The sequence below is a fragment of the Pyxicephalus adspersus genome, chromosome 7 (assembly GCF_032062135.1).
Source record: "Pyxicephalus adspersus chromosome 7, UCB_Pads_2.0, whole genome shotgun sequence".
Lineage (NCBI taxonomy): Eukaryota > Metazoa > Chordata > Amphibia > Anura > Pyxicephalidae > Pyxicephalus > Pyxicephalus adspersus.
Window position 1 is genome coordinate 17,628,306 of NC_092864.1, and position 72,089 is coordinate 17,700,394.

The window sequence follows — 72,089 nt, forward strand, 5'->3', positions numbered from 1 at the left end:
CATGGGTGGCATTGTGGAACAAAATTAAAATGAATCTAAACAGAAATGACTTATTTGGCACTTTCTTCCTTCTATCCTCCCTTATTAGTGCAGCTGGCTTACATAACCTGTGTTTATCCTGGCACACCCAACACATGTTGTTCCTTCATAGTTTATTACTATAAATTAATTATATCACTTAATTATAAAAGCAATGTGAATATTTTGTTCTGGCATCAGAAGTGATACAATGGCCCTGATTCATGAAAGCTCTCCAGGCTGGGGATAATACACTTTCAGAAGTGAAGCTGGGTGATCCACCAAACCTGGAATGGATCTGGTCCAGGATTCAAAACATTTGCTAGCAAATAGCAAATAATTTTGAAAAATCCAGTCCATGTTTTGTGGATCACCCAGCTTCACTTCTGAAAGTGTATTATCCCCAGCCTAGAGAGCTTTCATGAATCAGGGCCAATGAGAACATAAACACTCTTCACTTAGCAAATACAAATGGTTATACAGGTTTGTGGAGTACAAAATAGCTTAAAGTGCACCTATCACCAGAATTTGTACTCTGGTATTTCTGCAGCAATAAAGACAGAATGGGCGCACAAAGCCTACAGGGATACCCACGTCACACAACCCAGGAGGCTCCTACATTTTCAGATTCATACACCACATGAGAGAGAAAGAGAAAATGGGGTTCAAGTACTGGAAGTGGACAAGAGAAAATGGGGTTCAAGTATTGGAAGTGGACAATTATGTGTAATATGGCAGTACATGTTGATGGGCAAAGGTTTTTTTATGTTCTAATGATGCCATAGTAATGAAATTATAGGGGGTGTTACCCACAAATGTCCCCCACTTGTCTCTACATTTTCGGTGTTCCAAAGAAATTGGGGTCCAAGCATTAGAAGTGAAGAGCAATGTGTAACAGGGCAACTGGTATTAATGGGCAGAGTTCTGATAATACCATAGCAATGGAATTTTATGTGGTGTTAGCCATGGGTGTCCCTGACTGCACCTACATTTTTGGTTTCCCTTACTCCCCTGTTCCAGAGAAGTTCAATGTAATGAGTAACAGGGCAGTGTTTTGTTAATGGGTAGAGTTTTCTATGTTCTAATAATGTCATAGCAATGAAGCCCTAAACTTGTTCCAGAGAAATTGAGGTCCAGATGTTGGAAGAAATGTGTAAGAGGGCAGTGCATTTTGATGGGCAGAATTTTTTATGTTCTGATGGCACCATAGCAATTACATTTTAGGGGTATTAGCCATGGGTGTCTCCCACTTGCACCTACATTTTTGGTTTTGTACATCTCTCTGTTCCAGAGAAATTAGGAAGTTAGAAAAGTTAACTTGTTAGAAAAGTGGGCTGTAATGTGTAACAGGGCAGGGTGGTGCGTTTTGATGGGCAGAGTTTTTTATGTTCTGATCATGCCAGAGCGATGAAATTTTAGGAGGTGTCAGCATATTCAATTTCTGGCTCCTAGACACATTTGCTTTTGAAACAGCAACCCTAATGTTAAATATTCACTAATTTTTAACTTTGTGACCTTCATATCTTGAAATTCCTTAAAGGTGGGGAAATTACAGGACCTAATCCAAGAAATTTGTGCAAATGTAAAGGTGAATTTTTTTTGTCCTGCCTTGATAATTATGCAATTCCAAATTTAAAAAAAAATCACAAATGAGACAGCAAAGCACTTCTAGTTAATCTATTTACTTCCTTATAATTATGATAGCAAATTATACGGTGTGTATAAATGTTCTGCAAAGACACTATGAGCATATTTTCACAAAAGCTCTTCAATACGATGTTTCTCAGCTACATTCTGACAAGGACTGACTTGCTATTGTATTTTATTACTTCTATTATATTGTTTTATTTTTGGATCAATGGATCTAAGAGCAAAGGAAAGATGCCACCCGGCCCCAAACCTCTTCCTTTAATTGGGAACCTCAATCTGCTGGACCTGAAAAGACCACATAAGTCACTAATGAAGGTAAATGAACATTTATATGTGGAAAGCCTATTTACAATATAAAGAAAGCTTTGTATATGTGTATATATATATATATATTTATTTCATATTTTAGGGGTATATTTGGTATATATATATATATATACAATACATATACATATATTGTCAATATATATACATATATTGTCAATTGTCCAAATACTTTTGAGCCCCTGAAATGAAGTGATTGTGTTAAAAAAAAAGACTTTAGTTCCTCACATTTTTGTGCAATCTTTTTGTTCAACCCACTGAATTAAAGCTGAAAGTCTGCAGTTCAACTGCATCTGAGTTGTTTCATTTAAAATGAATTGTGGTAATGTACAGAACCAAAATTAGAAAAAAGTTGTCTCTGTCCAAATATTTATGTACCTAACTGAATATATCAGTAAAAGCATTGATTTAATTCCTCTTTAATTTAAGTTAGTTAAACTTCCATTTCTGGGGTCAGCCACTGCAATCCTGTGTAAGGATATAATCAAATTAACAACCTTGATAATCCAATAAATTAAACAGAAACTATGGTTTGTCTGACCTCTTTTTTTAGTGATTGTGGCACACAAGTGTCATTGTTTTAAAATCTTCAATTCTGTATATACTTTGTAAATAGGTAAGGGTTTAGGTGACTGGAATGGTCTTCCTCGTCTAATTCGGCTTGGTCCTACTTTCTGCTTTTTGAAAAGAGCACTCAAAACCCATCTTTTCAAACTTGCCTACCCATTTTCCTCTGTTCCTTAAACCCTCACTACTTCCCACTATACCATATCCCTCTCCTACTGTGTGCTGTTTCCCCACCTCCACCTTAGATTGTAAGCTCTTCCGGGCAGGGTCCTCTCCTCCTCCCCAACCCCTATTTAATGTACAGCGCTGTATAATATGTTGGCGCTTTATAAATACTAATACTATATAGTAATATTAAAGTGACAAATTTATTTCTGAGAAACGGTTGTCACCTTTTTTAGTTTTTATAAAGCCACATTGTTTTGACACTGATAAGGGTAGGTTGTATGGTCAGGGGGGGCTTTTGGGAACAAGAAGTGAAGAAAAAAAAAACAAAAAACCCCCCAAAAATTAAAGAATAGTCAGGAAAACACATTTTTAAACCCCCCAAATTTGAATTAACTGCTGGGGGCAAAGAGACTTGAGTGGGGGAAAAAGTGTCATTTTTGTGTAAATGAAAGTTAAAATATAAATCATATTTTTGCATAAAACTAGATTCTTTGTAACCATTGTTTTTATTTGGGTTTTGTTCCCACAGGTCCCCCTGACTCCCCCACCCCTTGATTATTACTGTGTTCAGTAACTTTGCAATTAACTTAGATAGTTGGGAGGAAGAAAACCCTTTTTCCTGACTGTACTTTAACTTTGGTTTTCAGAAGTTTGTATGCTTTTTAAATATTCATTTGTTATGTGATCCTACTGATTCCCTGACTCCATCGCAGAAGTTTAATTGGAAGTAGATAAAGTAGATAGTAAAAACAATTTCCTTGACTATAGTTTCTTTAACTATAGTTTATAGTTTGATCTATTAAAAAAATATTTGTTTGGTCCCCAAAGAATCTTTTCCTGCAGCCTCCCTTTATGTATTTATGTATGGATGTAGTGGTAGGGGATCTACGGCCCATATATGGTGGTCCTGCCCCAAGGTGAAATTATTTTGCACCTAGACTTGCATCTTCAACTTAATTTTCTCAGCTACGTTGATTAACTTTCCTTATACTCCAAAAAATGTATCTATTTGGTAAACTCGATCTCTCCGGTCGTAACGAGACTGGTGCAATATATTTTGCTGGAGGGCAAAAGTAAAATCGCCAAACACTTGAAATCTGTTATTTCACCCCCTGGATTTTGTTAGATTCGAACTAAACTGGATTATGGTCAATGATAGACAGGTATACTAAACAACCCTTTGATCTGGATTAAATCCATCTTTAGGCCATAGAGGTTTTTGCCCCCCACTGTTCTTGTCTCTACTTATATCCGCACAGCTCTCTGTATTTAAATAAAGGCATGTCCCCTTTTCCTAAACCCTCTGTAGGAATAAACAGCAATAAAGACAGAATGGGAGCACTAAGCCTTTTGTGATACTCACGTCACGCATCCCAGGGGGCTTCTGGCAACCCTTCAATGGGGGCAAAAAATGCCAATCTTGCGCATGTGCAATGTGATGGGCTCATTTTTTTTCTCTATTTACCGCAGGCTACGTCACCTGATCTTGCGCTTGTGCCACTGAGATCCGGTGACGTAGCCTGCGGTAAATAGGAAAAAAGAGTGCCCATCTCATTGCGTATTTGTGAGATCGGCATATTTTGGGCAGACGCTGGAAGAACAAGAAAGATGGCGATGCCGGGCACCTGAACGAAGATAGATAAAAGGATGGCATGGGACCTGATCCAGGAAACCTCTGCAGGGATCAAGGGGGCTACTAAGGTAAAGGTGAGTTTTTTTTGTTTGTTTCTTTTAGTTTAGTTCAACTTTAAGTTGCAATTTTGCTAAAGTTATCTGACTCCTGACTTTAATTCCAAAAAATGTTTTAAAAAAAGCATATGTCAAATCAGCAGCAGTCTGGATAATAAATCCAAATAGGTAAAATACATGAAAAAGAAAGTATGTGCCTTATTTTTCAGGTAGAAATAGAAGTAGAGCCTACTTCCCCCCAACAATAACATGGTTGGGGCTTTGCAATTACCTTTTAAACTGAACAATTTAAAAAGCTTACTTTCACTGCTTCTGAAAAGAGGATTTGTGCAACTATATAAAGTTTGCAAAAGATCAGATCGAGATATGTGTTTTAAATGTGGGGCCCCAGCGGCAACTCTCTAACACAATTTATGGGAATGCCCAATTACTAGACGTTTTTGACATCAGGTGCTCAACTATATACATAGGAACCTATTAAATAATTTCTCTTTTACTCCTGAATGGGTTATTTTTTGGATTGGTTGATGTTCCGGTGGTTAGAATTACCAGGGGAGCTAGGCATTTGGTTTTGCTACTCTCAGCAGTGGCTAAAAAAAACATTTTACATTGTTGGCTGAATTCCACGCCCCCAACGATGAGGCTTTTTTAAAATAAATTACAAGAGTTTTTTTTAGAATGGAATGGACAGAAGCAGCCTTAAATAAATAATCCAAAACACAAAACTTGTTTGACACCTGGGAAAGCTTTATTGCTATACTTAATACAGTCAGTAAAATAAAATTGTATAATTGTTTTCATCACACCACATGGTTTACTTAAAGAGTGATGTTAAATGACCCTCCTATTACTATATGATTTGTTCCTTGTGTCCAGTACTTTCCTAATGCTATTATGAGCATGATCCACATTCTATCTGACCCTTTTGATTTGATCTTGTTCATTTTATTTTTGATGTCTTATTTTCCCTGGTTAAATATGTTTATTACTCATATGTGTTAACAGTTTCTATTGCCAATATCTGCCATTCCTGCTGAGAATTGTTTGTAATTATATTTACCATTGTTAAACCTCAATAAAAAGAATTAAAAAAAAAAGGTTTGCAAAAGAAGTGCATGCTTGTCCTTTATAGAAAGAGGTTTACTAATAAAAGATTTGCCGTTTCCAGCCAACAGGGGATGCTCCTGAATCCTTTTCACAAGTTACCACTGAGTGTAACAGCTTTGCTGTAACCTGTCTGTTGTTTTTGCAGTTCAAACTTGGATTTCACCCAACGCTGAATAAGCCGCAGGAGTGGCAAATGTTCTTTTTTCCCCTTCTATAGCTTATTTAAACTTTAAATTATATAGACACCTTAAAGTAAAAGACTACTGCTATGCTCTCACTATTAAAGAAACTTATAATTCTTGGCTATGGCATGAGTGCATTTTTAATGTGTAATATATCATTTTAATGATTTTATAAAAAATAATGCAAAATAAATCAGATGAACAATAGTAAAGCAAGAGCAGATGGTTCTTATTTATTTATTTTTCTTGCTGCCTCTCTAACCACTGGAGACATTTTATTCCACTTAGGGCTTGTTCACATCTGCTTATGAAAAAAGTGTCTTTTAACTGCTCCTGCAAGCCAACTCTGCACAGCTAGGCTTCCAGGATGATTTGCCAGTCACAAACGCTAGTGTTAATAAATACTATTGCAGGCGTTTGTTGGGTGGTTTTTCCCGGCCAAAATAAAATGCCTGCAAAATCTTACTTTGGGCCGGGAAAGAAAGTGGTCCAGGTGTTAAAAGGAGCCAGGTACAAAAGGCTGCCAAGTGTTAAAGAGAGCCAGGTACAAAACAACAGGGTACAAATGGCAAGTGCAGGTGGTGGGATTAGGTACATTTTTTTTAAAATGAACTTTTCCTTTAATGTCTTCCCCAGCGTCCCCACTGCTTTATAGATCAGTATTCCTGTTTTGATCTGTGGTCTATTCAACTTAAAGCCAAGGCTGCATCCTACCAAGAATGTAACAACCTTTAGAAAGTGGGTTATATTTTATAAAAAGTGGGTGAAATTATGCAAGTCTACATTGTACCTAGAAAAGACCAACGCTGGAGGATAGAAGAGAACTGAGAGGATAGTGTTAAAATGTCAAAATTGCAAGCAATCATTTAAATTAATTATTTTATTTTAAAGAAGTCACAAGACGAATCTTTCAAAACGAAGCAAACCACATCACTCAAATCTCCTTAAACTTTAACAAGGTAATCCAATTTCAAAAATGTATGTGTACCTTCTGCTATTCAAAAGGAGTTCTTCAACATTGCTCCTATGTTGTCATCCTTTCACCAGGGACCCTAATGAAGACAAACATCCTATTTGCATTAAACTGGAAATATTGTTGTATTACAGCTCTCTGAGAAGTATGGTGAAGTCTTCACTATACACTTTGGACCCAAGAAAATGGTGGTGATTGCAGGGTACAGTGCTGTGAAAGATGCCCTGGTCAACCAAGCTGATGACTTTGGAGACAGAGCGGGTACACCAATCTTCATACTAACACGTAAAGGAAAAGGTAAATTAAAATTTACACAATTTGCACAAATTAATTGTGCATGTTATCTCTGAAAATATGAAGCCTAAAAAAATTCATGTTGTCAAATACTGACAAATTAGGTTGTTTTAGACCATGCATGGGCAAACTACGGCCCAATAGGGATGTTTCTCCGGCCCTTTGGGTGGTCCGCAGCTCTGGCCGGTGCTAACCTGAGCAGAGTCAGGAGAAGGACCCCGCTGGGGGGATGCACCGGCCAGAGTCGCGAAACACGTCCCCCGGATCTGAGCCTGCGATGGGAGAGTAGGGGGTTAAGACATCATGACATTCTTTGCTTTACTGCCTACATGCACTGGTAATACTACTTGCTTATTTACATGCTTTTATCATTACTTTAGGTATAGCATTTAGTAATGGTGACTTTTGGAAAGTCATAAAGAGGTTCACACTTTCAACACTTCGAGACTTTGGAATGGGCAAAAAAACAATAGAAGGCAAAATACAAGATGAACTTATTCCTCTTATAGAAAATTTAAAGTCCTATAATGGTAAGAAGTCTTATTTAGCATAAGATCCTTAGAAGTAGCATAAGATCTATATAAGTAGCTATAAAATATACATAAAAACATATACAACAAATATGATCAACCTAAAATACTAACGTGCTAACGTGCTATATATAATCATATGTAAAATAGAAGGAGTGTGTTAACTGTTTTTTCACGATTATACTGTAAGCACAATTGTATAAAAATCATGTTGTTAAAATATACTCATTCCCCAAAACGTGGAATTACACGAATGACATTTTTTTTAAAAATAATATTCCTTTATTTAGCAATAAAAAAAAACACATATTAACAAAACTGTTCCAATCCCAATATTTATAACAAAAACAAGCAAAATTGAAAAGAACTCAAGTTGTACAGGTAAGAACATTTCAAACAGAACTGGACGAACAAATGTCATCCAGAATATTCATATGTGTATATCATTAATGTAACAAAAATAGTATCTGCCACTCCTCCATTTTCCGTTTTCTGAGGATGAAAGTAAATACAATAAACTATAATCATATAACAAAACGAAAGGGTAGAACACCGAAAAAAGAATAACAATATCAGTTTTCGCAAAAACAAACAAAAAAACAGATACAGCAATAGCACTGTACATTCGCAAAAATTGTTAACTCTGTATGTTGAACATGGCCTAGGAGGTACCTAAAGTTCTGCAGTCATACCAGACCGTATGACGAAAAACTTCTATTATTTAATTTAATTGGCTAGGTGACAATGTATATTTCAAGTAAAGCAACCATGTATCAAAGAATTTTTGCGTGTGGGTGTCACAATGTTGGGTAGCCTCTGTTTTATCAATAACCATCAGAGATTGGAGATATTGCAAAAATTAAGAGCTACTAGGAGGGTTAGGTTCAAGCTACATTTTAAGTATACATTTTTTAGCAGCTAAAAAGCAGAGATGTTCAAATTTAGAGACCGGTATTTGTGTTGTCAGACTGGCAGACAATTGTACCATAGAGTTACCATGAAAAAGTGCCAAATGCGGGAAAAGTGGCCTAACATGCCCTGTAACTAACTTTATAAAGTCAAAGACTTTTTTCCAAAAACAAAGGATCATGGGGCAGTTCCACAGTACATGTTCATGAGCACATTTAGGACATGCAGTTAACCTTGTGGAAATGGCACGTGGCTTTAGAGGTATATCAAAAGCATAATATGCCTTGTGCACTATTTTAAAGTGAACCTCACGCCATTGCTCACGGATCATAATTTTGCGGACACAAGCCCAGCTGGATTCTAAGAGTTCTAATGTATCAGAAAAGGGAAAATCCAAACAAGGCGCCCATTTACGTACAAAAGGTGGCACTCCTGAATTATTGATAGCATTGTCCCTTAAAAAGGGGGAGAGGTGAGATATGGAATACTTGATGATGCTTCCCCCAAAAGACATGAGATAGCAGGTGGTAGAACAAAATTACATTGAAAGCTAGTCGCACCAAAAAAGTGAACTTCACCGGAAAATAACGAAAATGATGGGATAGTAAGACATATTTAAGCCTGTCAGGATCCCCTCAGGCAGGTAGCAAGGGATCACCCGAGACACGGAGTCTAAGTGACACCAGGTCTTTACCAGGGCACCCCGCAAGGGTTGATGGGCCAGTAGTCAGGAGGCTAGTGGGCTCTTTGATGCTGGGGATCACCAGGTTGTGACCCTTGGGGTCAGCCTACCTGCGGAGGAAGGCTGGAGCGGCCTCGGTGTGGAGACAGATGGCAGGCGGATGCAGTTCGGTTCCAGGCACAGGTCAGGGCAGGCGGCAGACAGGCAAAATCAGGTTTAAGGTACAGGTCAGGGCAGGTGGCAGACAGGCAAAGTCAGGTTTAAGGCACAGGTCAGGGCAGGCGGCAGACAGGCAAAGTAAGGTTCCAGGCGCAGGTCAGGTCACAAATCACAAAGAAATCATGAGCAGAGTATCAGGGTAGCTGGTGCAAAGTCACAGCACCAGCCTCCATTACTGCTGAGACTAAATAGCCTCTGCCCCTTTAAGGAGCTCCTCCCTGTGCTGAGTCAGTGTGAGCAGAACAGAAAGTGCTGCATGTTCTGTCAGCCAGAGACAAAGGCCCTGATTTATTAAAGCTCTCCAAGTTTGCAGAGAATACACTTTCATCAGTGAAGCTTGGTGATCCAGCAAACCTGGAATTAATCTGGTCCAGGATTCAAAATGTTTGCTAGCAATAGCAAATTATTTTTAAAAATCTATTCCATGTTTTCTGGAACACCCAGCTTCACCTCTGAAAGTGTATTCTCTCCAGCCTTGGAGAGCTTTCATAAATCAGGCCCAAAGAGTGAGTGCTGCGTTTAGTAGCTCAGCAGGGTACACGGGATGCAGCAGTACGGTTTAGCAGGGGCCGCTTTGGGAACCGACAGGTATTGTGACAAAGCCTCAAAACTTCAAGGGGCAAAAGTATGTGATTTATCCAATAAATGACCCAAATTACTCAGACCTCAACGGTTCCATAGTTCATAAGCCTTATAAGCCAATCTCTGAGGAAAACAGGGTGCTAAGTGTAAAGGGGTGACTATAGTTGTCCCAGTCTGACATCCATACAGATTCTTAACTTTCCTCCATGTTAACAAAGTATCTTGCAATAGAAGATTATCTCTCAGCCCACATGGAACAGTTGAATATGGGGTATTTAGGAGACCCAATAGAGACCAGGGTTGCACTAAAAGAGATTCCAATTTTACCATCGTGTAATGCTGAGTACCATGCCACCAGTCCTTGACATGTCAAAAGAGACAGGCTAAGTTGTATTTTCTTAGGTCAGGAAAACGAACCCCTAAATTCTGTTTAGGAAGCGACAGCTTGACCCTGTATATACGTGGGGGCTTGCCCTGCCAGGCAACAAAAGCTGAATGGAGTTTCTGAACTTGTAGGGTCTGCATAGGATATAAAAATCTAGCAAAATGTATCATTTTATAAGGTGGCAACGACCCATTAATGATAGAGGCAAATTGTTCCATTGCACCAATTCTGCTAAAATTTTTGTTATGAGCGGAGTATAGTTAGATTTGTACATATCAGGGACATTACGGGAGATCTGTACTCCTAAGTAAGTAAGATAGGATTTAGTTTGTTTATTTCCTATTCTATCAATACATGTTAACAAGCTAAACTGATATGTTTGCCCTGGACCTCAATTGCCTCAAATATTTTGAAGCCATAGAATGATCTAGCCAAAGGCTCAATGGCAAAATTGAATAGAAGTGGGGATTGGGGACAGCCCTGTCTTGTACCTTTGCCTAGCAGGCCATTGGATTAGAATACATAGACTTGATCAAATTGGCAATATTACTATGAAAACCAAATTTTGAAAGTTCTAGATGTAACCAAGACCATTCAATGCTGTTTAAATGCCTTTTCTGCATCCAGCGCTAATACCGCATATGAAACAGGAAAAGACCCAGACAACCGAGTTTGTACCAGAACCAGAAGCACCTTCTTTATATTATATGTGATAGACTTTCCCAAAATTAATCCTGCCTGTGCAGGGCTGACTAAGCGAGGAAGGAGATGCGCCAAAAAGTCTGCTAGGATCTTGGAAAATATTTTTTCATCCTTATTTAGTAGAGAAATAGGGCGATAGGAACCAGGATCAAGCGGGTCCTTTTGCTTTTTAGGAATCACCTTATTAAAAGCAATTTGGCCCGAGTCAGTACAGTACGGTCAGGGGAGGTGTGACCTTATTGGCTAAAATAATATAAAATTCAGACGGCAAGCCGTCTGGACCTGGCGCCTTGTAATTAGCAGAGCTCTTGATAGCTCGTAATACTTCCTCTTTAGTTATAGGGGAATTCAAATAGTCCAGTTGTTCCTCAGGTAACTGTGGAAGAGTTAATTGGTCAAATGAGTAACATTACTATTTTGAGAGGTATACAATAATTTATAATAGGTTGCAAAGGCAGATGCTATTTCTTTAGGTAATTTGTGAATAACACGCTGCCTCACCCTAATAGCCGTGACACGTGGAGGAACCCTAAATCCTTTTGCTAGATTGGCCAGTAATTTACCAGATTTGTTTCCATATTGAAAAAATTCTACTACGCGGTAGGAGCGAATAGTGGTGTTGTACTGGCCACTCCAAAAATCACAAGCCCTTTTAGCCTATAACCAAGACTCTTTGTCTGCTGAAGAGAGTGACAACTCAAAAGTTGTATAGGCCTGTAAATTACACTGTTTTTATTAACCATTCATGGTAAATTAATGTTGGCTCCTCATTCCATTTGTTTAACTTATTCCAGGTAATCCATTTGACACAGAACTCATAATGAACAATGCCGTGTCTAACGTTATCTGCTCTTTCATGTTTGGAGAAAGGTTTGATTACAATGACCCAACATTTAAAAAAATTCTTCAAATTTCCTCTGAATTTGCAAAACTGGCAGGCTCACCCAAAGTGCTGGTAAGCATTGATTTTTTTGTTGTGTTGGCCATTAGCTTAGACATAAAAATACAAATATACCTACTACGTACAGAACCTTTAAAAAATATTCACCCCTTTCATATTTCACTTGCAACATTTAAAATATTGTTGATATTGTTATTCCACTAATCAAGAGACATAGGCTTTTATATATATTTAAAAAGTTTTGACTTTTCCCTTAGAAAAGTTTATTATTGTTGAGCTCTGGTAAGTAGGGTAGAGTTGGCATCACCCCAATACTTAAAAAAAAGAGAAATGGAGTAGACGGTAACAGAAACTCAGATAACCAACTTGTTTTCATTTTAGAAAGTGAAATATTGGGGCCTGTATGGTATATTGATATATATAAATATATATATCAAAATATTGAAGCCAACCCCTAGGGATTACCAAAGATAAAAATAAGAAAAAGATTTTTTTGGGCTAAATTATATTAGAAGTCAAGAGACCAAATCATATATACATATAATAAACATGTAATCACAATATGTGATAAATAGCCCAGGACCCTTCGCATTAACAGCATGCTGGGTAAGTGTGTTTTTTGGGGGGGATTTATATGCAATTGTATTACCTATGCTTTCACTACTATGCTTCATGGTGGAAATGGCAGATTTTCATAAGGCTATAAAATACATAGTGCTTGGTCTCAGGGGCCAAAAGCTAAATTTTGTTTTCACAAGAAAATAAAATCTTTTTTTAGTCCCCCAAGAGCCTTCTCTTCCCTTCTAAGCAGTATCATTACTTGATATATTTAGCTTGGAAACAACCATTTTTACAAGCTGTCACATTTTTGCTTTTGAGGAGAGACATACTATATCTGATACCAGATCACATAAGGACACATAGGAGACAGGAGATTTGTTTGTGCATCCTAAATCTAAGTATTGGATAGGTGGCTTTGAGTCCCTTGCCAGATGTATTATCTCATTAATCCCCACCAACTACCCTGTTTCCCCTATGATAAGGCACTGTCTTATATTTTTTGAAATGCCAAAATATGCCCTAAATTTTCAGGGGGATGTCTTATTTTTCCATGAAGAAGACTACAGTACACATTTATTGTTGAAAATCACTCATGATCACTCATGTGCCATTCATTGTCCCCTTCTGATCACTCTGTGCCATTCATTGTCCCCTTCTGATCACTCTGTGCATTCATTGTCCCCTTATGTTCACTGACTCACTTTTTTACTGTACGGCCGGGTAACAGACTTTGTTAGGGCAGGGATCAGCAGCTTGCTTGTCCTTCCTGGCGCGGAGTCGCGGGCATGTGCGCGGCCTTTGAAGTTACTTTCTGTTTCGCTCTGCACTGCAGCCAGCACCGAGGAGTCACACAGAGGCACACAGTTACCCATCGTACCACCCGAATGGGAGATTCCTTCAGGCGCAGGTATAGGGGGGGTGTCTTATTTGCGGGGGGTGCTTTATTTTATTGTTTTGGGCAAAATCGGGGGGGTGCCTTATTTGATGGGGATGGCTTATCATCGGGGAAACACGGTATAGCCATAAATGTATTTTTCAATGCCCTTCCCCTTGCACCCACAATAGCCTTATGCTATAAGCATAGCACCTAACTTCCATGACAGACATATGTAAAAATTCCTAAATAACCCCCATTACAGCCATGTATGCAATTCTAAAGCAGCCACATATTTTATATATTTTAGCTCCCCCCAAACTATAAGGGTAGTCCCAGAGATAAGGACATCTAACATACGGACGACTCCTAGATCTGAACCTGACTTCCCTGCTCGTTAGTGTGCAGGACAGAGGCTTGAGGTGGGAGAGGAGCAGTTTGCATGACATGCAGAAGAAATCTTTTGCTGTTCTGTAAGCTCTTGTAACTCTTTAATGACCAAGACAAACTCTGCAGTTGTTTCTTTTTGCATATCGAAGCACAGCTTGCTCCTGAAGTTATTAAATGCCTAGGCTCCATTGTTTGTGATTAGCTGACAATGGGGATTTATACAGTAACTGACACTATGGTGCCTAATAGTATGTTGAGACATACTTCTGTCCTAATTGCATTTATTAAAATAATGTACCTGTTCCGACTTATATACAAATTCAATTTCGGAACAAACCTGGAATGTCCCTATCTCAGGGAGTCATATAGTCCCCAATCAACAAACAGCATTTTGGGTGGTGTACTTACAATCCTGCCACCATATCAGCCAAATGTATACACTGGTCAACAAACATTTTCTCGCCAAACAGATTAAAGTCATTTTAGGTTATGTTTGATGCACAGTTGGTTTTGCTGGATTGGCTCCAGTTTTTTAAATAATGACCTCAATAATAACCTCATAGAAAACTAATGAAACATGAAAATTAAGCAAATTGAACTAGATATGCCTTTGTATACAAAATTAATTTTTGAAATACTTAATGTCAATATATTCTATATTCAGTATATTTACAGAACTAATCACAAATGGCTATGGAGGTAATGTACCTTTATGCTCATAGTAGCACCCAAATTTTTATTGTTTTAGAGCATGTTTTGTACCAGTTCTTTATAGTTTTGTGCTTTATGGTTACCCAAGAAGTTCTTCACAACCATGACATAGCTGTGCCAGACAGAAGCTTCAGTATCAGTCAGGGAACTTGTGAAAATTGAATCATTTATCAGTTTCTGATTCTGGGGTTCTTTCAAAGATTCCTGCTTTTAATTTTTCAGTACTCAATCCAGGTAAGAATCTACAAATGTATTTGAAGCAATCACTGCCCTTGTTTAGAGCTCTAACAAATTGCTTTAATAATCCCAACTTTATGTGTAGTGGAAGGAAAATGATTTTTTCTTTGTCAGCCATTGGCTCGTTATTGATGTTCGCTGCACATTTTTTCATGTTTTCCCTTGGAGACCGTGTCACTTTTTTCCAGTGATCCTTGTCACACTTACCTCTTCCTCGCTAAAGCACAGGCATCTCTTTCCTGCGCATGCTTGCAGTTCTGAAGCTGGGAGTGCCTCTGTTTCCAAGCTTTATCAATTCTGCCCAATCCGCTGGCCAATCAGAAGATAGTCTTTTGATCAGCCCTGGCTATTTAGCTGGCTCACAGACTGCACTTTGTGTTCGTGCAATAAGTCTTCACTAGTGCCGAGCCCCTTGCCCTGTGAACTAGTTCCTGTACACCTGTTGCTTAATTCAGTGTTTCCTGTGTCCAGCTCCTGTGTTATCCTCCCGTTGTCCAGTCCATTGGTTCCCAGCCAACTTCCCTGTGCTTTTCCAATGTTCCTGTCCGTCTGTGGATATCCCTGCATCTCCTGTGTCTTCTGTTGCTTTCAACGTCTCCTGTGTTCCCTGTGCCTGCAGTGGCCTCTGTGTCATTGCTGTCTGTCTTCTCGATCTCTGGCTATTGACCTATGGCGTGTGACCTGACCTCTCTTGCTTGTTGCCTGTCTCGACCCTGGCTTTCCTTGACCTGTCTTTTTCGTCCTGATTTTTTACTGTGCTTGCCCACCTTGGTGTGCCCAAGGACCGCAACAAGGCTGTAACCAGCCGCGCAACATCCTCACCATCAGAGGCTCTGGAAAAAACCTGGTTGCGGCTTAGACTCTGCACCTTGGCACTGCCTCCATACGCCCCCTAGTGGTCCTGTCTCTCTGTGCGTGTCAATCCTACTTTGCTCTAATACCCCACAAGCAGATAAAACATGGTTACTTTGTGTATCCACTTTGCTGTCCAAGTAGGAAGTTCACCATTTTTAAATCAACACATATGGACCATTGGTGTTCATGATAGCAAAGCTTTTGTAAAACAATTTGGATAGTTTCATTTTCTTCTTTAAGTTTTGTTGAGTGACCAATTGGAATTGATGCATAGCAGTTGCCATTATGCAGTAAAACTTCGAGTGGAACTATCTATGATAAGTTGCCAGTCTTCTGCTTGGTATTCCGGTACTCCCATATGGGCTAGTAGCCCAGGGATGTTACAACAGTACACAAAGGCCCTGATTTATGAAAGCTTTCCAAGGCTTGAGAGAATACACTTTCAGAAGTGAAGTTGGGTGGTCCAGCTAACCTAGAATGGATATGGTCCAGGATTCAAAACATTTGCTAGCAAATAGCAAATGATTTTTAAATATCTATTCCATGTTTTCTGGACCACCCAGTTTCACTTCTGAAAGTGTATTCTCTCCAGCCTTGGAAAGCTTTCTTAAATCAGGACCGAAGTCTCTATCTTCACTGAAATATGTTAGGAGTGTCACCTCTCTTGTCCTAAAACCGGTTATTTTAACTTCCGACCTCAGACAGTTCTTTTCTTTTAACCTGGATGCTTGTTTTGACAGACTTAGATCATGTATTAAGTCATTGAGCTCTTCTTGGGAGAACTGCTGGTTTGATGAAACACTTCCTTATATTCACTTCCACTGCTAACTCCTGGATTACACTGCAAACCCTGTATATCCTCCATGTCAAATACAGGAATATCAGGGAATGTACTGAACACTGGTATGGGAACATCAGCACCATGCGGCACAGGTTGTCTTGCTGATTCCAAATCTGGGTACTCCCACTTGGTTTTCTTGTAACAATTGAAACCTTTTTACATTCACAGCACAAAAATAGAAATCATTATGATGATTTTTGGGCCATACCATAGGTACACCAAATTTCAAACTTTTCAGTATTCCATTTTTCCACTGACGTAGACACTATACACAAGTTTTGCATACCATATGGGGAGCCCAATACTTATCTTGGTCCCCCAGTTTAATACCAAAATATGCAAGATATGCTTGTTTCACAAATTCTGTAATATTTCTTCTCTGTTTTTGCTGAGAATATTCACCACAAATGTAGCAAAATACATTGGGGTCATTTAAACAACTTCTTCTTGAAAAACTGATGTAATTTCTGCATTCAGCAGACCTGCAATTAACTAAATATATTTAATAAATCCTTCACAGGTAAAAAAAAAAAAATCTGAGCTGTGTAATGTCACCCCATCATTTAGCCACATGCTCCCCCTCTGCCCCATAGCAGCCCAATATGTAGTCCCCAGCTCCAGCTGGCATTTGTCCAGCCTATTCTGGATTTTAATTTGTATTTCTGAAGTGCACAATGTTGTACTTATTATGTCCAGTTGGTAAGAATTGTTGGGTACTTTCTATGCCTTTTCAAAGCACCAATAATGTTGTAAATGTCTCAATACATAAGTGCTTAGCAAAGATCTCCAAGACTGGAAAAGATAGACTAAACCTGGTTCTCCCATGATAGTTTATCTTCTCCAGTCTAAGAGATCTTTAATAAATCAGGCTCTATGTTGTAATTAATATTACAGGCTAATCACATAAAGAGTGTTTCAAAGTCAGGGGAACAACATCAGGATGTCACATTAGTGCTGGATATGTTTCACCATCATTGTGTACAGAGACCAAACTTTTAAAACATTACTTATTTCTCTTAACAGATGTATAATTTTTTTCCTCGCATTGCATACCTTTTTGGAGCACACAAACAAATAGTGCAGTATCATAATGAGCTCAGTAAGTTTTTTTTAAAGCGCATCAAACAGCTGAGACAAGAGTTTGATAAAAATGCTATCTCTGGATTTATAGGAGCGTACCTTATGAAGCAAGAACAGGTAAATACTTTCCATCCTAATTTTTTATTAGTCTCCAAAGTAAAGTAAAGTATTAATTAAAAAAGAAAACTGCCGAAAATAAAAAAAATTGATTTTTTTTTTTTTTAGGAGTCAGCCAAAGCTGAAAATTACTTTGATGATGAAAATCTGGTATGCATAATTCATGATCTCTTTGCAGCTGGAACTGAAACAACAGCCACAACACTACGTTGGGGCATTTTACTGATGATGAAGTATCCAGAAATACAAGGTAAGGATACCATTTAGGAGAAATATTTGTTTGACCATTCTGCTTTATAACAATTTAATGACACACATAGCAAAATGTTTATCTATGGCTTAGGGGGTCTATAAAAAAATTTGCATAGCTTTACAAATGAGAAAAGAACGCACTGTCCTTAAGTTATTTTTTTTTTAGGATCAAACACTCTTAGGGTATTTCAGTTTCTGAGCAAATAGTATTTTGCTATTTTAGGACTGAATGTTATTAGGCTTTTTTTTTCTGGGTAAATGTTTGTTTGTATACAAGTTGCCAACTTTCCATCACAGCCAGCCATACTACTCAAGGCGATAGGCTGCATAATGCACAAAGGGTGTTCCAGTTTTCAGCAACCTGTTTGCTGAAGCAGGCATTTGTTTATGTGCACTCTCCAAGCCAGGGGAGTCTGGCTACTTTATGCTGTTACAAATCTTCAGTCTCTCAAACTCTCCTGTCCCCTGTTCTCCATGGTCGTTAACAGACTGGGAACCCTCAGTGTTCTTTTTGGATTCATTGGAGGCAGAAGAGTACTAATAGACCCTGATGCTCTTATAAAAGTACTTGTACACTGCCTAAATACTAAAACATAGGGCGCAATTACATTAAAGTACATAAAATATAATGAAACGTATTTAAGAAAAGGTTAAAAAAATCTTTCGACCTGCATACTTAAAAGTATGGGTCGCGTACAAATGTACATAAACATCAGATACACTTTAGATATCCCCTGTGCTCCTGAGATAGAAGAATTTTAGGACCATGTTTTTAGCTAAACTCGGAATTGATTACCTGTTTTTTTTTGTAATGCTTTGACTACTTGTGTAGCTTAGTTTTTGAGTGTAAGTCTGAGCCTAAATATATTTGTTATTTAATAACTAAGTGCAGTGTTCTATTGTTTTTTGAAATATTGGTAATGATCCTGCTGTACATTCACATCCTCCCAATAAGATTGGTAAAATGTCAATACTGTTATTAATATTTTTTTTACATAGTATTTATATAGTGCCATCAAATTACACAGCGCCTACAAAGTCCATAGTCATGTCACCAGCTACCATAGTCATATGTCATTAATACAGTCTAAGGTCAATTTTGGGGGGAAGCCAATTAACCTAACTGCATGTTTTTGTAATGTAGGAGGAAACCAGAGTACGCAGAGGAAACCCACACAAACACGGGGAGAACACCAGGGATGTAGTGGGGTGGGCACGGGTGGGAACACCATGCCCTTACTTTTTTCAGGAGTGGGCAAGCATTTTTTCCAAAAAAGTCTTTGGTGGTCTGCGGCTCTGGCTGTTCTGCCCCCCGCGGGGTCAAAAGTAGGACCCTGCTGGGGGGGGGGGGCGCACTGGCCAGAGCCTCACACCATATCCTCAATACTGATCTCAGGCTCCGGGCGGTGGGCTCTGGGTTGTGAGAGTAGGAGGGGTCTGGTATAATGTCACTAAGTGTCTTTCCCTTTGAATGACACAGGCAGGGGTGTAGTTGGGCAGGCACGTACCTGCAACCACACTCCTGGAGAACATGAAACTCCATGCAGATAGTGATTCGAACCTGGGACCCAGTGCTGCAAAGTGCTAACCTCTGAGCCACCCTGCTGCCCGTAACTGTGTTGGTGTTTCTGTATATACAAAGCATGGAACATAATGTTATTCAGTGTGTAATAACATATCTTATGCTTTTTCAAAGCAAAGGTCTTTAATAATTAAATTAAGTCTTTATTTTTAATATGTTGCTAAAAAAATGTACAAAAATCAAAAGAAAAAACTATTGATGTAAGCAAAGATATAATAGTGAAAAAGAATTAGCTGCAAAATACTACTGAGATAATAATATGGAGAAAATAGGAGGAAGGAGGGGCTGGCTGTATTACACACATCCAAAGTATTTATATTTCAATTTCTTTATTGAGAAAGAATCATTGAACAAATAAAAAACCGGAATAATAAACAGGACCAAACATATATAAAAAGATGGAGTTATGGGGAAAGGAAGGTAGTCCTCACTGTAACATGTTCAGTGATCCAAAAGTACAAAGGTCGGGCCAAGGATTACATCCCTTGAGCAAGGATAGCAGCAAACTACTAGCTCTGGACACTGAAAACAACTGACACTATACTTGATCTTAGTAGAAAGGCTGAGAAGTGACTAGTTAAAGCCTGACTCCACTGAAAAAATACTTTTTTTCTTCTTCTGTAAAAAGTAGGGAAGAACTAATTCCATGTTTTTATTGCACTCTATCAATAACATTTGGAAAAGAAAGCAAAGAAGGTATAGGCAACCTTACTCTTTCCACAATATAATCAACAGACTGAAAAAAATTATGATTGTACAAAACTTTCCTGGCTTTGCCCCCTTCCAGATGAAATAGAAAAATGAGTGTGGGGGCATATGACAACCTAATATCTTAGTATGTAAATGTGCAAATATCAGGTCTTTGTGATTCTTAAAATGTTTTTTTCTTTTAGTTAGAAGCTGTGATGGCAGAGACACAAGCAAGTTTCACGTCGTTGGAGTTATGGGCCATCAATAATTTTCTGTTTCTCCAGGGAAAGTCAGCAAAAGACATTCACACTGAGATGTCACAAACACTGGGGGAGAAGTGTCCTTTCTACAGCACTGTCAAAACCTGGATATCTTGTTTCAAGACTGAGCATTTCACCGTTGAAGATGAGCCCCCCAGTGGTTGCCCCCCAACCTCAACTGACCCGGCAACCTGCGATGCTGTCCATGAGCTGATTATTGATCCCAGATACTGGACACCTCGCAGGAGCGTGTTGGGTTTGTTATCACCACTATCCTAGACATGCACGAGCTTTCAGCGAAGTGGGTGCCGAAATGTTTGAACAGTGATCAGAAGAAGGAAGGAGTTGAAGCATCCAAAGCGGTTTTGGCCCATTTTGAAGCTGCACAGGACTTTTTGGCTAGGTTAGTGACTGAGGATGAAACCTGGCTCCACATCTATGGTGCTGAAACCAAGGAACAGTCAAAGGAATGCCACCACAGTGGGTCCCCATGGCCGAAGAGGTTCCGACCCCAGAAATCAGCCAAAAAAGTCATGGTGTCTGTTTTCTGGGACAAAGATGGTGTTCTGTTGGTGGACTACCTACCTCTAGCATCACCAGACAATATTATGCTAACCTCCTGGATCAGCTGAAGGAGGCAATTAAGACAAAACACAGTGGAAAGTTGACAAAAGGGATCCTTTTTTTGCAGGACAATGCACCAGCGCACACGTCCAACGTTGTGGCTGCCAAATTGAACACCCATTCCAATTGGGTTTCCAATTGGCCCACCATCCCTACTACTCACCTGACCTGGCCTCTTTGGACTATTATCTGTACCCGAATTTGAAGAAACACATGAAGGGGCAACATTTTGAGGACATTTCTGATGTCAAACATGCTGCTGAGAGCTGGTTTGAGGTCTAACCTAAGGACTTTTATTTTAACGGTCTAGAACAGGTGCAACTACACTGTACCAAGTGCATCAGTCTCAGGGGCGAATATGTTAAATAAATGTGTTATTTCATAACTCTGGCTCTCTTCTTTCTGGGCAAAGCCAGGAACTTCTCAGCAACCCCTTGTATTTCCAGATTACAGAGATGACAATGTAACTTATTTACTCTTACTTCATAGAAAAGGTACAAGAGGAAATCCGGACACATATTCAACAAGGTCAGCTGCCTACACTTGATGATCGCAAGAATATGCCGTATACTGAAGCAGTGATACATGAAACTCAAAGGTTTGCAGATATTGTTCCTTTGAATGTGTCACACACAACGCCATGTGATGTGAATTTCCGGGGTTACTGCATCCCAAAGGTGAGTTCTGAAAACTCCTCATTTATTAGCAGAATCATACTGCAAAAAAACGACAAGGACCTTTGTTGCTTCATTCTCTAAGAACCTACTGTGGATGTAAGGAGTGTGATTACACTGTTGAAGGTCACTTTCATCCAAAAACTTCCAGCTTAGTAAAGCATAGTTGTTGTCAGTTAAGTAGCATGTTTCCTCGTGTAGTTCCAGTGGCAAAATATTTACACCTAAAGTATAAATTAGATTTTCTTTTTAAATAAGTTAGAATGCATCAGGGGATTGCCAAACATCTATTAAGTTATGCACTGTTTGTAAAAACAAGTGTTTTTGTGAGCATCAATAAATGACTGTAATTTGTCAGTAAAACAAACTTGACTGTTGACTGTTGATCAATACCCCACACATGTGCACTTCTAAAATATAGCTTGCTGACATAATTTACTGTTCTGTACCTAAAAGAAGGGGAGGAATTTCCTGACTAGCACTGCTGAAGCTGCTCCACCTTCCCCTCTCTCACGAAGTTGTGTGTGGTCTTTACATTTTCAGCTGCATTTAGTTAAGATGCTCTTTCACAGGGGATTGCACGCACCCATTAGCACCCAACCTTTAATTGTACGATATAAAGCACAAATAAAAGTAATAAACACCAGACATATGAATTTGAAAAAAGTTTTGTCCCATCTTCCCTTTATTAGGCTTTTCATTTGGGTACATTGCCTCTTGGCTCCCACACATTATTTCCCATGACCTGCCCACCCTCATCCTCTATGACTTTATTGTTCCAGTGTATGAGCCCAACCATGCTTCCTCAAACTGCCAAACTGCTGTCTGTTGCCTCCTGATTTGGACTCACACAGAACATCAATGGCCCTACACAAATTGCCGAACACACTTTGGACCTGTTATTTTCCAAACTCTGCAACCTAACTCTCCTTGACAACTCGCCATTTCCCCTTTCTAATCACAACCTTATCACCTTCAACCTATCGAGCTCTTGGCCCCCTGTGCCACATCCCAGACCTGGTCAATGGCAGAAAGATATTTGTAAGCTTGACCACAACCTATTTTCAAACTGCCTTGCATCCCTAACCCCCGCTCTCTCCAAAATCACCTCTCCAGATGAAGCTGCCACCCTGTTAAACTCTCTCCTTCCTTGGCTCTAGATAAAGTTGCCCCTGCCACCTTCCGCTAGCCCCGCCCTGCGCCAAACTATTTAATCCTCCTTTCTACTGGTATATACCCCTCCACTTTCAAACATGGCATAATTCTCCCTATCTTGAAGAAGCCCTCACTAGACGCCCAACAATCACACCAAACAGCTACAAAAGACTGTTCGTGCAGCTGAGCACAAGTGGCCAAAATCTGGCCTCAGCACTGACTTCATGGACTACAAAGCCAAGCTACAAAGCTTTAACACTGAACTCACTGTCACCAAGCAAAATAATTTCTCCACTGTCATTTCCTCTCAAGCTTCCAACCCACGCAACCTCTTCTCAACAATTGACTCCCTCCTAAACCCCACACCTGCTCCCCCCATAACAACCTTGAACGATTTGTCTACAAAAGACTCACCGATTACCTGAGCACCAACTCTCTCCTTGACCCTCTCCAGTCTGGGTTTTGAGCTGCCCATTCCACTGAAACAGCCCTTACTAAAGTGGCCAAGGACCTCATTAGAGCTAAGTCTCAGCGCAACTTTACCCTGCTCCTTGTCCTGCGCTCCATTGGTATCAGTAACACTGCTCTCTCTTGGTTTGCTTCCTATCTGTCTGACCCTCCTTTCAAGTTTCTTTTAATGGTAATTCATCCTTTCCCACTCTTCTCCCTGTTGGTGTTCCCCAAGGGTCAGTCCTTGGACCAGTTCTCTGTACACCTCCTCTCTCGGTAGTCTCATATCCTCCTCTGGCTTACAATACCATCTGTATGCTGATGACACTCAAATCTATCTGTCCACCCCTGACTTGTCGCCTTCAGTTCTGGATAAGGTCTCATGCTGGCTGTCAGCCATATCATTATGGATGTCTGACAGATTCCTGAAACTCAACCTGGATAAACCAGAACTCATCATCATCCCCCCTTCAATTTCCAAATCTTCCCCCTGACATATTTCTAACTGGTAGTACCAGTGTTATTTATCCCTCCCCTCAGACACACTGTCTTGGCATTACCTTTGATTCTGCCTTCTCATTTACCCCCCATATTTAGAACATTTCCAGGTCCTGTCATTTTCACCTACGCAACATCTCCCAAATCCGCCCCGACCTGTCCCCAGAGACCACCAAACTCCTTGTACATGCTCTTATCATCTCTCGTCTGGACTACTGTAACATCCTTCTCGCTGGTATTCCACTAACCCGATTCTCTCCTCTACAATCTAATATGAATGCTGCAGCTAGACTCATCCATCCTTCCCACCGCTCCTCTTCTGCTGCATCCCTTTGCAGTTATCTACACTGGCTTCCATTTCACCTTAGAATCAAATTCAAGCTCCTGTCCTTTGCCTTCAATTCCCTCCACAGTTTTTGTCCCACTTACATTTCTGACCTGGTAAAAAAAAATACTCCCACAGCTGCTCTCTCCGCTCCTCCACTGACCTACAAATGACTTCCTCACTCATAACCTCATCACACGCACTGCTACAATACTTTTCTAGAGCTGCCGTGATTCTCTGGAATGGTCTTCCTCGTCCCATTGGCCTTGCTCCTACTTTCTGCTCATTTTAAAGAGCACTCAAAACCCATTTTTTCAAACTTGCCTACCTGTTTTTCTGTCTTTTGAAACCATCACTACTTCCCACCACTACATATCTTCGCTTTTATTGTGAGCTAAATCCTCCACCTTCTAGATTGTAAGCTCTTCGGGGCAGGGTCCTCTCCTACTGGGTCACTGTTTGTATTAGTCTGTCATTTGCAACCCCTATTTAATGTACAGCACTGCGGAAAAAGTTGGCGCTATTTAAATCCTGTTTATTAATAATAATAATAATAATTTGGGTAATTTTTTTATCATTTTATTTTTATTTTTATCAATAATTAATTATTATGTCAATAACCATTGCTATTTAAACTGCATAAACAATATTCTAAAGGACGGTCCACCCCAGAATGTATACATTTACCATGCAAATTACCCATTGTTAAAACACATTGCAATGTTTTGCTCTGTTAGCTCTTTAAGTGGGAATTTGAACAATAAATGATAAAATACTCTCATCAGGTGACAAATGACATTGCTGCTGCCTCCTAGATACTCCAAATGCCAGTAATACGCATCATTTTTTTTTTTTAGAGTGCCCAGGAGGCAGTGGTGGCGTCACCTACATCACATTTTATCTTACATCCTAAGGGGATTGAACAATCAAATTCCAACAGGATCAGCTGAACTCTATCTATCTAGACTTATACACTAATGACTCCCCATATCAGTCAATATTTAATCACACTCCAAAAAGCATGATTGAAAATCATCTGATCATGTAATTGCACATCTATTTGTGTATTTGGTCTCTGCAAATGTTTGCTTACAGTAAGGCACAGATCTGTTTGAAAGAAAACCTGTTATTTCCCTGATCAACGAAAAGTAACACATTTTCTATAATCCCCTATATATATTCCTTTGCTCCTCCATTACTATATTCTGAGCTACAATTTTTTGTTTAAATCGGTTTATTAAGCAAATATTTTAGCATAAAACAAATAGTTGTGTATATAGTTACACAACATATATAGTTATACAACAAATCAATACTAGAAAGGAACAATGAAAGATAAAGGACATACAATGAGGATAAACTGGAGGGAGGGTAACAAAGAGCACCGATGGTCCAGAGCAAATTCAAATGCTTTGAGTCTAAATTTTTTGAAAGCTAAGCATACATTACGCATTTCTAATACATTCGACTTTCCATTCAATAAAAACATCAGATTAACAGAACTCTATAAAGCTAAAGTTTATTTAGTTTTCACCAAAACATTGATTGAACATTAGTAGGGAAAATTGTTCCTTTCATCAATTGAGTGCAGACAACAGGTGTCCATGGATGGCCACCAATTTATGGCCACATAGCTTTGTGCCTCATGGAACTATGTACAAAAAAGTTAACTTATTTCACCTTTAGTTCAACCTTGGTAGTTCTATAACTAATCATAAATTCCTCCAAACCCAATTTCTTAGTAAATTATGCTGGCTAAGTATGTACCATGTTCTTCTCCTTTCAGGGTACAGATATCATTCCATTTCTAACATCAGTTTTGTATGATAACACTCAGTGGGAAACTCCTTATGAATTTAACCCAAATCACTTTTTAGATGAAGATGGGAAATTTGTAAAAAGAGATGCATTTTTGCCCTTCTCGGCAGGTAGGTAACAAGGATTATTACAGAATATTGAATGTTATCATACATTATCGCTATATCATTGCACTAAAAACTACACCTGATTTGTATGATGGTATGATTGTATGATTTTTATTTTCTGTTCTCTATCTGGTGGTTGCAGATCTGCCATAATCACATGCAATTCAGGAAGAGTAGTGCAGCATTTTAAGTGAGAGCCTGCCAAAGCCCATAGTGTTGGATAGAGAACACTGCTGCTGGGCAGTAAATAGGGAGTGTACATGTTATTCTGGCAGTAAAGAGGACATACAAAGAAGAGCCCACATCACCACATTAACACATACTTAAAATGACATTTTTTATAGCAGCAATTAATTGGGAAAGGGGTGGATAGAGAAAGTCTGAAGACAATTGGAGGACAAAGTTAAGGTCTGAGACAGCCTAGAAATGTTTTCCTGCAAATACCAACAGTTTAGGCATGTATGAATAAAAACAACAATTAAATATTGTGCAATGTCTGTAAACACCCCAACATCAGATTTTCCAGAAAGCCAGACCTACAGGTCTGGAGTCTTGGGTAATTATTTTTTATTATTATTGGATAAGCCTTGGGTGGCCAAGCATGCTTGTTTTATAACATGTTATTGACAGAAGATAAAGATTTGTCATTGTTTTGGATCGGATCTGCATTTAGCCATGATCTATGATAGCATCATGTCACATGGACAATGGGACACTTTGCACGTAACCCCTGTACACTTATTCACGCACTGATACAACTCAAGTCAAGTCATGCCCTCTTCAAGAACTAGAAACAGCTTTACCCAAATACCCAGGGGTTTTCATAATATTTTTCTAATGTTAAGGTATGTTCCAAGTAACAAAAGGAATCATGCTTTTAGGAGGGCGTATAGCAGAGGACGCCAATCCCAAATTGTCATGTTCCAAGTATGTCAAGAGTACTATCAATGTATACATCTTCAGAATCATCTTCAGAAACAGTAGCAGTTAATATTTATTCGCATAAATAAATACTACCACCAAAGTGTCAGGCTCACCTCTTTTTTTTTTCCTCATTTGCTAATCACGACTTATGTCATCTTTGACTTTATTCCCCCAGGAAGAAGAGCTTGTGTCGGAGAAAGTTTAGCCAGAAAGGAGCTTTTCCTGTTTTTTACTGGCCTTCTGCAGACCTTCACTTTCTGCCCCCCTCCAGGAGTCTCTAGAGAAAAGATAAGTGTTGAGGCTGACTCTGGGTTTATTTTACCCCCTTTGCCACACTTAGTATGTGCAAAGCTTATCAACTAGTCAAGATCTACTCTTAAGAAGCAACAAGAAGAAGTTCTGGGATCTTACCAACATATATAACACTTTTAATAAAAGGAAATATAGTTATTTCCATGCCTCTTTCAAACCCAGCTTGAAGAACAGAAAACACTACTGTACTGTCCTTAAAAATCTAATTTCCCTGTATATTTGATAATAAATATGCATATATCAGATATTGGGTCCACTCAAAGGGTATTTGTGCTAAACCGCAAAATTTTATTATATTCATGGTCATATCAAAATGAAAACAATGCAAATATTTATTAAAATATTGATTAACTGAAATTCTTTTACCTCAAATGTTAAATGTAACACTCATACATTGTATATCAGGACTGGAAAAAAATATAAATATAAAAAATAGGTTTCACTCACAGCTTCTTCCCATCTGCATCAAATCTGTGCTGGCAACGTGGGAGTGAGATTGGTAGCATACTGCACCCCTTTGACCCTGCCATGTAATTCGGCCATTTGTATAATAATGTATTCTTCCAGTGCAAAATCTTAAAAAACCGGATGTAAAATCTAACTACAACAATAGTAATACAAACTACATCAAGGTAAGTTAGAGTCTCAACCCTAAAAATGGTTCCATTGGGGTTTCTTGAGACTGGGTTCTCCACAGAGCTCTCCGTATTGGTATATTCATAGACCCATGAAGGGATACCAAATTAGACATGCTTGTAGGAGGAGTGCCTTGAAGAGAAAAGAGACCAGAAGCCCAACGCATTTCGCTTAACGGGCTTCGTCAGGGAAATTGGAGATAATAATATAGTATACCAAAGAAATAATGTTATAAATAGTCATCAAGAGTACAGACATATTAGTAACAATATGTATGTAACAATGCATAAAGCGAAATTAATCCCAGTGAGGTTTACAGTACAAAAATAAAATGAATACAGGATTAGAGGATGACAAACAGAATTAATAATCATATACAATCAATAGAAACTCGATTATGATATAATAAATAAGAAAGTACATTAATGTTTGAATTAAATTAATAGTTATGGGATAGTTCTGGAGTTTAAAATGTATTTGAGCTATCCCATAACTATGGGGGAAAAAACTCTTCTGCTCTTCATCATCTTTTTCCATTTACTCACCAAATCTCCACTGACCTTGGCTTCTTTCTCCTACATCACAACACTTTTTCATTCTTATGGTAAGTCCATGCTCAGACACCTAATTACTACAGCCAACTCTTGATTACCCACTCTATGGAAATCGTTCCGACTGTTGGGCTTTGGCTTCGTAAAGTAATTAGATAATGGAGGACTTCACTGCTAGCTTGAGAGATACTTAAGAAAAGTTTAATGATACTTTTAATGATTTGGAGTTGCTGCATATACTATAGAGAACGCTCAGTTCAGTTGTTGTAAAATATATTGTTCATACTTATAATATGTACCTTGGATTGCATTCCTGCCTGATTGATGTCTTCTTGTCTAAAAAACCCTGTCCACACAAGGCATCCTGGCTCCCCCTGCACCTGCCAGGACTGAATGAACTCCTTCACGCCTGCACAGGACTTACTTCATCTTAGCCAATCAACATGGCAGAAGATCAAAACCAGGAAGAAAAAAATAAAGAATATGGTGGCACCTGTGATGGAAGGAAGACAGGTGAATGTATTTAAAAATTGCGATCAGACAGGTACAGTTATTTAATTTGAAAAGGGGCATTGTCTGTCCCGTCCACAATAAAGTACCTACCTGTACGCAATTATTTTTGTTTTAGAGTTTAGTACTGCTTTATTTGAGCAGTGCTAATGCTCTGGGTTTTTTTTTTTTTTGTGGGGTGGAAGGTGTGGTGGCTGCCTTCTCAAAAGTCTGGATTCAATAACTTTTGAATCATGAACCTGGAACAAGCATGGCATCATTTAAGTGGAAGAACTTGTTTTATTTTTTTATTTATATAAAATAGTCCCATACTACGAACTCATTCAAGACGGTCATATTTCAAATATACCCCAAATTACTCTCGGCATGTTCTAAATGAACTATGTTCCCCATACAAGCTGAACGTGTTTGTTCTGCTATGTCTCTATGTTTTAACACATTATTAGATTTGCAGCTCATTAGCTTAATGTGAATAATGTGTGAACTTACCTCCTGGCATTAAAATATTCATTCTTGTCATTAAACCACTACAAATCATATGTATCAAAATCAAAGGGTGAAATAAGGTTGCGGAGTACAAAGCCAGAAAATTCACAAACTAAGGGAAACAGGCAGCGAGCCAAAAGGAAATCTGAGTTCTTTTTTTCAGTCTGTTTATGTTGTAGGAACAATAAAATGTGGAGAAATTATCCAAGGCACATAAGGGTTGGATGGCAGCACAGTGCTGCTGCAGATGTTCACTATGAGTGTCCTCACCTACCTCTTGACAAGGATTGACCTGCTGTTGTATTTTACAACATGCTTTTTAATAGTTCTGTACTGGATGCATGGATCCAAGAAGAGCAATGGAAAGATGCCTCCGGGTCCCAGACCTCTTCCTTTGATTGGGAACCTCAATCTGGTGGACCTGAAAAGACCGTATAAGTCACTGATGGAGGTAATACTAAATATTCTTAATACAATATCTATTCTATATGTCTAAATGGTATTAGAAATTAATCCACATGGAATATAAAAAGAGATACAGCACAGGCTCAGAGGACTTGCATGTGCACACAATATTTAATACGTTGCTTCATTAAGTATGGTAAATATTTTGCATGATTTATTAAGTCAATGTTTCAGCATGAGTTTCCATAATTTTATATTTTTTAAGTACATACTATATATAGCAGATGAAGCATCTTAAACCATACTACTTCAATGATTACTAATAATTTATCATAAATATTTTCTTTCCTTTTTCCTTTCTGTTGGCAACATGCAGTTGCCTTACTTGAATTCTTCTTGTGAACAGCCACACCCTAGGAAACTGCTGATTACTGTTCATATCTTTTTAAAGCAAAACTCCGGGTACATATGAAATACAAAAATGATTGCAGCTCTCTATGCACTAATAAATCCATAAATGCAAGCAGTGTAAGTACATGTAATTCTCTTGGAATCAGTCTCATGTAGTCCCTGTAAAATTAAACTAGTATTGGAGGAAATAGAAGAAGTATCCAGAATTTGTGCTGCAGTGTGCTGATAGAAGGAGAGGACAAGGTGAAAAAGAGATGTTCTTTTTTTGTGCTATTTCCTACCCCCTTTTCTTTTATGTGCTTCTTTCTGTGCCTCCATGCCACTTTAACCCATTTACATTGTTTACCAAAAAAAAGAAAACTGTGGGAACATTCCTCAAGTGATTTTTTTTTTAGAACTAGCAAAAAAAAAACAACTAAAACGTAGTCAATAAAACACATTTTTATAGCTGCTTACAAACTCCTGTTCGTTGTATGTAGCTCAAGATCAACAATAGGTTTTTATCAGTTAACAATATTCCCGAAGGTGTGTAACTTTTATTCATTCACTGCTTCAATTTAGAAAAACCTGTTGTATAGCATTAGGGACATTTACTGTGTTCAGCTGAAGGAAACATTTTTTGAAACAAGTAGTGGTGGTGAAATAGTTCCAATTTGAGTTCATTCTTGGATCTTGGACATGGATCAGAACTAATCTAATTTATGATTAGAGCATCTGAGCAATCAGAGTTCCGATCATTGACAAGTAAAGTTGGCCACTGGATGATGACTGCCATTGTTCAGTATGCAGATTGGCTGAGCCCTGCTGTCCCTGTCACTAGCAGCTATGGTACAGCTCAAGATTTAAACTTCAATAAATGTGTTTATTTATTTTTAATTAACCCCCCTTGCGCTCTAATTCTGTCTGTATTTCCACGCAAAAAGCGTTACATTTTTTTGCATGGAGATTGTTTTTTACATTGTAGGTCTATAATTCATAACTCACCGAAATATGTGCAATATTTAATACATTTATTACATTTAATAATAAACTTTAAATAAAAAAACACAAAATCTGTTAAAAAAAAATAGTGAAACGTAATATAACAGTACAGTACCATGTATAATATATATAATATTATTATATAAAAATGATATAAAGATTTCTTTGTATTGGACTTAATACAGCTATTTTGTATTGAATCCAACCCCGGAAACCCTGGAGATCGTCTCTGCACACGCTGGGAGAAGATCAACGAAAGAAGACTAGTCCCAAGGACCTGCAGGGACCAGCAAGACGCCGGGGGACGACAATGGAACAAGGTAAGTGTTTTTTTTTTTCATGTTTTAAGCAACCCTGAGTGTTTTATATGTCTAAAAGCGGTACATTGTTTTTCATGAAAATTTATTTTACAGTATAATATAATAGTATGAGTATAAAAAACTTTGAAACACAAAATTATGTAAAAATAATAAACTGAAAAATTAAAAATCTATTTATTTAAAAAAAATATATATTTTTTTAATTGTTTTTTAATTTAAAAAAAAAAATACATATTATAATCATATTATTATATATACTGTAAAATAAATGTTCTTGAAAACAATGTACTGCTTTTACACATATAAATCCAATGTATTGCATTCAATACAGTTATCTTGTATTGAATTCAATACAAATAGATTTTGATTTTCCGCCCCGCCGGCAACGTATACACACATCGACGTCACCGGGAACACCCCCGGTGACTCATCCGGTGCAGACGCTGGCCAGAGAAAGAATAAGAAGATAAGACAGGGATCGCGGTGATGGATGGCGCGGGTCGCCGGCAGATCAGGTAAGGCTGTATTTACTAACCTTCCCATAGGTTTACCTACCCTGACTGTGACTTGGGGTTACCTCTTTTAGCAACTTTTTTCTACCCCGAGTCACACTCGGGGTTACCGCTAGGGAGGTTAATCCAATGGATCCCTCTATGGTGCTCGACCTTTCCTCGATGCAGTCCCATGCCATAGTGGTAATCCTTCTTGTCCCAGCACAGAGGAAGCGCTGGGAACCACCAGAAGCCACCAGGGAAAAAAAGAGAGCCAATCTCACGGTGCGTATGTGGGATTGGCATCTCTTTCCCCTTAGTATAAAAAAAACCTTCTGCGCATGCACAAGATCGGGCATGTGTAGAAGGGACAGCCAGGAGCCTCCTGGGATGCGTGACAAAGGTATCCCAGGAGGCTCTGCGCTCGTATTCAGTCTGGATTGCCGTGGCCTCCTTCCTGCCCATACAAAGCAGGAACCGATCTGACCTTTTTTTCATTGCACTACAGCTCTTTACCACTCAAGTTCCCAAAAAAAATGTATTTTGAAAATGATGATATATCATATGATATGATATATATTGATATATCATATGATGATGATATATTGACAAATAGTTTTAAGTTTTAAGAAAAAGTCATTTTAATGTAAATAGAATATTGTAGCCAAAAAAAGTAATTTTTTTGTTATTTTTACACAATCTGACCATAATGCTAAGGGTGTTATATTTGGGTTCACTAAGAACAATTTTGTTATTTATTATTGCAAACACTGACAATGTTTGCATTTACAGACAACTCTGAGGGTGATTAATGGTCCTTGTAAAAACCGTGAAGGTAATGTTTTTTATTAACACTTAACACTATTTTATTTCTATTTTATCTACAAAAGATATAAAAGGACCAAACATTATAAGACAATCTAAGAAATAAATTATTTTAATAAACATGAAAAAAACAAGAATAATTCTGTGAATGCCGAAACCATTTAAAATTTGTCCAGGGTGTCACTGGCAAACTTATGGAAGATCTAAAATCCTAATAAATATTGGTAGATCCCACTGGAATTAATTTTTAACCAATAATGCAATGTAACGAGTTTGAATGTGTTTGAACTATGTTAGAGGGTTAAAAAGGCCAATAATACAGCAGACAAGCAATCATTTTTAATCATTGACTTCACCCAGGATTTCTACACATTTGGTGATAGGAGGGTGACAGGTTAACATTGCTGATCATGGTACTTGATAATTGATTACAGCACTGGCTGATGTTACTGAGGATGAAATACCTCTGAGTACATATAAAAAAAAAATAGGTGTGCGTGTTTACTTTGTTTAAGTAAAGGACTTTTAGTTTTGTCTATGACTTTAATGTCACAAATATGATATTTTACAGATTCACAAATGTTATATATTTATTTAAATATTGAGAGGATTATTTGAGATAAGGTAGGGACCTAGGGGCAAGTAATAATTAAAACATGTAATTACATAAGGACATATATATGTTGCAATGCAATAACAAAAAAGTATAATAAAAAAAACTCCCATCCCATGGGAGAGTCCCATTCGTTCTGATCTGATGTCCTGACAGATGTTCACAGACACACTAGGCCTGATTTATTAAAGCTCTTTGAGACTGCAGAAGATAAACTTTCATGGGAAAACTTGGGTTCTGGGCTAGGATTGAAAACATTTTCCAACTAATTGCAACTTATTTTTTAAAAATCCATTCCAGGTTTGCTGGACCAAGCAGCTTCTTCCATGATAGTCTACCTTCTCCAGTCTTGGAGAGTTTAATAAATCAGGCCCATTGCATATGAATTCTGGTTGCGACTGCAAATTAGGCATGGTGCTGTGTTTTATATTCACTTGACCAGTGATAGCCAACGATCATCCTTAACCAGTATCCTATCTTGATGCCAGCTAGAGCATGAGTTGCATTCATCTATAATAACTTCATGAATGATGTATGTATGTTAGAAAGACATTAAAATGTTAGTGAGACATTATTCATATATATTATATATTCATATACAAAAAATGTTCTTAATAATGAGCACTTTGTTAATTTGTGTTTATTGTGGGAAAGGTAAAGGAAGTGTGTAAGGAGTTTAACCCTCAATGGAATCCAGCATCAGTCATGTAAGTGAATGATATAACTCGTTCTCATTTTTGAGGAACAATGATTCTATACTCCTGCTACCTAAATTTCCCGAAATACTAAAAGGAACCCTTGGGCTATTTCAGTACAGGGGCAAATCTTGGATATGGATACTCAATATGATTGATGATGGTGGATTCTTTCCAAGACCCTCAATGATAAGGGAAGGGCTGGGGCTTTGTGCACCACATAAAGGGAAGATGCACGCTACCTTTTCCCACGTTTTCTTGCCAACCTGACTTAATGTCTAGATAAGGGTCAGGTTGAAATTTCAGATGAATCCCATACTTTTTTTTTGTTTGATAAAATAAAACACCAAATTAAGCTTTAAATCACCCCAAAGTGTTATTTTAGGAATTAGTTTCTTGCCAGCTGTGTATAAAGACCCCTACCCACTGTACAGTCCTTTTTTTTATATTTTTGTATTGGTACATGTCCTGTATGGCAGTTCTCAACCCTCTTGAGCATTTGTGTGCCAGTAGTAAAACAAACTGAAATCTCCTACATAGTTCTGCTTTTTTAAAATGATAAAAATAAATCATAAATTACTCTGCTGTATTACAACCAAATCAAATGTATTAAAATTGTATTATTTTATTTGTATTGCTAGATGTACTATGATAAGACTACTATGATCGGGGCCCCCAAATATCAGCTGGTGGCTCTTAAAATGCATTTCCTGATTGTATCTTTACTTTGATTTACAGAAAATTAAAATCCTATCCTTCTCTAGTCCTCAAGGGCCACGCACATACTAGGATTTTCATATAAATATAGTAATTTTCTGATTCTTTGTAAACCGTATTTACTAAATTTACTGTTGTTACAGTGGATAATCCCATGTAAATTACTGAATCTCACATAAGCAAAAACATTTTAGTCTATCTATATATATAAAATCATATGTATGTGTGTATGTATGTGTGTATATTCCACCAGCACTTGAAAACACATGGTGACATTTCAACCTCATGTGAGTGCACCAGTCATCTTTGTACAGTGCTGTGCTATATGTCAGAGCTATATTTGGATGTATGTATTTATGTGTGTAAACGCATGGAGACATTTAAATCAAACTTGCTAGACGTATGACTCAGACTCATGTGAGTGCACCACTGATCTTTGTACAGTGCTGTGGTATATGTCAGAGGTATATTTGCATGTATTTATGTATACATTTCAACCAAACTTGCTATGTCCCACCATCACTCGGAAAAACGTGGAGACATTTAAATCAAACATGCTAGACATATGACACCGCTGATCTTTGTACAACACTGTGGTATATGTCAGAGGTATATAAATGTATATTATTAGTGTGTGACTGTGGGGGGACATTAGAGTGTCAGCTACTGAACCCATGTACAGAGACTGATGGGTTTAGCTTAAGGTTTCATTGTACAGCACTATGGTAAATGTCAGAGCTATATAAATCTATATATATAAAATGTTCCACCATCACTTGAAAATGCATGGAGACATTTCAACCAAACTTGCCATACATATGACTGAGACTCATGTGAGTGCACCAGTCATCTTTGTACAGTGCTGTGCTGTATGTCAGAACTATATTTGCATGTATGTATGTATGTGTGTATGTCATTACTAGGAAACGCATGGAGACATTTGAATCATACTTGCTAGACGTATGACTCAGACTCATGCGAGTGCACCACTGATCTTTGTACAGTGCTGTGGTATATGTCAGAGGTATATTTGCATGTATGTATGTATATATGTATTGCTCAGTGACAGTGTGCCTTTTGCTTATAATTTTACATACTTCCAGAAATACAAATTTCTGGACTATAATAATGCCTTTGAGAAAACGTAAGGCAATTGGCAAAGTGCAATCAAAGGCAAAAAAATTTCCGTAATCAAGAAAATCACTCTAGCTTTATTTGATTCCTTTTCCTGTGTGTAAAATCAATTTACATAAAACTAAATATTACTATGGTGTTGCAGCTCTCTGAGAAGTATGGTGAGATTTTCACTATATACTTTGGACCCAAGAAGATGGTGGTGATTACAGGATACAATGCGGTGAAAAATGCCCTGGTCAACCAAGCTGATGAATTTGGAGAAAGAGCAGATATACCAGTCTTCAAACTAATGAATAAGGAAAAAGGTAAAATTAGAGTTTTTTTTTTTCTGAAGACATGCAAACCTACAGCAGTCTTAAGGAGAACCTGTATGGACCAGCATTCTTAGGAATAAGGCCATATCATAAGGCCGTATTTTAGGTATATGTCTTGATCTCATTTAGCCTGTTTGGTGGTGTGATGTCCATATGAATGTGACCATCATACTTCTATTTTTCTTTGTACAATGTAGAAGTTCCCAGTTTACTATGAATGTCTCTGGGGTTTATGTCAAATCTGTCAATTCATTCTTCGAGTCTTAAATTTTTATGGGTCTCAAAAGCAAAGCAGTTACCCAGCCAACTAGATTTCAACTTTTCAAAAGGCAAAAGAAGCCTACGGATTGGTTACTGTTAGTTACTGTATTTAGTTCCTGTCTTTTTGACCTAGTACAAAGGTGTGCAGCTTTTTAGAGATGGTAGGCCACTTTTCTGGGGGTCTGCATGGTGGGGGTCCAGTTGCATTACAGTGATGTAAGTTTCCATGGCTCTAATAGTGCCCTCCATAATATGCTCATAAAGTAATATAAATCTAATACCCCCCTCCACATAAAAGCCCTCCAAATGAAATGCAGCATTGTTGCCCATAACAAATTTTGTCTTATTTCTCCAACCCTTTCCCCCCACAAACTCAAAAATGCATGACCACTGCATTGTAGAAGATTGCTAGATTTCAGACCTGAGACTAAAATCAGGTGGCAATGACACACATAATACTCCTGGCTGAAGTGTGCAATCCTCCCCTTCTCATCCCTACCCCTCCCTATTAGTTTCAGATTATCACAGCTAATCTCCTACATCCCCTCCAGGGATGGGTTGGATCGAACATGAAAGGGGACAGGGTGGAGATTCTATCCCTGTTTGCAACTTAAATTCCTGTCTTGCCAGTTCCTATAAAATAAAAATAGTTACAAAGGGCCATTGTCTCAGATCTGCATTTATCTGGTTTGTATTTAATATACCTTGTATTTATATAGCACCGACATCTGTTGTCATATCACTATCTGTTCCTCAGAGGAGCTCCCACTCTAATGTTAGCCATATGTCATTAACACAGTCTTGGGCCAATATTGAGGGGAAGACATTTAACCTAACTGCATGTTTTTGGGATTAGGGAGGAAACCCACACAAACAAGGAGAGAATATACAACTTCCCTGGATATAGTGACTGGCCTAGGATCTAAACCTGGGACCTAGCACTGCAAAGGCCAGAGTGCTAACCACTAAGACAATGCCAATAATAGGTATTGCATTTAATATTTAGTTCCTGAAACAACGTAGTTACCCAACCAACTGAAATTAAGCTTTTGATGGTGAAAGATATTGGACAATGGGAATTGGACTATGAATTTATTACTGACTATATAAAATGATGTTAGAGAATAAACATCTTGTTTACATGCCATTATCCTTATCTTAGGCATAGCATTTAGTAATGGCGAGTCTTGGAGAGTCATAAGGAGGTTCACACTCTCAACCCTGCGTGACTTTGGAATGGGGAAGAAAACAATAGAAGCCAGAATACAAGATGAACTTGTTCCTCTTATAGAACATTTCAAGTCACACAAAGGTAACAAACTCTATTAAAAGATATGCCTTTATTTCATGCAGATATGATAATTCTTATTCCAAGATGCACTGCCTAAAAAGAAACTGGAAACATATCATATTATCCCAAAGATGCCAAATCATAGAAGGTAAAAAATGTTATTTCTGCCTTAGAGATCACCTTCTGATCGCTACTTTTGAAGGGTTCTGTTTTTGTGGTCGCATTAGGGCTGAATGAGCCATGTACACCACTTCCAAATATTGTGATCAGTTACTCTATTCACGTGAATAAAGTTTATCACTACTTTAGTGTAAAAATGATATAACCATCATGCAGCCCTGGAAATCCTCTGTGATCCCCGGGCACTAGAGGTTAATTAACCTCTAGTGCCCCGGGGATCGCACACTCTTCTCAATGAATGCAGCCACAGCTGCAATCATTGAGAAGATGGCCAGCACAGGAGAACCTCCTGACATTGTAATATAAGTATCTCTGTCACAAATTATACATATTTATCTGTAACAAATGTATCATTTGTAAGAGATACTTATATTACAATGTCAGGAGGTTCTCCTTTGCCAGGCATCTTCTCAATGCTTGCAGCTGTGGCTGCATTTATTGAGAAGAGTGTGCGATTCCCTGGGGCACTAGTGGTTTATTAACCTCTAGTTCCCCGGGGATTGCAAACAGGAAGATTCCCAGGGCTAAATAAAGCTCTGGGAATCCTCATGTTTCAATTACCTCTTCTAATGGTTTCGTGAAATCGGTTCACCGAAATTTCGCAGAACCATTGGTAGCTAGAGGAAATTTTTGAATCCCTAATCACCACTTCTTTATACACAGGCCCCACCAAGACAATATGTGGGAGATCCTCCAATGGGAGCTCTAAGATGAAATTCCTTTTACTCTGGAAAGATCTTCTCTATTTCCTGTTGTAACTCCTGTTGGACAGGAAATGAAGAGAAGTTTTAAAAATAATATTCCAAATAAAAAAGGGTAACAGAAACGGCATTATTTTCCCAGACCTGTCTGGCCATTTCCCCGACCTCTGTCATTAACAAGACATTTTTGCCCTGAGAACTGCTGGATAGTTTTCCTTTTTACACCATTTTCTGTAGTGATGGTTGTGCATTAAAATCTCAGAAGATCCGACTTTTCTAACATACTGTAACCAACCTGCCCGAGCTTCTACAAATTCAAATGCCATAAAAACACAAGATAATAATTTCTCCCCATTAGAGTAATAATTTTCCAGGACAAGGTGCAGTCCGACTGGTTACTGAAACCCATGGGTTTTCTTGCAGACTCTATAACACATTCAGCCTTGTTTAGTATAGTGGAAACATCAGACCATAATTATGACCAATTCATAGAAAATACTTTTTTCTGTTTCATTTATTATATTCCAGGTAAACCGTTTGACCCAGACCTGATAATAAACAGTGCGGTTTCGAATGTTATCTGTTCTATCATTTTTGGAGAAAGGTTTGATTACGATGACCCTGTATTTCAGAAGCTTGTTGGAATTGTGGGGGAAAATCGGACACTAGTAGGATCACCTAAACTGTTGGTAAGTGTTGCTTTTAACTTATTTTATGATCATTATCTTAGTTTTCAAATAACAAATGTGAAATATATGAGAAATCCTAAAAAAAAGGTATCTGCACCTTTGGACATTTTCATCTTTTACTGGCACTGATCACAATGGACATGTAGGACACACCTGTTCAACTGCTTGTTATCCCAAATATATAATCAGCCAATCACATGGCAGCAACTCAAGGGATACCGAATGCAGTGATAATTTACTTTGCAAAGGTTACCCAATCCCAAGAAATGTAAATAAAAGGATATTTTCTTGCACATTCCAGGAGAATGGTTGAATTCCAGCAGAACTTTACCACATTCAATAATTTAAAGCGGAACTTTACTAAAAAAAACCCACTTACCTTCACCTTCACAGAGCCCATGATCCCTCCATACTTGGCCTCGATTAGGTCCCACTCTGTCCTGGAATCCTCCTTTGTCCCGGTTCTGCCATCTTCTTCCTTCCTCTTGCTTCTTTTGGCTTACTCACCTGATCTTGCACTGCACAGGTGCGAGATTGGGTGATGTAACCTGCTGTAACTTGGAAAAAATGCTGATCTCACTGCGCATGTGTGGGATTGACACTTTTTTTGTCCCCAGTACCTGAAAAGCCATGAGATCGGGCATGTGGAGAAGAACAGCCTGAAGCCTCCTGGGATACATGACATATTCTTTACCCTTTTATGTCAAGTAAAAATTTTGGTGATAGGTTAACTCTTTTAACAGAACTAAACTTAAAAAAAAAAAAACACTAACCTTTATCTCCACATATCCCTTGATTCTTTCAGAGCTGTCCTCGATTCACTGTCATAGAATCCCCCACATACGTGAGATTGGCACTTTTTTTTTCAATGACTGAAAAGGCATGTGCAGAAGGAGCAGCCGAAGCCTCCTGGGACATGTGATGTATCGCAGAAGGCTCTGCACTTCCAATTAGTCTTTACTGCCGTGGCAGTAAAAACAGAAGGGGATGAGCTTTGCCTTTCCTTTTTTTTTAAACATTTAAAGAAAAAGAAATAAAAGAAGCAAATTGTTACTTTATCTAGAAAGGTTATTTAACCTTCTATATAAAGTAAAAATTATGGTCATAGGTCTACTTTAGGTGAAGTATGCTTTGCAAGGGAATCATTTACTTAACAAAGTGGAAAAGCCTTTAATCCTTTAGTATATCATTTCCAATGTTTTGCTGAAAGAGAAGCCAACTCCCTGGGCTCAGGTTTCTTCTTCTTTATTAATTTTAATTCAGTAATAACCTTTAATTGCTGTGCACACTCTAGGCCAGTGTCTCTCAAATATTGGCAACATTGTCATCTTAAAAAAAATAAAAATAGTGTAAAAATAGATTTTCTATACTTATCTGTCTGGTTTACTGTTCCTAGAATATTTACAATAAAAAAACCTACTGAAAAGTCTTCATTCTGGACATGCTTGCGCCCGCTGCCTTAAGCTGCGGTTTCATTTGCTAGCCCTTACGTCCTTAGTGTATACTGTGATGATGTAGGGGCCAGCGGAAGCAAACACAGCGGGTGGAAGTGAATACAGGCAACAAACTCTCCTGGAAGTGCTGCCAAAGTGAACATTTTTTATAATAAAATTTTATACACTGCTACCTCAAGGAGTACCCTCTACTTGGTGGCTGAGATTCAAATCAATTGGGATTGAACACCGTTCTGATTCTTTACTATATTACTAATATTACTGCAAAGAAACTTCCATGTAGATGCTGGAATTAGAGGCCCATGAGAGAATGCACATTATGATTGTTGATTTTATTATTGAAAAGAAACATTCCAGTAAAATAATTCATTTTGGATATCATATTACTCAAATGTTCCTATTCATTCCTTTATTCCTATCACACCATGGAGGGTGTATGTTTAAGGCAGGGGTGTCAAACTCTGGCCCACAAGGTCCTTTTTTTTGGCCCCCCAAAGAATTCTAAAAACGAATTACATCTGGCCCGCACGCTACTACGTATTGCAGCGAGTGATGCCGCTACTACAATTCCCGGCATTACTCACTTTATTGCGTGGCCCCGCATTGTTGTTCTGTTCTATTGACTGATTTATAGACGCATGTAATGCCGGGAATTGTAGTCTCAGCATCACTCATGTCTATGTGACAGGTGAGATATTTCTGCCCCTCTGCTCCCCCACAGCTCCACGCTGTAACCTCTTCTAAAGCGTTTCTAGGGGAACTGCAGTAAATCCCAGCCAGAGGTTGCTAGGAGACACTTATTCGAGATTCGAAACTTTACTTAAAAGTGTAATAATTTTCATTCAGGCAGCCTGAGCATTAGAATGCTAAGTTCCATTATTCCAGTCATACATTGTACCTGTAGTTCTGCATGCAAATGATAGAAGCGGCACAGCAGTAAATTTAAATCTTCTATATCAGGCAGTACCAGCAGCAGGAAAACAATGAGTTAAATAGTCCCAACTGTATTTCTCTGATTGTAGTACATAGCTGGGAGTACTTATAGTCAGTATTAGGCTGTGGATCCATTAAAGTGTGCTGGAACATGTGTCCTGTTTATTAATAATAATAATAATAATAATAAAAATAACATGCACAGAGATCAGCACGTTTATAGGGATGCTGGGGATGTCTTTCTACATGAGAAGGCTGTGTAACAGTGGGGAGGGAGGCAGAGAGGGCAGGAGGCTACAAATAAAGAGGCGAAAAAAAATTTCCTAAATAAAATTAAAAAAAAATTCTTAGGCCTCTTTCTCTATTTTCAGCTTGTTCCAGATTGAATGTTAAGAAAAACCTCTTTATTTCCATATAAAAATGTTTTATATCTAATGAGAAGAAAAACAAAATTTTTCAATGCACAGGTGAAAGATGGGGGGAGCAAGTGCAGAGATGTTATATAAAGTTACAGCTAGGATATCACAACTTGAGAAGTTAGAGTTGCTATCATCTTCTGATTGCAGATTTTACATCCCTTTTCCCCATGGGCCCCACTGAGAACGAGCAACAATTTTCTGCCTGAAAGTCAAAGAGGCACTTCTAGGACTCTTCCAAGAGGATAAGCAGTCTTTTCATCAACCCTGTTGTCCCTGATTCTACAGATTATTTTAGTAGGATCCCCATGGGGCCAGAATTTAGAAGCCAGATAAAGAAGGCTAGGAAGTCATATTGGATGTGTTTGAACAATTTATTACACAGTCCAAAGTTCTAAAGATTACTGATTTGTCTCCACAGCTGTTAAATTTTTTTCCCGGCATCTTAACCTTTCTTGGAGCGCACAAACAACTCATGCAGAATGTCAATGATCTCAGTGAATTTGTTCTAAAGCGAATCAAACATCAGAGACAAGAGTTTGACATAAATGCCATCTCTGGATTTATTGATGCATACCTTATGAAACAGGTAAATATTTTCCTTATTTATTATGTGCTGGTTTTATAAATCTATTAATGACTCCTCAGTAGCAATCTACTTTGTAGGTGTAGAGACCATTTGTCAGGCGGAAATGTTGCTAATCCCATTGTAGATACAGGTAGTCCCCGGGTTACATACAAGATAGGGACTGTAGGTTTGATCTTAACATGAATTTGTATGTAAGTCGGAACAGGTGTATTATTTTAATAAATGCAATTGGGAAAGATGTTTGTCTCAACATATTATTAGGCAACATAGTCTGAGTTACTGTAGAGAATCCTCACTGTGAGTTATTCGTAAACAAAGAAAAGAAAAAATACTTTAAGGAGCCTAGACATTCATTAACTTCTGGAGCAAGCTGTGGTTTGATATGCTAAAAGAAACAACTGCAGAGTTTGTCTTGGTCATTAAAGAGTTACAAGATGTTGCAGAACAGTCAAAGTCATGTAAATTGCCCCCTCCCCCCATCAAGCCTCCATCCTGCACACAAACAGCAGGGAACCCCGTTGATATCTAGGAATCATCCATATGTCGCATATCCTTACTCGGGGACTACCTGTATTTGTCTGGCATAACTGCTTAAGTCAACCAGTCAGATTTGTGGTTATATTGGTTTTCTCCATGTTGCATTTCCTAAATTGGTGGTTGATCTTCTTCCTAATTTTTAGGAGGACTCAGTAAATAGTGTGAGAGACAAAAATAGTCCCAAGTAAGGGGGGGTTGTCTGCCTCATCCAAACACTGGGGTATTGCTCAGTGGGATAGGTTGAGGAAAACAGATAAATATCTTATAAAGGTTGAGAAACATGGGTGTAGAATTAGGATTCTGTGTGAGCAACAGGGGGGGCTGGTGTGGTTGAGCTTGACCCCGCCAGGTTCCTGGACCATGTGCCTTGGGATAACCCTGAGATCTGCCCATAATACCTGATGATGACCTGCTTGGATTTTGTCATAACTGCTCTACCTGAAGATGGGGCCTGACAGTCTTTTATGCTTTTTAGAAATGGCAGCATTGGGCCATCCTAGGTGATCTGGTCATGTGCCTCCTGGCCCCGTTTTTGGGGCATCAGAATTTACTCACCCCATGGGACCAGACAGTGCCTAGAAGTTACAGCTCTTAGAAAGACCCCTTTACCCCTTCTGACTGTGACCACCATTGCTAAAATAACCCAAGGGGTTGTGCTATATAAAGTGATATGTATTCAAACAAAATAAAGATGAAAAGTAAGTAAAAAATGATTTTGCAGAAACAGAAATAAACAGTTTATTGTTTGCTTTTTAGGCATCAAGCAAAGCTGAAAAGTACTTTGATGATGAAAATCTGGTGTACTCAGTTATAGATCTCTTTGAAGCTGGGACGGAAACAACAGCTACAACACTACGATGGGCCATGTTATTGATGATGAAGTATCCAGAAATACAAAGTGGGTTTACAAAGTGATAAGAATTTGGGGAAATGTCTGATTGTTCATTCTGCTTCACCTTTAGTTAATGACAGATACAATAAAAAATGCCAGCCATTGTTTAGTGAGTCTTCATCTAAAACAGACCTCTAATCAATTTACAACCAGCAATAATGGGAAAGGGGGCACAGGGCCGGTCATTATGGATTCTTCATTTTACCAATAAGGATGTGTCCCAGTCTGTGCCATCACTAACTGCAAAAAATTCCCCAATTTACCACAGTTTTTAAATCAATCAAATATTCTTATCTGTATAATTTATTAGTAATGGAGGCACTGGGCCTTGCCATCTTTGCCCATACCAAACACACTCTCAACTCTCATCTCTCAATTCTCTTAATAACGACTAGGGTTAGGCATCGTATTTTGAGTCCTTTAAAGTTTGTATGTTGAATTTCTGCATAAATGCATGCCCAGAAATGTGAATTTATCTCATTACTTATACATCTCTTTTGGTTCCTTATCATACAAAGAAAAATATTGGCAGTCCTGGTTATCCTAAAACATGATTTTTAGACTGGAAGTATTATCAATATATTTTCATGTTGTGAAAATTCTTATAATATGTATATACTTTGAATTTTTTAGAAAAGGTACAAGAGGAAATTCAGACATATATGAAACAAGGTCAGCTGCCTACGGTCGATGACCGGAAGAACATGCCTTATACTGAAGCAGTAATACATGAAGTTCAGAGATTTGGTAATATTCTCCCTTTAAATGTGTCACACAAAACTCCAAGTGATGTGAATTTCCAGGGATATTGCATCCCGAAGGTGGGTTCTAAATACTCCAGTAGAATCATCCATTAAATGAACACATTTCTCTGTCATTTCAAATTTAAACTAAAATATTTTTTTACATAAAATGTGCAAATCAAAGGTCATTAAAGGTCATTTCCTCAAATTTACGTTTAATCTTTACACAGGTTAGGATGGATGAATTATTATAATAGAATCACATGTCAGACGTGTAAACTCACCTTACCAGAAATTCCAGTTTTGTTCATGCGCTACCATCATTATCACAACTGTGCTGTGCTGTCACAATAGATTATTCATTATGTAGAAAAAAACATAATTGGGTAATACAATTACCATGGAGCGAGATATGATTTATGACAGTTTGTATGAATATTGTCGTGTTTATTTAGAAGTGTACAAAGAGGGATAACACAGAGACTTACACAAGCAAAAATGAAAGAGTATAATATTTAATTATTTATGAAACAGATCAATGTAACAATGTAATAACTAAAGAAATAGATATAAGAAATTTAGCTGTGGAAATCAGTTGCAATCCCAAGGAGTCCCACCAGTTCTTAACTGACAGTTTGCAGGTGATTAAAGACACACTGCAATTTGTGATTGTGACTGCAGATTGGCTTGGAACTGTGCTTTAAATTAAAGAATAAATGAGACAATGGTTAGTACATGACCAATGCTGACCAGTGATCATCTCTACCCTGAACTTATCTAATAGGTATGCCAGCTAAAGGATGAAATGCATTCCTCTATGATGTCCTTATGAATAGCATATGTATGTAAGACATATATGTATGTTGCTGAGACATTCTTAATGTTAAATAAAAATTTATCCCAACAGGAGTGACACCTAGTCCTGGTGATGGGGACAGAAGAACAAACAATGCCATCAGTAACAAATCTCAGTTTATATGCTGGTCACACTGCTTGATGGCGCTGTGTAAAGTTTATAACTAACTTTTGCCATCTGAGACATTATTGGAGTTTATTACACACTTTACATGAGGACACATCACCATCTACTGGTAGCCAACAATATTGCATTTAAAAAGTAATTTAAAAAGTGAACATAAGTGACATAACCAACTTAAAAGTACAAATACTTTAACTTTAACCCTCTGAAGATGATAGTCAGAGACTGGAATTATGCTAAAAAATGCTCCATTAAGTACCCACTCATCTAATTAATATTCTGACATAAAAGTGTACAGTTGACAATCGAAAATCCGTCAACCTCCGAGGCCTAATATGTGCCAGATTTTCGAACATTCCGGATTTTTAAAAGTTACACTTACCTCCACACACAGACCAGCCTTCCTCTCACAGCACACATGGATATCTGGCACAGTTCCAGGGAGCAGGCAGCAGGGACGTCTTAGTGTGTATTTATTGTAGCCATCAAGCCCCAAAGGCTGTTTCTGCAAAACAGTGCATCAAAACATTAGTGGCCAAACAGTGTACTGCATTCCCTGTATTGAAAATGCGATCTGAAATTCATGCCGGGAAACTGATGGAATAGGATTATCGATGCCCGGATTTTCGATTGTCAACTGTAAAATGTTTCTCCAGCGTAAACTATGTGTAATACGTGAACTCATTGCAATTCTGGCTCAGCCTTGATATTGAGTAACTAATAGAAAACCAGCTTTTGTCTTTTAATAATAAAACGGTATATTGTGCTTTTTAATTGAAGGGTACAGAAGTCATTCCTTTGCTCACGTCGGTTTTGTATGACAAGACTCAATGGAAAACTCCTGATGAGTTTAACCCAAATCACTTTTTGGATGCTGATGGGAAATTTGTAAAACATGATGCATTTATGCCCTTCTCTGCAGGTAGGTAACAAGGATTATTACCTATACCTTACCTGATATGAAAGGCTATAAGGAGACTTCAATGAGACAACTATTTCAACTATGACCAATTACTGATAAGCCTCAGGCTTTGTGAAGTCAGTTTGGATGCAGCAAGTACACATACTCAAAATTAAGGACATGGGCAAGATCTGTGTCAGCCTAACCCTAGGGTGTCCAACTTTAGTCCTCAAGGCCTTAGATCTACACAGGAATTTATTTACTGTATGCGATTCCTACAACAGGAAGCACATACAGTAAATAAATTACTCATTAGATGTGACTCTCAAAGATTGGAATTGGACATCCCAGGCCTAGTCCTTATCTATTACAAAGACGCCTCGGCTTCATTGTAGATTGCAAGCCTTACCTCTTACCATCTGCCAAATTTAGGTCAGAATATAGTAACCACATGCTTTACCTACCATGAGCATTTTTCTTTGAGTGCCCTGATCTAGGATGGAAAGAGTATATTGATGCTATAAACAACGCTAGCGCTGTAGGGGTATACCAGTGGTAAAATATTCACAAACATAACTTGCTGCAAACAAAAGCAGTTTAATAAGACATTGGGGTAACAACATTTGGTGCAACTCCAGACACCGTGACCACTCTCCTCAATGGACTTTCCTGGGTGATCATTCCTATGTTATTTCCATTCCCTTAAACAGACCAGAGGAGTACATTTGGCACCCGGCAGGTATCAATAGTAAATGTCCACATCACTAGATTGGTTGTTGAAGTACCACCTACCATGTGCTCAGGTTTTCATCTAAGTCTAATGATTTTATTTCCAGATTGCTGATCATTGGTTATGCACAGTTTGGTATTTAAAATTCCAATATTACTTTTTACCCAGGAAGAAGAGCTTGTGTTGGAGAAAGTTTAGCCAAAATGGAGCTTTTCCTGATTTTCACTGGCCTTCTGCAAACCTTTACTCTTTGTCCAGCTCCAGGAGTCTCCACAGAAGATTTAAGTATCATGCCTAACAACGGATTCATTTTGGTACCTATGCCACACTTAGTATGTGCAAAGCTAAATGACTAGTCAGTAACTAAGAAGCGATCTTAAATTTCTCCAAAAATGAAGGACTTCTCAAAGTGGTATCAGGGACTTCCTTAGGTTGACCAAATCCTCCCAGCTTTGGCGCAGCATCATCTAGGTCTTAATCACCATTAGTTGCACAAATTTGGGACTTACACACCCCAGCACAAACAGAAACTTCTCCATTACTTATGATTTCTTGCATGCATATTATAGATGGAGAGCTATGTAATGTAGAGTGCAAGGGTTACTAGCATGTAATTTAGGGTGCAGGAGTTATTAGTCAGTAACATAGTTTGTTAATAGTATATTAAAGAGTTCATAGCTTAATCGTATATAATGTGGAGTACAAAGGTCCAGAGTATGTAATGCACAGTGAACGGATCAGTCAGTGCTATGTAACAGAGTGCGGGGGTCAGTCAGTGCTATGTAACAAAGTGCAGAGTTGAGTAGTATATAATGTGCATAACTTTAGGGGTCAGTAACAGAGGGGTCAGTACCAATTGTGGGTCAGTACCATGAAGTATACAGTGCAGAGGTCAGTAGGTAAGTAGTTTCTATTGTAGAGTACAAAATTCAGGAGTAGGTAACAAAGTGCAGGGGTCAGTACTATATAACATAGCTTGCAGGGTCAGTAGTAAGTATCACAAAGTGCAGAGTTCAGTAACATGTAATGCAGGTTTGTAACTCAGAGTTTAGGGTCAGTTGCAAGTTTTGAGTGCAAGGGTCAGTGGTATGTGATGGAGGGGGCACAAATCACACTCCCCAAAAGCCAATCCAGTATACATTCACACTTATACATAAACCTGCACACTAATACACATACATATACACACTCATGTACATCCACATCCATATACACTTATTACCACACTAATACACACCATCCATCACAAGTTTTTGCTGGTTGGCTGGCTATGCCTTTAGCCTCTACAGCTTCAGGTTGGCACTTCTGTGTGCAGCCTAAAGGTGTATAGGCAGAAGCAGGAACGGCACAATTGGACAAGCCATCCATCTCTCAGTACAGCTCCACTACACCTCCACAGTCAAGCCACCCTACTACTGCCCGTGTTGTCTCTCTGCCCATACTCTGTGCTGCCCCTGCCACCTTGGCCTATATGCTTGGGGAATGCCTTAAAACTATAAATGGTGTTTTTTTTCAAAGGAAAAAAAAATGGGGAAAAAAGGCAAGCATTAGGGCTGGGTGGTTAGAAAAGGGGGCAGCTAGCATTTACCTCTACTTTTTGGAATAATATTAGGCCCAGTGGTTTCTCTCCCCCTCCCCCACGTGAAGGGATGGGTCCTCTTCCCCATATCCTGTTTCCTAAAATTGATTTTGGCTTTTGTTGGGGGCTTATGGTGGAATCTGGAAACCCTCTTTAAAAAAGGGCCACCAGATATTCACCCCTTTACCCAGGGGAATAAGTGCAGGGGTACATTAGAATCAATTAGCCATTCTCAAAAGGACTAAAGCAAATGTAAATAAACATGGAAAACAGTAAAAGACCTTTATTTGAATATAATACCATTACATACTTATCAATTGTAAACATAAATTTTATATTCTAGAGGTATCCATTGTCAATCACATAGTTTCATAGTTCAGCATAATAATATAATAATATAATATGATATTAATAACATTTTAATACAATAAAAATGATGTAATAGCAAGCTTGGAGAATGTAAAAATCATCTTACAAGTTTTGCTAATAAGTACAGATGATTCAGCGTACCGGGTCTAACATTGAGGCTTATTGTGCTGCACAACCATATTTGACAATCATCTGTAACTGGACTCTAATTTTAGCTAATTAGAAGCTTTAGTTTAATATTTATCTATTTCTTTGGCTTCAATTGGGCTTTCAAAGTTACTTTAATAAATGTCAGTTACTATTTCCATGTAATATATTTTTTAATATATCACAATATTTTTTTAAGTCTCGTAAAATAATACAAATAAATATATATTCATCCCCCCCAAAAACAGATAAAAACAGAATTTTATTAACAGTACAATAATCAAAATTTAATATACTTATATGCCATAAATTAGAAGCAAGCTGTTATCTTTTAGGCAAAAGAAAAATGTAATTTGTTGAAAAAAATTCCCAGTGGTGAATGCCAGGAGCAATCTGCTGGTCACCTATACTAGTATACTAGTAGCAATGATGGCCATGTGGGAGTAGAAGAGGTTAGAGATCAGTTTGGCTTAGACAGTTACATTTATTTATATGCTATTGTTAATAGTTTACCTTTTGTATTCAGTATTGAATTCTGTTTTATGCTGCTGGGATGACAAAAGATTTTAAACCCAAGTAAAGTTATCCTTTTGTTTCCTGGAGTTTCCTTTAATGGTGAATGCTGCTACTCACCCGGTTCATTGCCTTGGGGGAGGGTTGTCTTCTCAGTGTTTGCCTTGGCCATCAAAAAATATGGAAGCAGCCAAAGTATAAATGCAATATTTGTTTTATAAAAAGACAATAAATGCATGACTAAGCATTTGCAGAACAAGATTTTTTTTAAGAAAGAAAACACAGCAGTACTTTTTCTCTTTTCATCTATGATGCTTTTTCCTTAAGTGGGGGGAGTCATTGCTGTGGCTTATTACCATGTATATGTACATGTGTGTACATTTCAGCATGTACTGTAAATAAAATATTTTATTTGAACACAATGTTTTATATTTATTGATCTAATAACGTATAAAATGTTATTGTTTAGCCTTGATTATGTTAGAAAATGTACAAAAAAGTGACATTGGGTTCACTCAGAACTTTGTGACAGCCTTGGGAGTTGTGCTCACCTTTGTGTCTGATACCCAGAAGGATGAGGAGGCACCAGCGGCCTCCTTGGGTCCTCGCTTGTAGACATGCACTTAGGGTAATAAAATATTTAAACATCTAAGTGGTCATTGTCTCAATATCTCCTGCAGGGTGATCACAGTCCTCTGTCAGGTCCTGTGCCCGTGATTTGCCATTTTCTGTTGCCATCGATCTCCGCTATTTTATTATTATTGCACAGTATTTATATAGCGCCAACAAATTACGCAATGCTGTCTATAGTCATGTCACTAGCTGTCCCTCAATCTTATGTCCCTACCATAGTCATATGTCTTTAATACAGTATAAGGTCAATTTTGAGGGGAAGCTAGTTAATCTAACTGCATGTTTTAGGAATGTGGGAGGAAACCGGAGTAAACCCACACAAACACAGGGGGAACCTGCAAACTCAATGCAGATAGTGTCCTGGCTGATATTCAAACCTAGGACCCAGGCTGCAAAGACCAGAGTGCTAACCACTGAGCCACTGGTGCCCTGTCCCAACTATGTTCCTGCTCACTTCTTGGTACCTCATCTGGACTTTTGACCACCTCTTCCCAACTGCCCTCTTGGTCATGACTCTGCTCCTGTGTTCTCCTGGTTACCCACCTGAACTGTAAGTAACCTGTTACCTATCTTTCTGCTTGGCTTGTTGGCCATTTTAGCCCAAGTGCTTAGACCTTATGCAGCACCAATCGATGAGCTAGCTTTTTTGGGGTCCAATTAGTTCTCCGCCATATCTAAAGTTGCCACAAGCTATACACCTGGCAGTGGCAGGTCAGAGAAATTCTAGCACTGATATCAGTTGCCACCATAATAACTCCCACACTGGTTTCAGTGATAGCAATAATTATCCCCCCCCCCCCCCCCCCAATGGTTTCAGTGAAGCTACAATACCACTACACTTGTCTCTTTATAGCAATATTAAACCCCTCAATAGGGGTTTGTGTTCCTTACCTGATCAAATGTTCCTGCAGCAGTTTCTCTTCCCAGTAAAGTTGGGACTATATAAGTTAAATAATCTTTTCCTAAAACCTCCTCTTTGCCAGGTGGTGGAACGCAGAAAGTCCCAGCACCCTTCCTGACACCAGTTCCAGATGGTGCCCAATAGATAGCAGACTAGGCCCAGGACACAGCAGGCTGTGCACCACAAGAACCACACGCTGGGCACCAAGTCCAAGTCCTAAATGTTAGTAGAACACAATAGATTAGTACATCTTCCTCGTACCAAGTTGTTCCACAAGCTGGAAAATGTGCAGGATGAAGCTAAGAGTAGCTGTCTATTACACATACGTCTGGGAAGTAAAGGTGTTATTGGGGGGTTCTCTGTGATGTCAAATAAAATGCCAAAATTCTTTTCACACAAACTTAGTGAGGTGCACAATCCACCGCCAGACTAAAACTCATGCAAGGGTAAGACCTTTTTATAAAAAGAAGGTTGGTATCTTCTTAATGGCTCCTTATTTGGTGGAATATTCTAAAATATCCTTTGGGATTTCAGATTATCATAGTATACAATATGCTGAAAAGAGAAATCTAATTTGAAACACTGTTGTAACAGTAACAGATAAAAGCGCTAAAACCTTTCCAGAGAATGAGAGCACCAAGAACTATAAATAACACATATAGGATTCAAGAAAACACCTTTCCAACCTTTTAATCTCCCAATGGGCACAGTATTATATATATATATATATATATATATATATATATATTTATTGGGGGCATATGACAGCCTAATATCTTAGTATGTAACTGTGCAATTATCAGGTTTTTGCGATTCCTAAAACAGTTTTTTCTGGCGGAGCCTGAAGAGCAGCCGCGTTTTACCACGGTTCCCTGCGCTCGGTTTCTCTATCCACTGGCATCCGGTTGATCTTCCGCCAGACTTTGGGGGGCTGTTGCAGGGAGCAATCTAGCCGCGTGAAAGCTTTAACCGAGCGGCTCTCACATCACACAATATCCCAGAGTCGGAGCTGGATGTTCTGGCCGCGTGGTTGACGGCGGCCATATTCGGTTTACAACATACACGCTGTTCAGCTCTGCATAAAGGCGCCTTTCTGGAACACTATAACTCCGCACATATGAGTACCTGTACACCTTTTAGCCTTTTTTTCATCTGCTGCAAGTACTTGGATACTATTTTAAAAGTAACACATCCTTTTTGAAGATTTGTGCATTTCTGCTAACCTTCATTTTGTTGAAAGCATTTTAAAGGGATCTTCATTTATTGCTTCTCCTCCATAGAGCCATAACATCTTGCACAGAGTTCTTTTTATTTCCATCTTATGGTCAATGTATTGGAGCCTGTTACCAAATTGGGCTTACATCTGCATATCGTTTTTTGAAGCCATTAGTGCATTACTTTACCTATTGCTACATAATGGATAAATTTGTTGGGAAACAACAGTCCTCTTCTACATCAAGAACAATAATAGGCAAATAGGCAAAGGCAAAAACTTAAACCTCCACTAAAAGTTGGTTCTCCTACCCCCTCTTCTGCTTCTATGTCTCAACACCAGTCTTCTATGGAATATGGAGAGGGGGAAGAATCAAGGTCTGACCTATTGACTGGGTCACCTGATCACTCAGGAATTGCTTCTGAAGTATCTAAAATCTTGTTGCCTTGTTTTGATAATAAATTTGAGGGTTTGCAAAAATCCATTGAATCAGCACTAGCGAATATTTCCTCCAATACTCAGCGCTTAACTGAGTTGGAAGAGCGAGTAAGCGACTTGAAATATCAGCTTTTACAATCTAATACTAAAGTTGCTGCTCAAGATACCATACTCACCTACATAGAAACCAAACTAGAGGATTTGGAGAATCGGAATAGGAGGTCTAATTTGCACATTATTGGTATACCAGAATCATACAAAGGCCATGATCTGGTTCACTTTCTTACAACCCCTTTGATGAATGCATTGAACCTTGCACCCAGTTCCCTACGGAGTATTGAAAGAGCTCATCAGATAGGCCCTGAGCGCCATTCTATAACCCAACAACCGCGACATGTAATAAATATTTCCATTATACCGACAAGGAAACAGTGTTGGGAGCCTACTGAAAGGTTCGTGATTTTCATGTGAGGGTAACAAGATTCTGATGTTCCAGGACTACTCCGTTGCTGTGACACAAAAACGAAAAACTTTTGCTCCAGATTGTAAGCATTTGGTGGGCATGGGCATTCATTATTTGTTTTTTTGTACCCTGCCAAACTGACAGTTCTCTGATAGGGGGAGGTTATTAGATGATCCGGCTGATGTAGCTGAAATGCTTAAATTGTCTACCTCATTTTCTGAGGGAAATAAATAGAGATGTTTGTTTCTTCACACAAGTGTCTTAAAAAATGAGAACAACAAAAGAGATGCAATTATTTATTAACTGTTTACTGCAATGCACTTTTTTGTTTGTTTGTTCATGATTTTTTGCAAATATTGTGCCCCTCTGTTGCGATACGCCGACAGCAGGTGTTTGTTGGGTATAAAAGAAAAAAAGACTTGGATTTACATGGTCTTACTCAGGGTCACTTTCATGTAAAGGTTATTTATTACTCACAGGCAATGTATTTTTTCTTTGGAAGACAGGTGATTGAAATTTGGAGTATTGTTTATAATGAGATCTCGTTTTCAATATATGTCTTTGATTTGTATTGGATGGACTAAGGGCCACTGGCTGGGATGGCTACAGTCTATATTTGGGATCTTTTCTGCTGTTAGTTGTTTTGCACTTTAAGTTTGTATGACATCTATGATGCATGATGTTCTATCATCTGAAAAAGAAAAGTCCCTTTTAAAGTTGGTTTGAAAAAGCAATCTCCAAATGTAGTGTTTTTGCAGGGGACACACTGGAAGGAGGGTCAGGCTCCACTGTTTAGAGCTAAATGGATAAGTGAAGTGATTTACACTGTTTTTAAAACCAAAACGAGAGGTGTGTCTCTCGTGTTTAATAAAAATCTACTTTATAAAATTATCTCTACAGAACATGACCCTGCTAGTAGATATTTATTTGTAATAGTGGAGATTGCAGGTAACAGTTATACTTTTGGTTCCATTCATGCACCCAATAATAATTCTCCCACTTTTTTATTGATCTCAGTAAGAAGATTCTAACTAGTTCTTTAATTTTGGATGGAGATTGATCCATCAATTGACAGATCAAGGCAAACTAATATTAGACCAGATCCATCTACTTCTGAATTAAAGTGTTTATTTAAAAAAAAAAAAAAAAAGTTTTTTCTTTTAGTGAGAAGCTGTGATGGCAGAGGCACAAGCAAGTTTCACGTCGTTGGAGTTACAGGTCGTCATGAACTTTTTGTTTCTCCAGGGAAAGTCAACAAAGGACATATCTCAATAAGATGTCACAAACACCCATTGATGTTAAAATCAATGGACGCGTTTTCCCGCGATTTCCCGCTTTTTCCCGCGATTTACCAGCGTTTTAATTTTTTAAACGTTGCAAGCAACGTTTAAAATAAAGCTCAAAAACGTGCCTGAAGGAAACGTCCTGGTGTAGATTAGCCCATTGGAATGCATGGGGACTTCAAACATGGGCTTTAAAAGCCTCAGGTTAAACGCTGGGGAAACAGTCCGTGTAGACTAAGCCTTAGCTGGCTTTACATTCCCCTAACTATTGTTTTTGTTATTAGGTACAAATTTATTATGATTAAAATGTATCATTATCATTTTATTATAACATGGAGACCACAAGTCTTAGCTTACACAGCCATGCGAATAGTCATGCAGCCATCACTGAAATGTTTGCATATAGACAGAAAAACCTTTATTGTACTTATCTTATTATTTGTTTAAAGTGGACCTGTCACCAAGGAAGAACCCGTAAGAAGAGGAAGAAAATGCTTTCTGGTGTCCACCCTGTGCTGAGACAAAGAAGGAAGATAGGACGGCACAGGACCGACTCAACTAGGATTGCAGAGAGATTGATGCCTTTTTTTTGTAATAGTCCTGCTTAAAGCGGAACTAAACTAAAAAAAAAAATGTAACTTACCTTTAATCTGGCAGGTCCCTTGATGTCGCTGGTCCTTCCCACGATCCGATCCCGTGTCATCCTGGAATTCCGCCCTCACTGATCTTCACGTCCATCTTCTTCTTCGGTCTTTTCCTCCTTCACCTGATCTTGCACTGCGCAGGTGCAAGATCGAGTGACGTAGGCCGCTGTAAAGGGGGAAAAAAAGAGAGCCAATCTCACTGCGTATGCGTAAGATCGGCATCTCTTTCCCCTAGGAGGAAAAATGCCCCTTCTACACATGCCCAAGAACAAGGAATGTGCAGAAGAAGCAGCCAGAGCCTTCCGGGATGCGTGACGTAGGTATCCCAGAAGGCTTTGCGCTCCCATTAAGTCTTGATCGCTGCGGGTGTTGCACTTAAAAAAAAATGTTTTACCTTACTACCCTTCTATGTAAAGTAAAAATGTTGAATTTAGGTACGCAGATGCAAACTTTGGCTGGATGATAATTGGTTAAGTAAGGCACCATCTAAATATTTTCTGTGTTTGTATTTTATAAAATAAAATTGGTAACTTCATACATTTCAGCACTGCTGAGCTCTTGCAGGCTCCATGCACCCACTTCTGGTCTATATACACAGCAAAGATGTGCATATATGATGCTACCTATCATTTGTCAAAGCTGGTAACCTAACTGGTGATACCACTGGGCAATGCCTGTTCTATGCACATCAGCACATAGGGTCTGATTTATTAAACTTCTCCAAGATTAGAGAAAAATGGCTATCATTGGAGAACCTGGGTGATCCAGCAAACCCGAAATAGATCTGGTTCAGGTTTGAAAGCATTTTCCAACTAATAGTAAATGTTTTATTAACAAATCCATTCCAGATTTGATGGATCACCCAGAATCGCCAGTGAAGGTCTAGGTTTTCCAGTTTTTAATGACTCAAGCATGGTATGATACCAGCATATTACAACTAGGTCATTACATGAATAAAGAAGACCAGGAAAGTTTCCTCAGCATACAGTACTGTAAAGAACATGCAAATGCTGTCAGCTATTCGTTGGGAGAATGTTATATCTGGGACAGGGTCACCAGGAATATTGGAAACATTTTATTAAAACCTGAACAGAATAAATATGACCTTGGAAATAACATCCACATTTTAAAACATGTTTTAGTACCTGGGTTACATATACTGTTGGGATAGCACAATTTATTTAATATCAATTATGTCTCACCAACAATAATGCTTTACCAGTATATACTGATATATGTATACCCTATGTGAGGTCATCCTAAAGGAATGCAGCTTAAAATACTGGTTTAAGGGATGGTCATTGGTCAGTACTGGTCAAACACTGGCCATTATCTTAGTTCCTTCCTGAGTAGTTTAAAAACACAGTGCCATGCTTAATAACTAGTCTTGACCAGAAGTAACTGTATGCAACATGTTTTCTTGATCATCTGCCAAGCCATTAATTTGGAAGACTCCTTGGATGATGAATGCAACTCCTTTCCGCAGCTAAGTATTTTTGTTATATCTAACTCTTTGTAACTGCATTGTTTTATCTATCTGTCTTTATTATTAAATAGTATAATCTTTCTAGTCTGTGTGTTATCTCTCTTTGTACACTTCAAATTGAACCCATCAATATTTACTTAAACTGTCACAAAATATATCCGTGACATAACATATACTTAACTGACAAACAGGATTTACATCTGCTTAAAAATAACCAGAATCTTGAACGCGCTGCTTTATGACTGATTCTCATTACTTTAAAGTCCTCATTGTATAATCAGAACATTGTGATGTGCTCTCATAGTTCCCAATGACATTGACCCAAAACCTAGTGTCCTGCACTTTTCGGTTCTCTCCTGTTCGAAATGTTATGTAACTCTCGGTCAATAAATATTTTGCCACAACAGGTAATCAGTTTGGGATCACCACAGTGTCATCTGATATGGCTTAATGTCTCTACTATTATACTTAGAGTTATAAGTTGTATTGAAGAGGAAAGCAAACAACCTTTATTAACCAATAATGCCAAGGCTTAGCCAGGGATTTACTATGATGGTTTCTTGACAGTTCCTCTGTTAGAAGAGTTCAGGACGTTGACTTCCATTTTTTAGGCTGAATTTAAGAAAAGACTGGGGATTGAAAAGTTTATCAGAGACCAAATATTGGCAAGATATTCAATCTGTAATACCATTGCAGACCTAATGATAAAAGTCTAGACTAAAAGTATAGAGTGAAAAATGTATTTATTACAGTTAAAAAAAATAATGACAAATACATTTTAAAGTATAGAAAAATATAGAAAAGTCTGCAGATATAAATAAAATATTGAAGAAGATGATCCCCATTGCTGATCAAAGAAAATATTAACAAATGGAAATGAGGTGTCTAAATTTCAGATTACCCATGTAAATAATGGTGATGAGGGCCCCTTACATTCTCTCATTTACTCAAGAGTGCAGCCAAGGACAGCTATCCTTGGCTAACTCCTTGTGGTATAGGCTTTACACAGGTGACGGGATGAGCTTCTGTCAGCCAGTCCTTTGTGTTTTTTTCTTTTTCTCTGACTGAGATTGTATTTTGACAGTCATTTTCCAGTTCCAAAATCTTGGTATGTACCTAAATAGATATAATAAACATAAAACATACAAATAAAAAACTAAACTAAAATAAAAATAATGCACCTAAAATCATATAGTTTCCATTTCAGCAATAACTGTTCCTAACAATACCCTGCATCTAAAAACATATATATAAATGACAGTGATCATTTTTTTTCAAAAATGATAGAAAATCATAATAAAATATATTATCTCCCTCCTCCTATTTTCTGTTCACATTATTTGTGTAATATAAAACTGTTCTACTAAAAACAACAACTCTTATGTAGCTAAATGTTACAGATTCTGCTACTAAGAATTGGCTTGAATTACTTTTATTTATTAAACCTGACCCCACTGTACCTTATGGTAACCTTTTTGCAACATCAAAGCATGCTGATCTGGCAAATTACCTAATAAAAGTTATTTGATTGTGCAAAAGTTATTTAAGGTATTAGCTAGAAAAAACATTTTAGAAGGCAAGGGTTTAAAGAGAATGCATTACATTCGGACTCATGTAAGGATTTTACAGTGATAAATTTATCGCTGTTTTAATTTTGTCAATGTAAACTTCAGCTTGAGATTTCTGGATCAGACCTGACCTTATTCCCGGACAACTCCTTGACAGAAATCACTGTTACCCAGTTTCTGAGAGTACAATTCTAATACCACAGCCCAGCAATGCAGAAAATGGTAATAAATATGGGACGTTTTATGAACTTGTTAAAAAACAAAGAATTTGACAGCTCCTGTTTTGTACACTGCCTGACCACATCATGACAATACAAGATATCTCCGGAGTTTGCATGACAGTATCAAAGTTACTGTTCTAGACTGCCACCCACGAAAAAAAAAAAAAAAAAAAAAGGACAGGGGGGTTTTAGGCATTACATGTAAACACCATTTTTTTTACTATTTATTGATGGCATACATAATACACAATTATACAAATAGGTGGTCCAGCCGGTAGGTGGCACTAATTAAAGTGTATCCTAGCACAAGATTAATAGAACTTATGAATTGATCAGAAAAAGAGAAAGTCCATAGGTTAGCAGCTGAAATATTAACCACAGCCGTCTTTTTTATATAAACCTGGACGCGTTTCCGCAGAGAGCTTGGCTTCCTCAGGGGTAACTCTAGGCTTGCGAAGCACAGGCTTGTATTCCATATTCCTGACTTCTCCTCAATGCTGGAAGTGTCTGATGGGCAGTAAAACACGTCATCCACAGTTTCTGCAGAGAACAGTAGCTGATCACTGAAACAAGAATATCTCAGCTACCTAGATTCTGTTTAAATCCTGGAACTGCCTTAGTAGAGGTCTTCAGACACCGTCATGGAATGAAATCCATACAGAAAGGGAGACCTGAAAGATAAACTTCTGTAAGACAGAAAGGGACTAAATAGCAACCAGCAATTTAAAACAATGTTTTCGCACGTTTACTGGTGAACACACCTTCTGCTCTAAGGACCATCACCTCTGGGACTGTAGGGAACTAATTGGAATGAAGCAGGAAGAGTTTTACATTTGCCTAAAACCCCTCTGTCCTTCTTCTTTTTTATTTGTTAATAATATTTAGGGTTGGCATAATCTATACCGTGCATATATTCAAGTAAAGGACTCCACTTTTACAATTTTCTTCTACTGTCTCCAAAAGAAAAGTTTTGATACTCACATGTCCCTTCACCAACTTCTTCAATCTTTGTTCTCTTGAAGAACTACAACTGCTTGAAGCATCTTCTCATTTGACAGGCGTACACCCATAAGATATGTTTACTTAGTAGCTGAAAATCAGCATCAGCTTTAAATAAGTCTACAAGCATTATGCTGAAGTAACCAAACAAGTCATATTAGGAAGCAGTGGTGAGACCTTCCCTAGGCCATAAACCTGTTTTTAAAAGAACGCGCTTTACAAAGGAGCTTAACAATTCACTGGCTTTAAGGCAAAAAAGAATGATTTCCAAAAGAAAGAAGAGGAGAGCCCAGTTTTATGTTTTTTACACTGGTTCTTCTCTAAGCAAAGACAACTCCAATAAATAGTGAGGGCTCCACAGAGCACCCGGCATTACCAGAATGGGTATAAAATGTACTCCATGGTATAGAGTATTTTTGCAGAGCATATTTCGAGAGCGGATGGTGATGTCCATTTTCTGTTATGGGTTAACCTCTACAAAAAGTTGGGGGTAAATATACATAGGTTTGTCTTATTGCCCTGGCCTCTCTCTTCTTTTTGGTGTGGATAGGACAGCAGAAGCGGCCATCTTCTCTCTTCTGTGTTCTTCTTGCGTCACCTGAACTTGCATTGTGAAGGCATGAGATCGGGTGATGTGTCCTCCAGAAAATGTAAAAAAAATACCAATTTCAATGCACATGTGTGAAATCAACCACTTTTTTTTTTTACTTTCTAGAAATGCCCCTTATGGTGCATCCCTGATCTCAGGTTTGCACAGAAGGAGCAGCCCACAGCCTCCTGCGATATGTGACGTATGTATCCCATGAGGGCTGCAGGATTCGCCTTCATTTTTTACAGCTGCAGCGAAAAAGATGCAAGGGGAGAGGTCCTCCCCAAAAAAATGGAAAAACAAAAAAAATTTTTTATATCATTTAAAAGTGATAGTTACCCTTTTATAGAATGTTAAAAATGAGGTGATTCCTTTAATATAAGACTAAGGCATCTATTTATGCACAATATTCAGTCCACTTCAATATTGTTACTTTTTGTATGTAAGTAGTTTCTGCCTAATTCATAACATCCACAATTTCCCATTCATGCTTAAGAATTACAGTTCACATTTTAGAGATGTGGTGCCAGGCAAATCCCCCCTTCACTCATATATATAAAGCACCATAAACTGTTGGGATCATGGTCAGATTTGTATCTCCAGCTTACCTGCATTCCTTCTTCTCTCCCCAAATTACAGGTATAACTGTGAGTTATATAAACCTAAAAATATCTAAAAACATTTTTATAAGCAAAGGATAATAAAAGATAATACTTTTTGCTAACATCATGACTTATACTCTTCCCTTCTTTGTTATTACCACCAAATATTATTAACCAATAAAAATGTTGTATAAAGGGTGTCATGCAAACTTGGTGTGAAGACAATGGGTTTTCTTTCTGCCCATATAAACGCTCTAAGTGTGTGTAAGGATGGGTTTCCCAGCAGCCTTCTGTGATTGTGTTTTTATATCTTGCAAGCAAATATGTTCAGGAACTTTCTGTCTTGCTGAGTTGTTGTAATCAGTAAGTTAGAATCTCTATCAAAACCGCTGAGTACAGTTTGGGAAGGGTCCATCCATTCAGGCATTGTGGAGCAGTATGGTTTTCTTGCACAAGAAGCTGAGATCATGGAGAGGTTAAAGGAAAGTGGACGGAGCAGCGGAGAACCCCGACATGCTGTATGCAGCATCTAAAAATTGCCCTGCAACTGGAGTGCAACCAAATGCTTGAAAAAAAAAGACATTTCAATAATAGCCAGGGCGTTTGGGGGGTTTGACAACCGCTTGACAGCAGTGAACCACAGCTGTGGAAAAAACAAAACTCTCAACAATCCCTAGAATTTAGGTGCCTAGAAATTGATCCTCTTGAGATTCTTTGTCAATTACATTTACCTCCTCACAAACCCTGCTGAAGATTATGTTTCTCCATTCCTAATGGGAAGATCTGCCTGTATGATTTAAAAATCTGTTTACTAAATTGTTTCTAAATGTTACCTGTGGTCCAATTTGCTATATATGCAATTTCTTCATTAATGCACATTTTTGGTCCTGCAACCCTACTGGGAAAAAAAAGGAACAGATCTTCAAACGTATAGGTATTACTTGAGGAGGTAATTCAGATACTTTTCTTCTACATTCACATATATGGTCATTAAGCTTTAATCTTCTTATTCAATATGCAGAATTTTTAAAGAAGGACCACTTTCAAGTTGATAAAATAATTATTCCAGTGGGGCATGATTCTCACACCTTCTTGGTATTACTGAAAAATACTTGCAAATAGGCTTGATAGAAATGGAAAAACTAAGAACACTTTAACAGTAAATTCAATGCTCAAATTGAGCCATTGAGCTGGCAATGGTTTTACATTTTTCCCATGACCTAGCACTTTTTTGGCAGGGACAAAAAGTTTGGAGGTAACTGTCCCTAACGAGTTCAAAAAAGGTTTCAAATCACAAAAGCAGTGATGCAACAGAAATTAATTATCATTATAATAACAAAAGGTTAACGAAAGGGTCTAAACGACACAATATACCAAATTACCAATCATATTAGTGATTAATAATTACATGCAGAAAGGACTTTATAGAAAGATTATCGGTTTCGACTTGTTAAGACAAATTTTAAATTCCTGGGCAGTTGCACTTTGTAAAAACAAGCAAAGGTCAGTAAAAGTTCTACAAACCATTAATGTTAAAAGTATGTAATGATTCAAATATTCTGATATGGAGTAATTTAAAGAAAGGACAAGGTTTCTTCTTTAAATGTAACTTGTGTGTTTGCCAAACTTATTGAGGCTGAATATTTCTTCACTCACTATTTACCAGCATACTGAATTTTGGACAGCATATCAAATAACTATTGCAGTGAAGAAAAGTTGTTTGAATTGGGAGGAGTTAGGCTCTAGAAATAGGATAGACATTGAGTTTGTTAAAACTATAAAAGTCAAGCTTTGACACCAGTAAAGACACCAACCATGGCAATCCTACCAGAACCAGTGACGCTTTCCTTAATATGTATCCTGGTTATGATGTGCGTCAAAATTCTAATGGACCAGACTAAAAAAAATAAATACCACTTCCCTCCAGGACCCAGACCTCTCCCTCTCATTGGGAATATGCACATTCTGGATATTAAAAGGCAGGATTACACTTTTATGGAGGTAAGTTTCAAATAAAAGATTTAAGGGTCATATATAAGTTCATGGGGGATGTGAGAAAGTTAAACAGTTGAAGGGTTTCTTATATTAGAAAATGCATATCTATGGTCTGTCATTGAAAAATAGAGTCCAAAGGTTAGCATTATTTATTTATTTTACATTCTTTATTAATTAAACAATTATAAAAACATGATATATATATATATATATATATATATATACAAAAATACATAAAGTAGAATGCAACTGTTCAATAAAATCAGGAGCAAGGAAAACAAATTTTCTGATTTACCTGAAATTTGATTGGATCAAAACGTAGTCCTATCTTTGTTTTTATTTTCTTCATTTTCTGAAAAAAAAAAAAAGATACACAGGTTGACATTCAAAAATCCGGCCATGGATTATCCGGATCCTTCAGTTTTCCTGCATGATTTTGAAGCACATTTTCGAATTTCCACTGTTTTCTGGAGGCGCCGTTTATGTTTTAATAGTGCTGTACTCCAGAATCAGCTGTTAGGTTTTGCTTTTCCTCCACAAATTGAAGCTGTTCCTGTTGCTGAGGATGCTGTTACTTTCAGTCATGAAGATAATCATCCTGACAGCCGATCTGCTATTTAGCTTCTTTTCGAGAGTACAGTAATGATTAAAATTCTGAGGCACCATTTTGTTTAGTTGAACTAAAATTCTGTAAACCTCTTTTATTTAGTTGGTGAACATTAGAATTTAATTTGCTTTTAATTTAGTGTTATTTCATTTTAATATATGCAACAAATACAGTAAAACCTTAAAAAATCTTGAATTTTCGAAAATCCAGCACTCCTCAGCAGTGTTCGATCGAATCGTGGGATATTGTTCGGGTGATCGAATGCCGAATTCAAACACCATTGAAGTCAATGGTGGGAGAATTTGGGTTATTTTTAGGGACTATTAAGGGCTGCAAAAGCAGTCAGATTGATCTTGCAGCCCTTTACTAGTTGTATGTGTTGAACTCTGCAGTTCCACCACGATCCCCTGGGCACTAGAGGTTAATTAACCTCTAGTGCCCCAGGGATCGCACACTCTTCTCAACGATTGCAGCCATAGCTGCAATCATTGAGAAGATGCCCGGCACTAGAGGTCTCTGATTGGCTGGAAGTCTCCCCATTCAAAACCTTTAGTGCTCTAATATAAGTATTTCCAGCACAGTAATATGATACATTATGTTACATTTTTCTCGCAGTGGATAAAAGAAAAATGTAACAAATATATCATATTATTACTGTGCTGGAAAGTGTGTTACAGAGTAGGAGATATTATGTCATTGTAGGATAACCTGTAAAAACATTAGGTATTTTAACACATTTTTTTACATTTTTTTTATCTGCCGATTCTCGATTTTTTGGGGTCGGGTCCATCTGAATTCGAACAGCCATATTCAGGTCGAATATAAGGACAACCTGAACACCCACACTATTCCTCAGGTCCGAAGGTTGCAGGATTTTTCAATATCAACCTGCATTTGGTATCAGTAGCTATTTTAAGGGTTTTATTTGTTTGTTTTTTTAGATTTCCTTCTATCTTTTCAATAATGATTTTGGAAACAATTTAATTTGTTTAACCATCATTTGTCTATGCAAGTTTTAAACTTGTTCAGTTATTACCATATTTTATTATTCTTTTTATTCATCCATACACCGAACAGCTTGGAATAAAAAAAAAAAAAAAATGAGCAAACAGCATTGTTGAACCAGATCAGTTTATTGTAATTTATCTCCTCATTTTGTTTTGCTAACAATGCAACAGGAGGAAAAAAAAACCTAATGGCTTGTTCTAATAGCTGGTAGCACTCTTCCAAATTAGATCGATTCACTGCAGACTGGTCTTAAGCTTGCTGCCCGGCAAGTCTGACCACTGATGTCTTCCGCTTTATTTCAAGTTTAAGTTAAGCATCCTCTAGAGGAACCCTGATTGAGAAACATTGGTCTAAAGCTACGTACACACGTCAGATTTTTATCGCCCGATAATTGGCCGATGCCGATTATCGGGCGATAAAAATCTGACGTGTGTACGTAGCTTTAGACCAATCTGCCGTGTGTACAGTCGGTGTCGTCCATCGTCCGGACGACCGACCTGCCGTATCCACAGACGATGGACGACAGCCGATCGTAATGAAAGTGAAGGGGAGAGCGCGCAGCAGGGTGCCGCTCCGTCGCTCTCCCCCTCCCCTCTCCATAGAGCATAAACGGTGCTGTATGTACAGCACCGTTCATGCATCGTGCACTCCCTTGTCGTTGGAAAGGATCGTGAAAGATCCTTTCCAACGACAAAAATTGGCAGTGTGTACGCAGCTTAAGACTTGCTTGCTTGGTCTCCTTTTTACAATCTTATGTAGCTCTCATGTTTTATCACTTCTCTATCCAGCCTTAAAATCACAAGGATGATTCAGAGGATGGGGGCAAATAGGCAACTGATACATTTTTACCTTTATAGACCACACCTAGAACCACAGACCTAAAGGCCCTGATTTAATAAAGCTCTCCAAAGGCTGGAAAGAATACACTTTCATTAGTGAAGTTGGGTGATCCAGCAAACCTGGAACATATCTGGTCCAGGATTCAAAACTTTGAAGAAATTCATTCCAGGTGTGCTTGATGTACTTACCATACTACTTAAATATATATTTTGTATTCCTAAGACTTTGTATGAATGTTCTGTTTATACACAAAACTGGTAAATTCCCATGTTTAACCTTCTCTCTTTAGCATGTCTTTATACTACTAATAGGTCTGTTTTTTTACCCCTTCCTAGCTGGCAAAAACATATGGAACATTCTTCACATTCCACTTCGGCAGGGCTAAAGCTGTGGTTCTGATTGGTTATGAAGCCAATCAAGAGGCCTTGGTTAAAGCAAACTATGATTTTGGAGATCGTGCCCCGATGCCCATTGCTGATGACTTTCAAAAAAACCATGGTAGAGTGAATATTTAAACATTAACTATGAATGTTGCAAGATGTAATTGATCAGGCATATAATGCAACTTACAAAATGACAAACTTGTGACAGAGTATATTTCTGACTTGTTTTTCCAATGCAGGTAATAGGACTGTGATTCTGGTGTCAATAGTGACATAGATTGAAAGATTAAATTCATAGAATTGTAATACATATCTTTTCCTCCCTACTTACTTAAAAAACATGCAGCAAGTGAAATGTTGGGACCCTTGGCTTGCATAATTGTATAGGAAATGTAGTATAGTATATTGGAGCCTTTCTTTGCCTTTTGAACATGGGAGAACCCCTGTAATAACTTTCAGGCTATCATGGAAGCTATATTCAAAGCTCACAGTATATTAGTGTGGTAGTCAGTAGGAAGAACACCCAGCAACCTCTGGAGGAACCCTTTTTCTCCATAAAACCCTAGTTGATAAATACTCAGAAACTATTGTCTTATTTATCATTTTAAAGTATAATACATAGATGCTGGAATTCTTCAAAATAACAATATAAAATATTGCCCCATGAAGATTCCAATCCGTTTTGTGGATCAAATTATCAGCTTCATCAGATAATGTATTGCTTGATGATAATGCATATAACATTATGGCATATAACATTGTGGCACTGAAACATCATTACAAAAAAAAATTCTATACCTAAAGATGCATGAAGTAATCTGTCGAATTCAATTATTATGTAATCAATAGTGGAATTCCTACACCTATGCATTTTAAAGTTTAAAACATTGAATAGGATAACATATTATATTTTAACATTTGCAATAAACATGGATTCAATTTCGCAATACTTACGTACATTAACATTTTTAATAAAATAATTAAAATTATGATGGTAAAATCCCAGTGTAATCTGAGTCACATGGTAATTGCCAATTGATGAGTCATTATCATATTTTTTGGCCTTCAGACTCCTCTATAAATTGATTTTACTGTCTGCATATATAATATCTTCATTTTTTTTCTTGAAGGAGTAATTTTCTCAAATGGGGAAACATGGAAAATTACTCGAAGATTCACTCTGTCTATTTTACGAGATCTTGGGATGGGAAAAAGACCAATTGAAGAAAGGATTATTAATGAATTGCAGTACCTAAATGCATTGATTGGGTCGCATAATGGTGAGTCATAGAGTTAATTTTATATCATAATTGGTTATCTAATAGTAAAAAACAATATTTATATAGCACCAACATATTACACAGCAATGTACAATAAATAGGGATTGCAAATGGATTTAGATACAGTCAGCGACACAGAAAGAGAAGAGGAACCTGCCCAGAAGAGCTTAGAATCTAAGTGGTGGGGATAAAGAAACCTTTCATTTTAGGTAGGAGTTTGATTGATTTAATATATTATATGTTTATATAATATTATTAACCTATTTTAATATTATATTGTATTAAATATATTATTAGGTTTAATATAAGGCAAACTGCTAAGCCAAGCTTCACAGCATCTGTGAGAAAAAGTCTCTCCTATGAAAACCCATTATACTTTGTGTATATTATGTTATGGGGCCTCCCTGTATAAGACTGGTATATTGGTTAATAATATATCACACCTAAAGCTACTCAGTGCCTTTGATTGTCTTCATTCATTAGGCAAATTTAAATGATGAAGCAAGCCTAAATATTTATTGTCTGCAAGGGTTGTTATGTCCATAACTAAGGCATAGTACACATAGGCTGATAAAATTATAATGAATCCAAAAGGAAATCAGTGTCCAGTCATAGGCAGCCAAGCTTTGGGTTTTTGATTGGACATGGATATATAGGACTTGTTGGTAAATATCAATCCAAAGGACATAAATCATGTCTTGCATGCACAATCATTTGAATTTTATTGAAATTGTTGTTACCTTTTATCTCAAAAATATTATTGTAAGGGCATACCAAATTACAGTGTGTGGTTTCAAGGCTTCCAATCGAATACCAACTACAAGATTAGTCAGATCATTTGGGGAAACACAAAATTGTCAGCAGATCTGCTCCTGTGTACTAAGCCAGCGGCTGCCTACCGATTATCCAAGGACCACCAGTGGTCCGCAGCTCTGTCTGGTGCACCCCCCAGCAGGGTCAGGAGAAGGACCCCGCTGTGGGGGCTCAACGGCCAGAGACGCAGACCACATCACCCGTAGGGTTCGTAGGCTTAGGTTCAGAGACACAACCTGCCCACTCTCTCCCATCGCAGGCTCAGAGCTGGCCTCATAATGTCATCCTGGGGTAAGTTTCTTGCCCTTTGAGTGACACACGGCTCCCAGCGCATGCGTGGTCCTGAGTCTGTGCATTTAGTGGTCCGTAGGTTGGCGACCACTGTACTAAGACATAGTTTTTCTATCATCACTGTACAAGTAACATTTAAAATAAATTGGTATACATTTAGGGTTCTATTTAAAAAAACGGGAATCAGACATTCCCTCTAACATTCCCTCAAGAAAATCCTCCAGGTCCATGTGTTTCAATGGCAGTAATTGATTCCCACCAGGGAATGTTAAAGGGTGTGTCAGAATCCATGTTTTATAAAAAGAGCCCACAGTAAAAGCATTGCCCTTTAACAATTATTATTTCTTTTACCCTATAGGTAAACCTTTTAACGAAAAGGTGTTCTATAATGCTACCCCCAATATAACCTTCAGTATTTTATTTGGGAGACGTTTTGATTATGATAACCCAAACTATAAGAAAATGATTGGTATAATTGATGATGTTGTTAAACTCACTGGACAACCCGAAGCCAAGGTATGGTAAAATATTCAGTAATTAAATAGGCAATGTTCTTTCCACAGCTGCTTAAGTTATACCTGCTGCGTTTTTTTGTAATTCCATCTGGTGTCCAAACCAGGAATAAACAGCCTAAGGCATATATGTTTTAATAGCAGAATCAACAGGTAAAACAAAGGACCCCCCACAAATAGAAAGAAATGCAGCTACCATTATATATATTTATATCCTGCATATAATATATCCAAAGCTCACAATACATTATTGTGGTATTCAGTAGGAAAACGCCTCTTACATTGCTGGGCAGTGGGAAGAACGTCATCCATAAAGATAGCCAAAAATATAATTCATGTCCTATAACCTCCCTGGTGGTATTCCCGAGTGTGGCTTACTGCTTTTGGTATCGAAAATCTATCTAAATCAATTGCCAGGGAGTTTAGGAAGCTTACCCCGGTGTCCTCCAGGATTGTTCGGCACCTTCTTTCTCTGCCCATGTCAGCTGGGCATCTGTGCAACCTGGGGATGCCCGGCCAGCATGTGCGTCCCTGGCATGTGAACAATGGGGACACGAGGCATCTGCTCATGAGTCTCAGGCTGGAAGGCGGAATCGTCAGGCAGGTAGGTGGGAAATTTTAAATAATGAGGATTTTTTGTACCGCTTTTACATTTAAAATTCCTCATTAATCATACCGCCAGGGATGTTAAGCTGACCTGGGAGGCTCAAATTGCTCATGCTTTAAGAAACCCCTTGCAACCTCTGGAGGGTTACATTGAACCTTGGTTGGGAGACTCTGATTTAAATGATCCTGCCCTAGACACATGCCAACACACTGCCTATACATTGTAAGTGCATTGTAATCACTGAGTGCATTTTAACTTAAATGTATTTTTATTATTATTTATTATACAGTACTACAATGTGTTCCCAATAATAAAATATTTCTTCAAAACTCCTGGCCTGGTAGTCAAAAGAGTTAATGAGCTTAATGAAGTCTTGCATGAGATGTTTAAAGAAGCACAAGAAGCTAAAACTGAAGATTCCTTTAGGACTTACAGTGAAGCCTTCCTACAAAAACAGGAAAGGGTAAGTGTTATCCTTTACAAATACAGAATCAATTTTGATACTCTAATTAAGAATATGACAATGTTTAATGTCTATACAGCGGGCCTGATTTGTTAAGGCTTGCAGAAACGGGAGAATATAGACTATCATGGGATAACCTGGGTGATCCAACCTTTGATTTTAATTCTAGCCTGATTCTGCATTCTGTCCACTTACTAATTTTTTTGAAACAAGATTCCTAGAATTCCTTTTTACACACATGTGATGGTTATGATCAATATTATATAAAATCTTACTATACCTATGCATATATGCATGCATATTCTTGATCATTCAGAAAAATATTGTTTATATTCCATGATTCCATTGGTACATAAGATTGCAAATAGAATCTGCTTACATGGGATCATGGGGAATAGTATAAAAAGATATTCATTGATAGAAGTATTTAAAATGTTTACCAAAAAAATGAAAGTGATGTTCATATTTGCCCAAAAGGAAAAGGCAACTGAGACTACTGAAAAGATCTTTACAGAGAAAAACTTGTTGGCTTCCACATTTGATCTCATGGTTGGTGGTACAGAGACAACCTCCTCTACGTTAAAGTGGGCCATCCTGCTCATGATGAAATATCCTGATGTACAAAGTAAGGATTTTATCAAGCTATTTATTGGATAATAATGGTTCTACTTTATGGAAATTATTCCTTAGGACTTAAAGTGGAACTTTCAGTGGAAAAATAAAAACACCTACCTTTATAGGTGGAAAGTGGTTGATCCCTCTGGGATCCTAGTCCAGTAAGTCCCTGCATTTCGGTCTTCCTTCTTCTTCCCAGTGCTGTATGATGAGATGATCAGGCGGCACACCTTCCCATAAATGTAAAAAAAAAAAAAAAAAAAAAAAAAAGAAAAAGCGCTGCATGCACAAAATTGGCTTCTTTTTTTCATACTCAGATTGGACATGCACAAAAAGAGCAGCCTGTGCATTATTTAACTACCAAAAATGTTATATTGAACCCAGCCTAATTTTCTGACCACTAGCATTTGGTATTTTAACCTCCCTAGCGGTTCATTTCTTTCCAGTTTTATATGTCTAAAAGCGGTACATTGTTTTTCATGAAAATTTATTTTACAGTATAATATAATAGTATGAGTATAATAAAGTTTGAAACACAAAATCATTTAAAAATAATACATTGAATAAATTAAAAAATCTATAAATTTTAAAAAAAATTTAATTTTAATTAAAAAAAAAAAATACATATTATACTCATACTATTATATATACTGTAAAATAAATGTTCTTGAAAACGATGTACTGCTTTTACACATAAAAATCCAATGTATTGCATTCAATACAGTTAATTTGTATTGAATGCAATACAAATGGATTTTGAATTTCCCGCCCCGCCTGACCGGGACGTACACACGCACCAACGTCACCGGGAACTCCCCAATGACTCATCGAATGCAGAAGCAGGAAGAAGAAAGAAGACATAGATCGCGGCGCTGGACGGGGCGGGACGCAGGCCGATCAGGTAAGCGTTGTATTTACTAACCTTCCCATAGGTTTACCTACCCCGTGTGTGACTCGGGGTTACCACTTTTAGCAACTTTTTTCTACCCCGAGTCACACTCGGGGATACCTCTAGGGAGGTTAAAAAGCCATTTTAAAATATAAAGGAAACATGGTGGTGAATAAAAGAATTTGGGAGTTTAGCCAATTATTTTTATGTAATATTTACTTGCTCCATATAACTGGATAATTGAGGGGTGGGGTTGTCAGGAGTATGCTTATTTCATACAAATATTGTACTGCAACATACCCACATTTCTCATCTCAGAAAGTTTAAATGAATGCATTACGTCTTCTCATCCAATTGCATTGTTCAACAGTCCAAATCCAACAGTTACAGAATTTATAAACCTTTTGTCTATTTTACGAACTCTAGTAAAAATTACTCAGTCGAGTACTCCTTGACTACCTAAAGAGCAGTGGTCCCCAACCCTCACAGACCACTAAATACAGGCCCCAGACTGCGCATGCGCGGGAAGCC

At 37.9% G+C, this 72,089-nt stretch overlaps 3 protein-coding genes across 3 annotated transcripts in view; all 3 read left to right on the forward strand.

Annotated features, from left to right (window-relative positions):
* Positions 1–1,603: 1,603 nt before the first annotated feature.
* On the forward strand, positions 1,604–27,517 carry LOC140335228 (cytochrome P450 2K1-like). The gene is made up of 9 exons (XM_072417705.1): positions 1,604–1,983; positions 6,813–6,975; positions 7,353–7,502; positions 11,776–11,936; positions 17,375–17,548; positions 17,657–17,798; positions 21,446–21,633; positions 25,845–25,986; positions 27,083–27,517. The coding sequence occupies exons 1-9, from the start codon at positions 1,744–1,746 to the stop codon at positions 27,268–27,270; spliced, it is 1,548 nt and encodes a 515-aa protein (XP_072273806.1). The 5' UTR covers positions 1,604–1,743; the 3' UTR covers positions 27,271–27,517.
* A 1,997-nt stretch (positions 27,518–29,514) lies between these two features.
* LOC140335229 (cytochrome P450 2K1-like) lies at positions 29,515–50,661 on the forward strand. Its single transcript, XM_072417706.1, has 9 exons — positions 29,515–29,853; positions 36,140–36,302; positions 37,735–37,884; positions 39,273–39,433; positions 42,658–42,825; positions 44,119–44,260; positions 44,888–45,075; positions 46,757–46,898; positions 47,776–50,661. The coding sequence occupies exons 1-9, from the start codon at positions 29,650–29,652 to the stop codon at positions 47,961–47,963; spliced, it is 1,506 nt and encodes a 501-aa protein (XP_072273807.1). The 5' UTR covers positions 29,515–29,649; the 3' UTR covers positions 47,964–50,661.
* Positions 50,662–63,015: 12,354 nt separating this feature from the next.
* LOC140335231 (cytochrome P450 2W1-like) overlaps positions 63,016–72,089 on the forward strand; it is a 16,284-nt gene continuing 7,210 nt past the window's right edge. Inside the window, exons 1-6 of the mRNA XM_072417707.1 lie at positions 63,016–63,256; positions 66,041–66,203; positions 67,219–67,368; positions 68,831–68,988; positions 69,881–70,054; positions 70,532–70,679. Of these exons, the coding sequence (XP_072273808.1) occupies positions 63,071–63,256; positions 66,041–66,203; positions 67,219–67,368; positions 68,831–68,988; positions 69,881–70,054; positions 70,532–70,679 (979 nt within the window). The 5' untranslated portion in view covers positions 63,016–63,070. The remainder of the gene's footprint in view (positions 63,257–66,040; positions 66,204–67,218; positions 67,369–68,830; positions 68,989–69,880; positions 70,055–70,531; positions 70,680–72,089) is intronic.

Coding starts and splice junctions, on each gene's coding strand:
- LOC140335229 (XM_072417706.1), top strand. CDS start 29,650: ATGTTCACTATGAGTGTCCTCACCTACCTCTTGACAAGGATTGACCTG. Junction 29,854..36,139: donor CGTATAAGTCACTGATGGAG/GTAATACTAAAT, acceptor ATGGTGTTGCAG/CTCTCTGAGAAGTATGGTGA. Junction 44,261..44,887: donor GAAGTATCCAGAAATACAAA/GTGGGTTTACAA, acceptor TGAATTTTTTAG/AAAAGGTACAAGAGGAAATT.
- LOC140335228 (XM_072417705.1), top strand. CDS start 1,744: ATGTTCTGCAAAGACACTATGAGCATATTTTCACAAAAGCTCTTCAAT. Junction 1,984..6,812: donor CACATAAGTCACTAATGAAG/GTAAATGAACAT, acceptor GTTGTATTACAG/CTCTCTGAGAAGTATGGTGA. Junction 17,799..21,445: donor GAAGTATCCAGAAATACAAG/GTAAGGATACCA, acceptor CTTACTTCATAG/AAAAGGTACAAGAGGAAATC.